At 43.8% G+C, this 71,713-nt stretch overlaps 3 protein-coding genes across 5 annotated transcripts in view; 2 read left to right on the top strand and 1 right to left on the bottom strand.

Moving 5' to 3' along the window:
- Positions 1-2,292, top strand: part of CD48 (CD48 molecule) — an 18,343-nt gene extending 16,051 nt beyond the window's left edge. The window contains exons 3-4 of one of the 2 annotated variants that reach the window (XM_035009949.1): positions 74-202; positions 1,910-2,292. In XM_035009949.1, coding sequence (XP_034865840.1) covers positions 74-202; positions 1,910-1,989 — 209 coding nt within the window. In that variant the 3' untranslated portion in view covers positions 1,990-2,292. Of the gene's footprint in view, positions 203-1,909 lie in introns of both variants that reach the window. The other variant, XM_035009948.1, reaches the window with a different exon arrangement.
- A 27,491-nt stretch (positions 2,293-29,783) lies between these two features.
- Positions 29,784-29,939, bottom strand: LOC118013637 (ATP synthase subunit epsilon, mitochondrial-like). Its single transcript, XM_035009497.1, is given in 1 exon segment — positions 29,784-29,939. A coding segment is annotated over 1 exon segment (156 nt).
- Positions 29,940-32,065: 2,126 nt separating this feature from the next.
- On the top strand, positions 32,066-67,569 carry SLAMF1 (signaling lymphocytic activation molecule family member 1). Of its 2 annotated transcripts, XM_035009947.1 has the most exons (7): positions 32,066-32,774; positions 40,422-40,760; positions 42,518-42,802; positions 52,345-52,443; positions 55,288-55,361; positions 63,384-63,476; positions 64,898-67,569. In XM_035009947.1, the coding sequence occupies exons 1-7, from the start codon at positions 32,699-32,701 to the stop codon at positions 64,946-64,948; spliced, it is 1,017 nt and encodes a 338-aa protein (XP_034865838.1). In that variant the 5' UTR covers positions 32,066-32,698; the 3' UTR covers positions 64,949-67,569. The 2 variants fall into 2 exon arrangements, 1 of the variants encoding a protein (XP_034865838.1); XR_004680164.1 differs by lacking the exon at positions 55,288-55,361.
- The last annotated feature ends 4,144 nt before the right edge of the window (positions 67,570-71,713 follow it).

Below are 71,713 nucleotides of genomic sequence, written 5' to 3'. Positions count from 1 at the left end.
CAGCTGTCATGTATGATCCCAAACCAGTCCATAAACTATGCCTGGTATGGGGACTCAGGGCTCTTTTCAACAGGGCTCCAGAATTTTGTGCTTGAAATCACCGTTGAGCCACAAAACTACTCCAAGTTTTACACCTGCCAAGCCAGCAATCCTGTGAGCAGTAAGAATGACACTGTCTATTTCACCTTACCTTGTAAACTAGGTAAGAAATACTCCCCAGGGAGCTGGGGTGGGGGGGAGCTAGGGTAACTAGTTTTCTTTTGCATGAAATGAAGAAAGGTGTGGGGATCCTATTCAGCCTCCTGCTCAGATGGAGGATCCCATAGGCATCTGTGAGACCTGAGAGACTTGGGTTCTACCCTGGGCTCTGCCACTAGCTCTCAGCAAGCTTATCTGGCTTTTGTGGAGCTCACTGTCCTCACCTGCAAGGGCTGGCTGGCACTCCTACCCTGCTCTAACAATGCATGGTCCTAGAATCTGAGGCCTGGGTAATTGTAGGACAATCTGAGCTGTCAGGGTTGAGCAGGAGAAAAGCCCAAGTGGGACAGCAGACCAGACACAGTTGAACAGGTGCATGAAGGGGTTTCTGGCAGACAGCCTAAATCAGCAAAAGAAAGAAGGGCCAAGTAGATGAGCACAAGCAAGAACAAGTAGTGAACAAGAGTGAGGGCCTTATCCTAAGGCAGAGACTCTGCTTTTTAGAAAGACAGACTCTGGGTTTCATGTTTCAGATTTCTCTGTCTCTTGGGAGGACCCACTCACTTGAGCATCATTGCTGGCTCTCTATCAAGCTTACACAGGTCCTGTAGTAGGATAGCCAGGATTGGGCAGTAAGCTCATAGGTTTTGGAGTTAGGTACTTGGGGTTAATCCTGGGATTGTCACTTAATAGCTAAGCAAGTGACTTAGCTTCTCTAAGTCATGTCCTTCTCCAAGTTGTATCCTTCTTAAATAACAGACAAAATGGTAATCCTTACCTCATGCTGTTATGAGGACTAAATGAGACAGTATAGATACCCTATCTAGAGCAGTGCCCAACAGGTCTTCAGAATGGTACTTAAATTAGAACCAGTTCCTTCCATTCTGGAGACACTAGGGGTTTAGGGGACCCCTCAATAAATTTAGATTACTATCCCCAGCATTCTGGGTCTTGTACTTTCTACACCCCTGAAACCATATCCCCGAGTATACATATCCATACCGTTCCAGAATAACTCATATCTGTGGTGCCAACATTTACCTGAGTTCCCTGTCATGGCAGTCATCAGGGACCATGGCCCCCAGAGACACTGATCTTTCCCGGTCTTCTGGGACCTAATGTACCCTCCCTCCTGTGCTGATTTCTTCACCTCTGTTCCCGCACAAGGATTATGGAACGTGTACACTCTTCTTTATTCTTCCCACCTGACTGGCCATGCCTCTTCCAGTCTCTCCTGCTACCACAGACCCTATGCGACAGTTCGGTGTCTGACCATGAGACCACCTTCATATCAACACCATATCCTGAGATCCAGAAAAGAGACACAGTCCCTATCCTTTATAAAATGAGGGTGACTGTTCATCTACAATGAGGATGAAAACAATAATAAGGCCCTTTTTTGGAAGGGCCAAGCCAATCTTGTCACTTTTCAGCCATCCAAATTATCCTAGAAAAGCACCCCTAATTTCCCTTTCCTACTGTATCACTCATTCCCTTTTCTTTTTATTTTCTGCTTCCTCTCCTGTCCTCTCCTCCATCCCCTCTGTTCTTACTCCTTCTCTCCCTTTCCCTTCCTGTCAGTCTTCCCCTTCCTTCTCTTTTTCCCTCTTGGTATAGATGGGATGTGGGGTGGAGAAACAGAGAGGGGAAGTAGTCCTGCCTTCCCTAAAGTCAAGACACCTAAGCATTTGGAGTTTTCTTGCTCTTTCAGCCAGATCCTCTGGAGTAGCTTGGATTGCAACATGGCTAATGGTCATGGTACCCATTGTTCCTGGCCTCCTATGGACCTGAGACAAGCTCTTCTAACTCAAGAGTGAAACTTCAAGACAGCTGGACCTTGCCTTCATCAGCAACCATGCTGTTAACCAAGACAGGAGCTCAGGCTACATGGGATGGTAGAAAGTGTGCTATTGAAGCATCTACAAGGATTTTCAAATTAACTTTTTAAAAACTACAGTTAATATTTTATTTTATATCTCCTAGTTATTTTCCAACATACATACATAGATAACATATATTCTTCCCACCAAAAGATATGATCACACTATGCAATGTTTCCTTGTTTAAATAAACGATGTGACCATCAACATCAAACTGTCAGACAATGTCTGTTCCACTGGCCCAGACAAACGGGATACAAAGGGGAAGAGCCTGGGGCTGTAGGCTCCTACAGGTTGTTGTGTCTGAGGAGTTAATTTGTGCTATCTCTGACTCTTGCTCCCACATCCATGCCAAATCTCCTGGGGTTCCTTCCAGCTTTGCCTCCCCCCCACACCCCGCTCCACCCAAGTTCTGGCCTCCTCTCTGAGGAGCATGCTCTTTAGGTTTCCTGGGAATATGGGGTCAGGCTTACCCCTCAGGAGTGAGCATGCAGCTTTGCCACATAAAAAGGGTCCCTCCCAAGCCTTTCCTGGGGAGCCGAGCACCACCACTCCCTTTGTGGGCAACTCTTCAAGTCCTATCTGTGTCACGGGATCTAATAAAACCATCAAATGAACAAAACGTTCTCACTAGGGTCTTCCATTACAGGAAGGTAGGAGCCCCCAGGCCCAGCACTGATAGAACACCTGGGATTTCTGTTGTGTGTTTCCCTCCTCCAGGCTTTCATGGGCCTGGAGCTGGGAGGGCCACTCAAGGATGTGTTCCCCCTTCAGGGAAGTGTCCCACCACAGATCACTTTTCGTCTACATCAAACCAGCCTTCCCCGCCATCCAGCCCTCCTCTGTGTCAGAACATGCTGTGTGCTCACCAAACTCTCACGTTTTCCTCCTGGGCTGTCCTGGTTAATTTTACGTGTCAACTTGACTGGGCCCCAGAGGTGACCATATGTTGGGCCCAACATTATTCTGTGTGTGTCTGTGAGGGTTTTCTGGATAAGATTAACATTTGAATCAGTAGCCTGAGTAAAGCAGATTATCCTCCCTAATGTGTGTGGGTCTCACCCAATCAGGTGAAGGTGTGAATAGGCTCTCCTTCCCACAAGTATGGAAGAATTCCTTCTGCCTGACTGCTTTTGACCTGGGACATTTGGATTTTTTTCCTGCCTTCAGATGCCATCACCAATCCTGAGTCTCCAGTCTGATGACTCAGACCTTGGGACTTGTCAGCCTCCATAATTGCATGAGCCAATTCCTTATAATAAATCTTTGTGCGTGTGTGTGTGTGTGCGGCTCTTATTGGTCTGTTTCTCTGGGGAACCCTGACTAATACATGGGCCAATAGAAAAGCTACCTTTCTCAACTCCCTTTCCATTTAGTTGCGGCCATGTGGCTGGTTTTAGCCAATAGAAAATGGATGGAATTGATGTGCCAGGAAGTGAGGGACTCTGAGAAGTGGAGCCACATAATGCAAAGGGCCTGGGTCCAAGCCATCACATGGCAGGCGGCTGCCTGGTCTACACTGAACATGCATAGGAAAGTTTGGCTTTTGTTTGTTACCACAACATAGCCTGGACTCCCTAAGTCTCCCACCATCCCCTTCTGTCCAGCCTGTGGTTCCATCTCCATCTCACCTCTGATCGGCTGGCACCTTCCCATGGGACTGTCTAGGTCTCTTTTCTACATGCAGCATCCTTCCCTTTGCCCTCACTTTTTCGTGGCAGAAGAGGTTTTTTTGAAGGGACATGCACATACACACACACACACACAAATGGAATCAAAGAGTATTTCTGGGGAGGAAAGAAATGTCACTTTATTTCAAAAATAAGCAGTCCTTACCTGCTAAGGAACAGGCACACCTCTCCAGGCATCATGTTTTGATTGGATCCAGTTACTTGAAGACCAGAGGCAAATACTGCCTTTGACAGCCCAGGTCACTGGCACCAACTATTCCCTGCCTGTTTCCCTCAAGCCAGTGCCAGATACATAGTTTGTTGGACTTACTGCAGAATGAAAATATGGGGCTCCTTGTTCAAAAAGCAGGAAAAAAGTCCCATTAAATGTACTAAAATATAAAGGTTTTTCCTTTATTCCGCAGTCTTTCTGTACTTGGGATGATATTTTAAATTGCTATTTAATGTTCTAAGTAAAGGAAATTTAAAATTTAAATTATTATTATGAATTTTATTGTTATATTGTACAATGTTAGTTTTGAATGAAACATGAGAATATTTAATTTGTATGTGAAATAATTGAAATTACTCAATTCATATTTGGCAGCTTATACATGCATATGCATTTTGTTTTTGCTAGAACAATAGAAATCATGCAAAAAACTAACTTAACTTTTTTTATTTTACTTCTTTTTTTTTTAAAGACATTTATTCAGCATCATGATCAGACTATTACATTTAGCAATCAATGGGTAAAAAAAAAAAAAACTACATTAAAACCCTTTGTTGGAATGCTTTACACTTTCCACAGAACAGAAACTAAAATAACCTGTTACACAATTAGTCACAAATACAGTCCTCGAGTTTTTTGCCCATACACATGAGTATTGTCTAAAACACTTCTTCTTTGTAGCAACTAGGCTCGGCCACCACTGTGCTTGACTGAGTTCACAAATCTGTTATAACCTGTAGCTTCCCTGTCTCTTCTTTGGCTCTCCTCTCCTGCTAAGCTTTGTTTCCTGGAAGTAATGAAAACCTTCTGCCACTGCCGTAGCTACTGCTGCTGCTGGAACCATCACAGCCACCTTGGTTTCGTGGTTTGGCAAGGTATTGGCCTCCACCACCATAGGGGCCAGAGCTTCTGCCTCCAAAATTTCCTCCTTTCATGGGTCCAAAATTTGAGGATTGATCGTTGTAATTGCCAAAATCATTATAGCTTCCACCACCTCCAAAGTTGCTTCCATCATTACCAAATCTGTTATAGCCATCCCCACTGCACCAGATCCACCACCATTTCCACTGCCACCAAAGCCATGTCTACCACTGAAGTTCCCTCCATGACCAAAGTCATTCCCACCAAAACCACCTCCATGACCATCACCAAAGTTTCCAGAACCACTTCCACCTCTTTGGCTGGATGAAGCACTAGTCATCTCTTGCTTAGATAGGGCTTTCCTTACTTCACATTTGTGGCCATTCACAGCATGGGACTTTTGAATGACATTCTTGTCTACAGAGTCATGGTCATCAAATGTTATAGAAGCAAAACCTCATTTTCCGGGTAAGATGGTTGCAGTGCATGTGCTGAGGACCTGGAGCCAGAATGCTGGGCGGCTGATTTGTGTTCGTTACTTTCAAACATCTAAAACATAGGATAGGATAATGTATTCCATGCTCCATATCCTGAGAAAGAATGTGAATAAGAGGAGAGAGGAGTCTAATGGGTAATTATGGACATTAAAACAATAAATATTATACAGAAATGAAGGTATCATAATGATCATTTTGTAAGAGGCCCACTTTAATCATAAATAGCATCAAGGTGAGTTTATAGCAGCAATGTCCACAATAGCCAAACTGTGGAAAGAGCCAAGATGTCCTTCGACAGATGAATGGATAAAGAAGATGTGGTATATATATACAATGGAATATTATGCAGCCATCAAAAGGGATGAGATCTTGCCATTTGCAACGATGTGGGTGGAACTGGAGGGTATTATGCTGAGCGAAATAAGTCAAACAGAGAAAGACATGTATCATATGACCTCACTGATATGAGGAATTCTTAATCTCAGGAAACAAACTGAGGGTTGCTGGAGTGGGGGGTGGGGTGGGAGGGATGGGGTGACTGGGTGATAGACACTGGGGAGGGTATGTGCTCTGGTAAGCGCTGTGAATTGTGCAAGACTGTTGAATCTCAGATCTGTACCTCTGAAACAAATAATGCAATATATGTTAAGAAAAAAAAAGAAGAAGAAGATAGCAGGAGGGGAAGAATGAAGGGGGGGATATCGGAGGGGTAGACGAACCATGAGAGATGATGGACTCTGAAAAACAAACTGAGGGTTCTAGAGGGGAGGGGGGTGGGAGGATGGGTTAGCCTGGTGATGGGTATTGAGGAGGGCACGTTCTGCATGGAGCACTGGGTGTTATGCACAAACAATGAATCATGGAACACTACATCAAAAACTAATGATGTAATGTATGGGGATTAATATAACAATAAAAAAATTAAAAAAAAATAGCATCAAGGTGAATATAATCCAACGTTTTGATTTGCATTCAGAAATCCAGGTTGCTTCTAATGTTGTCTAACTGACTACTGTATGTCCAAGTGAAATTTTATAACAAAAAAGAAATTGTTTTAAATATACTTGATTTTTTCAAAATGAGAATCATGTAAATTAGAAAATAATGAATCAAATGAATGTTATTTTTAAAATTTAGTCAGTAAAAAGAATTACAAAGAAAATAAAATCATCCATAATCATATCGCTGCTAACATTTAGATCAAGGTATCTGTATACACAGCTATTCTTTTTATAAAAATGAGATCATGCTATATCTACTATTTTGTAATTTGATTTTTTAATTTAACATTATGAGTAACTTTACATGTCAATAAATAATTCTACATTAAAAAAAAAAAGAAGGGAAGCAAAACCTCTCTTTTTGCCACTGCCCCAGTCAGTCATGATCTCAATCACTTCAATTTTCCCATACTGTTCAAAATAATCTCTTAGATGGGGTGCCTGGGTGGCTCAGTCATTAAGCATCTGCCTTCGGCCCAGGTCTTGATCCCAGGGTCCTGGGATCGAGCCCCCCATCGGGCTCCCTGCTCCGCGGGAAGCCTGCTTCTCCCTCTCCCACTCCCCCTCCCCCTGCTTGTGTTCCCTCTCTTGCTGTGTCTCTCTCTGTCAAATAAATAAATAAAATCTTTAAAAAAAAACAACAACAAAAACCAAAATAATCTCTTAGATGATCTCCTTCAGTGCCTTCTTTAATGCCACCAACAAAAATCTTTTTCACAGTTAAGTGGGCACCAGGTCTTTGAGAATCTTCTCTTGAGACAGCCCTCTTTGGTTCTACAACTCTTCCATCCACCTTGTGTAGACTTGCATTCATGGCTGCATCCATCTCCTCCACAGTGGCATACGTGACAAACCCAAAGCCTCTGGAGTGCTTGGTGTTTGGATCTCTCATTACCACACAGTCCGTAAGCATTCCCCATTGCTAAAATGGCTCCTCAGACTCTCAACGGTTGTTCCAAAGCTCAAACCACCAATGATGAGCTTCTGCAGCTGTTCAGGCTTTTTGGGAGACTCTGACTTAGACATGATGGTGGGAAGGGAGACTTTAACAATGCCTACTCGGCGGTGTCCACGGGCAGAAAGGAGTAACCTAACGAACATATCTTTTTATTTTACTACTTGAGGCACATACATTTTTCCAACACTCTGTGGAAGCCAGTGGCTTTCATGACACAATTCCTTTGAAGTCATTTTGAGTCTCTGTGAACTCCTACATGCCTTTGATCCACTGGATTCTGTACTCGTGGGGCACCACGAATGTGTACATTTGGATGAGGCAGCCAGAACAGGATGGACATGCATACTGCATGGATTTCCTCTGTTCATGTGCATGCTCCATTGTCCCAAAGGAATTCACTTAAAAAACACAAGTTGAAAGATGAAATGATTAAGAATTTCAAGATGGTGACAGCAGAGCACCAAACCAAGTGAAGAACCCTCTGATCATAGGGTCCTGTTTGACTTAATTGGTTGCATGCCCATGCAGCTGGGTTTGCCTCAAGGATACCTGATACCTTACACCAAGACAATACCTTCTCTGGGAGTTCCAGTACAAGGACCTAGCCTTATTCTCATGGATTCCCCAGCCCCTCATATGTTTATATACATCAAAACTTAGTGGGGAGATTTTTAGTGAACTCACATGTTAAAAAAAAAAAAGACGGGGCCCCTGGATGGCTCAGTAGGTTAAGTATCTGCCTTCAGTTCAGGTCACGATCCCAGGGTCCTGGGATCGAGGCCCTGAGAGTCGGGATCCCTGCTCAGTGGGGAGTCTGCTTCCCCTCTGCCTCTGCCCCTCCCCCAGCTCGTGCTCGCACATGTTCTCTCTCTCTCAAATAAATAAAATCTTTTAAAAAAAAGACAACAGGCTCCCAAATGGAGTCACTTGTGCTAAGCCCATGTTGCCAAACCAAGACTTAATACCTAACTTAATTGCAGTTTCAATCTCTTCTAGGTTGAACCAATCAATCTGGAATTACCAGATTACCTCATTGCCCCTAAAAGAAGGTGACCTTGCCTGAAAGAATCCACTCTTTGCTAGTAACTTTTGTCCTGCTCTCTTCTGCCTATGAAAGTCTTTCATTTCATACAGCTCTTCAGAGCTCCTTTCTATCTGCAAATGGGAAGCCGCCTGACTCATGAGTAAGACCAATAAGATCTTTAAAATGCACTCAGTTGAAATTTTTAAAAAGATTTTATTTATTTATTTAGAGCCCGCAGGAGCAGGGGGAAGGGCAGAGGGAGAGAAAGAATCTCCAGCTGACTCCTCACTGAGCACAGGGCCCAACACTGGGCTCAATCCCATGACCCTGAGATCATGACCTGAGCCAAAACAAGAGTTGGATGCCCAACCGACTGAGTCACCCACGTGCATTAATGAGCCATTTGTCTTTGTGCAAAGAAGATATTCAAGCACTTGCCCAAAGTTCTTAACTGTGAACAGCCTCCAGTAAGTCCCATCCTTCATCCTTACTTAGGATGACATCTTTGTGGTCCTCCTTCAGGCCACTCTGGTGAGTTCTGCAGCACTGCCCTCTGCTGGCACCACTGCAGCCAGTTTAAGTAAAAGGTAAAGCTGGGGATGAGGTCAATGCTACAAAAACTTTCACTTCAACTGCAGCAAACCTGGGCATCTTGTTAAAATACAGATCGAGTCAGGTCTGAGGTGAGGGCTGAGATTCTGCATTTTAAACAAGATTCTAGGAGATACTGATGTCTTTGTCCACAGACCATTTTTTTCCTCTGTAATTTTTTTAAAAAATTTTTATTGTTATGTTAATCACCATACATTACATCATTAGTTTTTGATGTATTGTTCCACGATTCATTGTTTGTGTATAACACCCAGTGCTCCATGCAGAATGTGCCCTCTTTAATACCCATTACCAGGCTAACCCATCCTCCCCTCTAGAACCCTCAGTTTGTTTTTCAGAGTCCATCGTCTCTCATAGTTCGTCTCCCCCTCCGATTCCCCCCCCTTCATTCTTCCCCTCCTGCTCTCTTCTTTTTTTCTTAACATATATTGTATTATTTGTTTCAGAGGTACAGATCTGTGATTCAACAGTCTTGCACAATTCACAGCGCTCACCATAGCACATGCCCTCCCCAATGTCCATCACCCAGCCACCCCATTCCTCCCACCCCCCACCACTCTAGCAACCATATGATCCAGCAATTACACTACTGGGTATTTACCCCCAAAATTCAAATGTAGGGATCCGAAGGGGTACGTGCACCCTGATGTTTATAGCAGCAATGTTCACAATAGCCAAACTGTGGAAAGAGCCAAGATGTCCATTGACAGATGAATGGATAAAGAAGATGTGGTCCATATATACAATGGAATATTATGCAGCCATCAAAAGGAATGAGATCTTGTCATTTGCAATGACACGGATGGAACTGGAGGGTGTTATGCTGAGGGAAATAAGTCCACAGACCATTTTTTGAGCAGTAAGGCACAAGATGGCCCTGAGCTCCCTGGTTCTAGGCTTGTCCAAGAGACTTGGTTTTCTCCCACTTCCTGCCCTGCTCTGCTCCTGGACAACACACTCCTTCCCTTCTCAAGTTAAAATGTCCAGTGGTTCTTCCCGGGTTCCCACGATCCCCAGGTGTACCACTATGTCACCAGGGACCAGCTCGTCCCAGAAGGCAACACAAGGTGACACACAGAAGGTTTGCAAGACCAAGAGCTCCTGAGAAGTGAGAGAATGCAGCCTTCATATCTGGCCCTGGTGGTGGGACCTGGACCACTAAATTAAACCTAGACCCTTTGACCAATGAGCTTATTCATTCCCCACCCATATTTCCTGAGCACTGGGCCATACTGGGTACTGGGAGCTGCTTAATGAGAGCTAACATTGACTGATGTCATCAATGTGCCTGGCTCTGTGCTGAATGCACTGGCTCATTTACCTGAATGCACTCTTTTAAGGAATGGGGATGGGTATTGGAAGAAAAAATCTTTCTAAACTGTTCATTAGGGATTTTGATTTAAGATTTTATTTATTTGAGGGGGGGGGCGCGTGTGCACAGCGGTGGGGAAGGGCAGAGGGAAAGGGAGAAGCAGACTTCCCTCTGAGCAGGGAGCGGGACTGGGGGCTCTGGCTTTATCCCAGGACCCTGAGATCATTACCTGAGCCCAAGGCAGATGCTTAACAACTGAACCACCCAGGCGCCCCAGGGATTTGGATTTGAATGGCTTCCTTGGCCCTGTTAATTCTACACAATTCTTGCTGAGACCAAAGCTATCTTAGAAAAGTCCCATCCTTCATCCTTACTTCTTATCGAGGAGTAACAGGATCAACCTCCTCCAGTGCTTTGGGGCTATGTTTAAGTGCACTTGTTAAAGTGGCACCCAGAGAGGTGTGCTCTCCCCTCTCCCTACCTGTTGCTCCCTCAGAAGACTGCATGGTGGGGGAGAGGACAGATTTAGCCCAGAGCCACCTGCATCAGCTGCAAAGTGGTAACCACAGGCCCTCATTCTCATTCACCAGCTGCAGGGCCTCTCCCGCTGTGCTCCTGCTGGGCCAACTGAGGCCCAATCTCTTTCTTTGTGCAGTCTCCTCCCTGACCCCAGCCTCTAGTCTCTCCTCTCCTCCACCATCTTCTCCCTTTCCAAAATTCTGTCACCTCATTTTCTATTCCCATCATCTTCCCATCTCTTATTTTTTTGTTCTTCTGGTCCACATCATCCTGTGGATCATTTCTTTCATTAGTTCTGCTCTTCACTCAACCATTTCTGCCTCTGATGTCCCATCTGCCCACAAGGGTCTGCACAGCCCCTGAGAGATGATGCTTTGGTTGGTTTCTTTCCTCCCTTTGTGAAATAGGAAGTGTGGTCCCCTCAGTAAATGTCTTCTAGCGCTGTGACTTCTGTGCCTGGGGGTCCAGCTCAAGCAGAGCTCCCTTTGGAGCTTTAACTGGATTCCAATGGGACTTTTCCTGGTGCCTCAAATTTAGAGCTAGGACAAAGAGACTTCACTTTTTAAAGAGAGCTACAAATAAGTTGGAGATAGTACCATCTCCAGGGGTGACTGAACTGATTTTGCTACTCAGGCAATCACCCAGCACTTCTTCTTCTTCTTCTTTTTTTAAATTTTATTTTATTATGTTATGTTAATCACCATACATTACATTATTAGTTTTTGATGTAGTGATCTATGATTCATTGTTTGCATATAACACCCAGTGCTCCATGCAGAATGTGCCCTCTTTAATACCTATCACCAGGCTAACCCATCCCCCCACCCCCTCCCCTTGACCCTGACTATGGACTCAGTTTGTTTCTCAGAGTCCATAGTCTTTCAAGGTTCATCTCCCCCTCTGATTTCCCCCCCTTCATTTTTCCCCTCCTGCTATCTTCTTCTTCTTCTTCTTCTTTTTAAAACATATAATGTATTATTTGTTTCAGAGGTACAGATCTGTGATTCAACAGTCTTGCACAATTCACAGAGCTCACCATAGCACATACCCTCCCCAGTGTCTATCACCCAGTCATCCCATCCCTCCCACCCCCCACCACTCCAGCAACCCTCAGTTTTTTTCCTGAGATTAAGAATTCCTCATATCAGTGAGGTCATATGATACATGTCTTTCTCTGATTGACTTATTTCACTCAGCATAGCACTCTCCAGTTCCATCCACGTCGTTGCAAATAGCAAGCTCTCATTCCTTTTGATGGCTGCATAATATTCCATTGTATATATACACCACATCTTCTTTATCCATTCATCTGTCGGTGGACATCTTGGCTCTTTCCATAGTTTGGTTATTGTGGACATTGTTGCTATAAACATTGGGGTGCATGTACCCCTTCTTATCACTACATTTGTATCTTTGTCACCCAGTACTTCTCATCACCACTCCATCTAAACAGAAGACTGGGGAGGGAATAGAAAAAAGGGAACCATCAGGATCAAAGTTGTTACAGTTGGGAGAGACCTGTGGCTTTTCCTTCTCCTCCTCATGAATGAGGTGCCCTTCTCATTATGCCCATTGAAAGGGGCCTCTGCAAGCCCCTCTTGAGAGATTCGAGGTATGGAAAGGAAGTGGATACTAATGTCTCACTTCCTGGTCAAGCAGTGATCTATTGATCTTCCCTAAGGTAGAAGTGTGACATTGGGGGCGCCTGGGTGGCTCAGTCATTAGGCATCTGCCTTTGGCTCGGGTCATGATCCCAGGGTCCTGGGATCGAGCCCCTCATGGGGCTCCCTGCTCCGCGGGAAGCCTGCTTCTCCCTCTCCCGCTCCCCCTGCTTGTGTTCCTTCTCTCGCTGTGTCTCTCTCTGTCAAATAAATAAATAAAATCTTAAAAAAAAAAAAAGATGTGTGGCATTGGATGGGAGCCGGCCTGCACACACACTGCTTGGAATGGCAGGGGTGTAGTGTCCCCAGAGGATGCCGCAGACAGTAACCAGGCTTCACAAGGTGGGCGGATCCCAGTGGCAAGAGGTTGCTGCACCATCAGTGGGAGCTGAGTGGGAGGAGAGAGGGCCAGAAGAGGCCAAGTCAGAGAACCTCTCCCACACAGCACAGTCTTCAGTGAAGAGCTCCCCACCCCCACAAACCTTGCCGAGGCCCCTAAAGCATTTGCATGGTGCTTCCCAAAAAAGCCAATATTCAAGTGTCTGTTATAGAGGCATCTGCAGGGGATGAGTAGCAGCCAGAGAAAGAGATGATCACCAGCAGCAGGACAACTAAGAAACAGTTTGGCTCTCTCCTCCTTGCCCTGAGCCATTTGAGAAGCTGGAACTGGATGAGGTAAAATGGGAGGGTGGGGAGTTTAGATCATACTTCCCTCCCCATTATAGAGTTTCTGGACCATGAGATAAGCCTGTGCTGGAGTGACAGGAAGAGGTTAAAAGGGAATTTTACATCGAACTGTACTATTAAATTACTAGAAGTGATGAAAATGAAACTGAGGGATTTTCCCAAAACATCCTTAAGTGACAGAAGGCAGATTTGACATAGACTTGATGTGAAGGAGGGAAAGATCATTCTTTGACGTTAGCTCCCAACCAGCTGAGTTCAGAATATTTTTAAAAAATATGGTTATATGTGTTTATAAAACAGCTGCTATGAATCAAACACAATCCTAGATTTAGCACTCAGAAAGACAGACTTCGTTCTTGCCTTCATGCAGATGATATTCTAGTCTGGAAGACAGCCCTAAGGAAAATTAGTAGTTTAATTTCAGTTAAGACAGTGCTACAGATACTAGATACGACAACTTCTAGACAGAAGAGTAGTGAGGACTGAGCTAAATCAGGAAGATGGGATCTAGTTTTGAGGGTCAGAGAGAAATTCCTTTTGGAATCAGAGACTGAGAAAATGAGCAGGCGTTAGATTGGTCAGGGGAGTGTGTGTGGAAGAAGAGCCCTTGAGATGGAAGAAAGGAGCATGAGACAGGGATGCTCCGGAAGAAAAAAACAACCTGGTTGCTGGAGAGATTTGAGTAAAAAAGTATCTAAAGCAAGCTGCAGGCATATTTCTAGATGGCAAATAGAGAGCCATCTTGGGTGGTGGTCCTTGAAAAATAAACCAGTTCTCAAAGAATTGGATGTTCCTTAGCATAATAATTCTGGGGCTTTAATTTCATAAGAGTCAGAGTCATATCAAAGAAAAATTTCATTTTCCTGATGGGACTGAGCCTGTTTATTTCCTAGGAAAACTAGTGAGAAAATTAGCTGCAAAATTTCACTGGCATGGAGACTTGATTAGAATGGAGAGGACCCATTTTCTTTCTCATCCTTTAGACTACAGTTTACCTTTCCCCACTCCAAAACCAACTTTGATTGAGCAAAGGAGAATTTCAATCACATCAGGCCAAAGCCAGGGCATTTGTACTTGCAAAAGGCAAGAGAGGGTTGCAAAGGCAGGAACTGTGCCTTCTGTATCAGCTAGTTGTATGCAAGATACCCAAACAAAGGAGAATTTTACTGAAGGGTTTGGGAGTAACTAGGAGAATCAAGGGGAAAGCTAACCCCTGGTGTCTAGGTAGCAAGATTTAGTGGGCAAATTTTTAGGGTTCCCCATCAAGATGAATCAGTTCTAATTATTTTCCAGACTTGTGACACTGCTTTGTGTGCAAATTCCTGTAACTAACCACTGTTTCTTCTGAAGTTCCCTGGGCTTTTGAGGTCCACTGGGCAATTCAGTAAAGAACTTTATTTGCATCCATGGTAGAGTGGGTATTATTTTTCTGAGAAAAACAGGAAATATAAGAGTTATTCTGGAAAGGGCCAGTAATCACTTTCCAATCTCTTGTGAGGGGACTGGGAGAGGTAAGTTTGGAGGAGAATCGGCCACACCTTCTTGTGATTCTCCAAGTAGTCAACAAAGATAGTTATTGATAGCATCGAGCAGATCCATAAGCCAGGACCTACAGAGACACTGCCCTAATTCCCACTTCCTACCTCTCCTGCTTTGCACCAGCAGATACAAAACTGAATTCAGGAAACCCTAACTCAGGAAAAGGAGGGAAGCTTTGCCACTCCTGAGATACAGGCTGAGATCAGTGGGTCTGGGAAGGCTGGAGAAAGCATGGCAGGAGATGAGACTGCTGGGGCAGCAGGGCCCATTTCATACAGGGTCTTGGGGAATTTTATCTTAAGAACATTGGCAGGTGAATAGTGGGCTTTCAGCAGGGAGATGCATGGCCAGATTTGTGTTTTGAAGATTGCTTTCACTGATGTATGGAAACTTTCCAAAATGTTACAGATTCTATTGATTCTGTAACTAATTCTAAGTGATTCTATATGAACTTTCTGTAGAATGAAGAGGCAAATTTTTTGAAATATTTCATTGAAAAATTCCAGATATCAGTTTGGTTTTATGTATTTATTTATAAGATTTATTTATTTATTTTCATGGGGAGGGGCAGAGAAAGAGGGAGAGAGAGAGAATATTAAGCAGGTTCCACATTAAGTGTGGAGCCCGACATGGGGCTTGATCTCACAACCCTGAGATCATGACCTGAGCCAAAACCAAGAGTCAGATGCTCAACCAATTGAGCCACTCAGATAGCCCTCAATTTGGTTTTAGTTTATGAAAACTTTTTCTACTAGATATGGGATGATTAATATAATGCAATACGGAAGCTTTAGAGGTAGATCCATGGGCCTCAGAAATGACTGTGGTAAATATATATACTTCTATAAATATTATCACATATTTACATATGATAATAAATAAATATAAATCTATTTACATATTAAATAATTGTATATTCCTACATAAAGGAGAGACAAAATAGGTTCAAAATGTTTGGGCTACATGGACAAAACTGGGGAAGGACTTGAAATAAAACCTTGAAAACAAGTATTTTCTCAGAGCCAGGTGCCCCAAGATGTCCCCCTCTTACATGGTCAAACCATTCTCTGGGTGGCAGAGACTCCCAATTGCTTACTAAATAAATATTTAGGGGCGCCTGGGTGGCTCAGTCAGTTAAGCGTCTGCCTTCAGCTCAGGTCATGATCCTGGAGTCCTGAGGGAGTCCTGGGATCTAGACGCATCTGGCTTCCTGCTTCGTGGGGAGCCTGCTTCTCTCTCTCCCTCTGCAGCTCCCCCTTGCTTGTGCTCTCTCACGCACGCTCTCTCTCTCAAATAAATAAATAAAATCTTTAAAAAAATATTTGTCTTCTCTTTTTTCTCAAATCAACAAACCTGATATTTAGTTGCACACGTTGCCATTCCTGTAAAGGTTGCATTTCTCAATTCCTTTACATGTAGATAAATTTTAGCTATTGCTATATAAGCAGAAATTGTGTGGGATTTCTGGGAATGGATAGGAAGGTATTTTCCATTTCTTCTTTCATCCTGCTTTCTAGGACAAAAATGCATGGATGGAGTTTCAATAGTCATTTTGAACCATGAGGATAAAGGCCATGATAGAACCACCATATCCCAGAGATATCCCAGATATCCTAGAAATATACGAAAATCAGTATACCTAACTCAACTGCCTACCTCTTTTTTTTAGTGAGAATAATAAAGATGTATCTTGTTTAAGGCACTCTTTTTCATTTCTCTTTAACCCATCTAATCTTAATCCTAACTGATTTTCATGTGTAGCTTCGAATACATTTACCTACTCCCCAAAAGGAAACAACTAAAAGTTATAGCTAACTCTTTTTTTTATTTAAAAAAAATTTATTTATTTGACAGAAAAAGACACAGCGAGAGAGAGAACACAAGCAGAGGGAGTGGGAGAGGGCGAAGCAGGCTTCCTGCCTAGCAGCGACCCCGATGTAGGGCTTGATCCCAGGACCCTGGGATCATGACCTGACCCGAAAGCAGACACTTAAAGACTGAGCCACCCAGGCACCCCAAATTATAGCTAACTCTTGTACCTAGAAGTCATGCCATGGATACAGTCTTCTCTGAGTTCAGTCAACTAAATGATGGCTATTTTCCCTTTAGTTCTCTTTATTACAGGCCAATCTTACTTGTGAATAGAAATTCTGAATAAAATATTACTAAATTGAATTCATCAACATAATAAGATATGCTATAGGACTTATCCCAGGAAAGCTAAGATATCTTAACTTTCAAAAAATCTGTTATTAATTAATTAACTACATTGGCTAATTAAAGGGGGGAAAGCATAAATCACTTCAATAAATGAGGAAAAAAGGTAAAATTTTTATGACAATTTAAAAATCAACATAGTAGCTGAGAATTCTCTTAACCTGATAGAATTTCATACATGCACACATAGACACATGGCACACACACACGGTACGTTAGCAAAATGGCAGAATAAGGGCCTCCAAAAGCTCTCTCATCAATAAAGTCAATGAGAATATAGGGAAAAAATAATCAGAATCATCTTTTTCAGAATTCTAGAAATGAACCAAAGGCTTACAGCAATTCAGAGAGCATTTATTCAAGAAGAATGGCTGAATCCCAGTAAGAATAGTGAGTTCTGTGGTATTTTAACTTGCCCTACACACATCCTACTCTGTCTAGCCTCTCTCTTGCCTTTAAAACCAACAGCCCACAATCGTGGTGAAAGCCAACAGTGTGACAGCCACTGGTGGGGCAGATAGGGGTTGGAACTCCTTTGAAACTTCACTCTCAGAGAATTGTCGTTATTTGATCTATCTGGTGGTTCCTTGAAAGACCCCACTTGCAAGGTTGTCTTTATTGGACCTGACTGGGAAATCACAGTGTGAAAGCCTTTATCCTGGGGGTGTTTGTCAAACACAATTAGAGGCAACTGATGAACTTTGCAGCTCTCTGAGGTGTTGGCTAACAGTTCTCTTATTCTTATTTTTCTGTTGAATCCAAAAGAAGAGAAGAAAGCTTCCATGAATAACATAGGTAGGGGTTATAGGTTGGTTGTAGTTCAGCAGGGCTCTGCCCCACAATGTCTTTCCATTTCAGTTCCCAGGCACAGGAGCAGCTTCTTTCTCTGTTAGGCTATTCTCTGGGAGAGGGTGTGAATACAGAGTAGAAGGGTCTTTTTTTTTTTTTTTTTAAGATTTTATTTATTTATTTGACACAGAGAGAGAGATCACAAGTAGGCAGAGAGGCAGGCAGAGAGAGAGGGGGAAGCAGGCTCCCTGCTGAGCAGAGAGCCCGATTCAGGGCCTGATCCCAGGACCCTGGGATCATGACCTGAGCCGAAGGCAGATGCTTAACTGACTGAGTCACCCAGGCGCCCCTAGAAGGGTTTTTTTTTAAAACACAGGTTTGACTGTGACATTTCCATGCTTAAAATCTTCAAGGATAGGTGCTTTAGAGGGCCTGAAGGTGACTACTAGTCCCTACATGACTTGGCTTCTGTGAATTTCTTCTGTCTAATTTCTAGCTTGGCCCCTCCCTAGCATCAATGCTGCAAGCTTCCTGAACTACTTGTAGTTCCCCAAATTCACCCAGCCTTTGCTCAAGCTTTTGTATTTCCTGGAATCTCCCCTCCCCCTCCTCTCCTTGTTTGCCCAAAAACTCCTACTCATTTTTCAAGACTCAAACCAACTGTTGCTTCTCCAAAGCCCCAAAACACTTCTTAGGGATGAGACTCTTTCCTCTCCCATACATTACTTCTTTATATCCCCTGTGAGATGGAGAAGATTATTGCAGAGAAGACTCAGAAATCATCAGTAGGGAGGCCCAACGAATTTGTATTTCCCCATATTTTCTTCAATCTTGGAAGACCAAGAGAGGGAAGTGGCGTGCCCGAGGCCATGTAACAAGTTACCAGCAGAGTTGAAGCTGGAAGTCAAAGATGTTTTCACTTTCCTTTGGAGTTTGCTGATGCCCACTTGGGCACTCTTTGGGATTTGACCTATTTTCTCTCCTATGTTCATAAAGGTCTCCTGGATTCTCTCAAACCCCAGACCACTGAATTTTGCAAGGCTTGCTATGATGGCAACGTTGGTAGACTTGTTGGTACCTCAAGAAAGCCCTGGAATGAGTTCCACTTCTAGGCTTATACCTAACATCTAGAACCACAGTGGAAGCCTCTGGAAGGCTGCATGATGTAAGGGAAAGAACATAAACTCTGGAGCCAGACATCTTAGGTTTGAATTCCAACACCCACCAATTACCAGTTTTAGAACCCCAGGAAAAGTAAACTTTCTAGTCTCAATTTCCTCATGTGAAAAATTGGATGCTCTTTTTTTTTTTTTTAAAGATTTTATTTATTTGACAGAGAGAGATACAGCGAGAGAGGGAACGCAAGCAGGGGGAGTGGGAGAGGGAGAAGCAGGCTTCCCCCCGAACAGGGAGCCCGATGAGGGGCTGGATCCCAGGACCCTGGGATCATGACCCGAGCCGAAGGCAGACGCTTAACGACTGAGCCACCCAGGCGCCCCTGGATGCTCTTTTCATCAGGATTAAATGAGTTAACCTTAGTAGATCATTCAGCACAAGGTCTGGCATACAGTAAGTACTCAATAAGTATTAGTTGCCTTCTTTTGTCTCATATTGCTCCCTCCTCTTTCCCAGGCACAGGAGTTTAATTTGACTGAATCAAGACAAGATCTCTTGGCCTAACTTTTTCCAGGTGTAAGATAAGAAGGAATTGATTATGTGGTCTCTGTACCCCAAATAATACCTTCTTTCTATTCTTCTTGCTTTTAGCAATCTTCCCTTCAGGTCTGTGGACAGAGCACAAAACCTGCCGAAGGGTGTGACTTGCACAACAGAGTTTTTGCTCTCAGAGGAAGTAGAGGGAAGTTGGGAGGTACCTGGGGAAATGCAAATTTGTGGCTAAGTAGGACTTCCCTGGGTCTGATGATTTCCAAGATGCTGCTGAGATATAATTCCAGTGACGATGTGGAGAGGAGAGGCCAGTCCTACCTCAAAGAATGGTTGTAATTAGCATGTCTATTCCACAAATATTTTTAACACCTACTGTATGTCAGGTATTGTTAGATTGGGGAAATATGAATATAAATAGAGCAAAATGAAACTCAGTGAGGGGGTGAGTAGATTGACCTAAACTGAAGAGACCTGGTTTCTGGTCATTGCTTTATAAAAACTGGCCATGTTGCCTCTGGCAAGTCCCTTAGTAGTAAGTGTTAACCTCTAAATCTCTGCTTTCTGATAGTGAGATGAGGGACATGGGAGAATAGCTTCTAAGGTTTTTTTTGTGTGTGTGTGTGTGTGTGTGTGTCCCCAGATTTATATCTTATCTGAAACTGAGTTCTGTGTATTCAAGTATTCTCTGGAAATTTCTATCTGGATGAACCATAAACACTTCAACTGAACATATCCCAAGTGAACAAACTAATCTTATACTCTTGCTCCCAATTTTGACCCAAAGTTATCTTTACCTCCTATACTTCCTATCTCAGACACTGGCATTGTTATACACTTGAAGACTACACCATAAATCTAAAGGCCATTGTATACAGGTTCTTCTCTGTCACACCCCACATCCAATCAGTCGCCAAACTTTACCAAATCCACCTATGAAATGAGTCTCCAATGGACCTCCTTCTCTCCTACCTCATTGCCACTTCTTTAGTGGAGATTATTAGTTCTTCTAATCACCTCCCTGTCTGTGGTTTTACCTAAATCTCTCCCATACTGTGCCTGAAGTAACCTTTCTGAAGCAGAAATATGGTTACTCACCTGCTTAAAACTTTTGGTGGCTCCCATCAAGAGGATGAACAACTTTCTAAGAGCGTGTTTAATTATTTATGTGTGAAAAAGAGTTTTGATCAGGTGGAAGGAGGGACATTATCTCTTGTTGGAAGGCCTCAGTTCCCTTGGTAGAGTATCCTTAGGAATGAGTGAAAGACAAAACAATGAGGAAGAGAAGGGAACTAGCAAACATTGAGTGTCCATGCTATATCAAATACAGTACTTTATAGACACTATGTTGTTTTACCTCTTGGAAGATATATGAGATATTTAAGGTCAGGTTCCTCCCAAAGTAGACTCTGAGATGGAGATTGGTGAGCAGGAAATGTACCGAGGAGTGCTTGTGAAATCAACACCTGTGGGAAGTGAAAGACAGAGGACTGAGCAGAGGGAGAAGTGGAATCCGGAAGCAGTTGGAACAAAGGCCGCAGCTGACCATCCGAGGACCTGGGGCGCTGGGATGCCCCCTAAGGGCTGCTCCAAACTGAGGCGAGGGGGCTAGACTTTTATACCCTTTCAGTGGCCAGCTGACCACTTGTTAGATGTAGGTGGTGCTCATGGGAGGAACTGCCTGAGGGTGGCTCCCAAGGAGAGACTTGACTGCAAGCTGTCAAGCACCAGTGCTTCTGGCAACTGGGGGATGGTTGCTTTGGTTCTCAGACCCGAGCAGCACATCAGAGCACCCATTACACGAGTAAACCTGTAGTGCACTATTTTATAGATGAGAAAACTGAGTGTCACCAACAGTGTGATTTATCCCAGGTCATACACGTAGTGAATGAAATCCCTGTGGTTACAATTCATATTTTTCGGACTTCATGCTCCTTTGACTACAAATACTTCTGCAATTAGAAAAACTTTCATTGGCGTCAGGTCAAACCTGAACCCTCAGGGACTTTGGGTGGCAGCATAAGCTATCACACATGTTAATCATTAGAGGAAGAATTAGAGCCAACCCATAGTGGGGCCAAGTATTTAAGGTCTTAGAGATTTCCAAGAACGGACAGTGTAAGTTTCAAGATCTGTGGGGCCTCCGGGTGAAAGCCAGGACAAGCAGAGCGGGACCATGCTTATGGCAGGCCCAACGTGGGTCTCTGTAGAGGACTGGTAGCTGGAAAAGCCAGCAAGGCAGTAATCACAGACCTGGCAGCCAGTGGCCAGAAGTGGCCGGCAAGTTAGAGAGCTCAAAGGGCTGATGGTAGAGGGACCAAAGGGAGGGGGAAAGAGAGGGCCTTAAGGTCAAACGGAGGCAGTTTCTTTCTTTTTTTTTTAAAGATTTTGTTTATTTATTTGACAGAGAGAGACACAGTGAGAGAGGGAACGCAAGCGGGGGGAGTGGGAGAGGGAGAAGCAGGCTTCCCGCCGAGCAGGGAGCCCGATGCAGGGCTTGATCCCAGGACCCTGGGATCATGACCTGAGCCGAAGGCAGATGCTTAACGACTGAGCAATCCAGGCGCCCCAAACGGAGGCAGTTTCTAAGAAGAGGACAGGAAATACCAAAGAAGTCAAGGGTCATAGGTACTTAATGATAAATACATTAGGATATGCTGTGCAGAACTCAGAAAGAATGATGAAGGCTTTGCTAAGCAGCATGTCTCCTAGGCCAGTGTGGCAGGAGGTAGTGGAGCTCATGTTCAAGTGCTGGCCCTGTTCCTTATTTACTATGTGACCTCAGACAAGTTATTAGCTCTCTAAGACTCCATTTCCTCATCTGTGAAGTGGTAGTAATAGTAAGGTCTAGATCCGGTGCAGGGGTCGTGGGAAAGAGAAGCTGTTTCTGTTGTGGGATTCTCATATTCTTCCATGCCCATGACCTAGCATACCTCTGTCAACATGCCAAATTTAGAACCCAGGATCTTAAAGCAAATTCTTGTATTTTGAGAAGTTCAGTAAGCAACATAGGAAGCACCCTGATTGCCCCTCTTGCTCCCAGCTTTCTATCTCAGTGTGGAATGGTGGACACTCTGGGATGTGGGTACACGTCTACAGAAGGAAGCCCCCATGGGAGATGCTAGCTGAAAGGAAAGCTGAGAAGGACAGCTAGGTCTTGGGGTGCCATCTGAGCACATAGTTTAATATCCTGGCCACTTGGGGTCCAGACAAGACCAGGGTTTAGTATTTTAATGGTCTTTACCCTGGTTCTATCATCAGGGAGCCACCTTCTTGAAGACTGTACAACAGAAATAGAAGCCTGCTCTTAACTGACTTACTCACTCCTGGAAAAATATCTCAGGATGGAACCCAGGGTTTGTCGTTTTAACTCTGTTATCTTGCTTAACAAAGCAAACAGTTAAACTAAGGAAGGAAGCCTCTGTGTCCAGGTATGGTCTATACTTTCACCCCATGGAATGCCATCTGTAGTTTAACATTTTAAACAATTTCATGATCTTCTTTTGCTCTCTTTTCAAGGCAAGATAATTATTAATACAACATTCTTTAATAAATCCCTGTTCAGGGGCGCCGGGGTGGCTCAGCTGGTTAAGCGACTGCCTTCAGCTCAGGTCATGATCCTGGAGTCCTGGGATCGAGTCCCGCATCGGGCTCCCTGCTCACCAGGGAGTCTGCTTCTCCCTCTGACCCTCCCCCCTCTCATGCTCTCTCTCTCTCAAATAAATAAATTAATTAATTAAAAAAAAAGAGAAATCCCTACTCATTAAACTAGGCAGCAGCATATAATCATACATTTTAATGTATTATGTTAAATAAAAAAGAACACAAAAGTGTGTGCAGAGCCGTCATTTTAGTTACAAATGTGCTCATGGAAGGGGTGACCCTACTGAGGCAAGAGGAAACTTCACTTAAGCTACTGCCCAGGAAGGAGTGTAGCTTCCATGCTGGGCTCCAGCGTCTTGACTACAATTGTTATTTAGAACTAGCCCAACTCTCAGGTGTTTACTTGGGATGACACCCAGAGGCATTTTTTACTTGAAACTTCGTAATACAGCAAAAGAATAAATTGAGGTGACCAGACCCATCTTAGAGAGAACTCTGTAAGTATTTTTACAGTCACAGTTAAATTAAAAAATAACTCATTACTATGCTGTGTGATTTTGATCTTGACTTCAAATCCCTCTACATGTAGATTTTGCGAAACCGAATCAGGCTTGGCTAACGGCTCAGTTCACATTTTCATTCTGTTTCACATTTTCTGTTCTGATTTATATGTAATTGTATGGTTCCTGTTATGTTTTCTATGCTGATATTTTTATTTATGAAGTGTGATCTTCTATACTGAGGTGTTCAATTCCTTTATAACAGAGCTTTTAAATACTTATTGCAGAAAATTCACCTGTCTTTTTTTTTTTTAAGATTATTTGTTTATTTATTTGACACAGAGAGAACGAGAGAGAGAGAGAGACAGAGAGCAAGCACAAGCAGGGGGAACGGCAGGCAGGGGAGAAGCAGGCTCCCCGCTGAGCAAGGAGCCCAATGTGGGGCTCGATCCCAGGACCCTGGGATCATGACCTGAGCAGATGCTTAACCGACTGAGCAACCCAGGCACCCCACTCACCTCTCTGTCTTAAATTGCTGAGAGTTCTTAATGGCCTTGAACGTGCTTCATCTCTAACTTGTGCTGCAAAGTTACTGTTGCCTCTCATGGGGAAGCCCAGGAATGACATTCATTGCCAGGGTTCCTATAGCATTCTGGTCCAGTCTCTGAGGATTGTCCCTGATCTTGACCACAAGGTAGTACTTCCTGTGCATCACCTGCTGCAGCTACATGTGGTTCATCATCTAACCACTCATGCCCACTTTCAGGAAACGATGAAACCGAGAGATACCAAGTACAAAATGGCTACCACATGCTGGGCTTTGTGCTGAGTGCCTTACTTGCATTGATGTTATTTAGTTTCCTGCAACCCTGTGAGATGTTTCCTTATCTTTATGTTACTGATGAGGAAAGAAAAGTTCAGAGAGATTATGTAACTTGCCCAAGATCACACGACTTATAAATAACAGACTGGGGACTTGAACCCAAGTCTCTCTGACCCCAGAGCCAGAGTTCTGAGCCAGCCTAATCTAGGGCCTCCTAAACAAAGAGTTGGAGATCTGCAAACTTGAAAGCAGTTGTGACAAGGCTAGAAGACTATGGAAGATTTTCTTTTCTTTCTTTCTTCTTCTATTTCTTTAAAAAGATTTATTTATTGGGGTGCCTGGATGGCTCAATTGGTTAAGTGGCTGCCTTCGGCTCAGGTCATGATCCCAGGGTCCTGGCATCGAGCCCCATGTTGGGCTCCCTGCTTGGTGGGAAGCCTGCTTCTCCCTCTCCCACCCCCTCTGCTTATGTTCCCTTTCTTGCTGTCTCTCTCTCTGTCAAACAAATAAATAAAATCTTAAAAAAGAAAAAAAAGATTTATTTATTTATTCTAGAGAGAGAGAGTGGGGGGAGGGGCAGAGGGAGAGGGAGAGAGAGAATCTCCCGCAGACTCCCCGATGAGCGCAGAGCCTGACCAAGGGCTCCATCCTAGGACCCTGAGATGATGACCTGTGTGGAAATCAAGAGTCAGACGCTTAACTGACTGAGCCACCCAGGTGCCCTTCTTTCTTCCTTTAAAATGTTCTTCAATACTGTATTACATTTGCAATTTTAAAAAGAGAAGACAGAACCCTAATATTTAAAAATCCCATTTCCTACAATCCTTCTCTTAACTAGAAATGTTATTTGATAAAGTCATTCAAGTGGTTGATAATTAAATGTGTAAGTCCTTGTATGATTCCATCATTAAGGGATGTTGAGAGTCATTATATTTAAATCTGATAGAATGTTTTCCTCATGGTTAGCATGGGGTCAGGCGAGTGCATGGAGAAGAGGAAGCTATTGGACTTCCTTGCTGTGCATCATCCGAGGGTATCCCCACACTGTATCCCTCTCTCTAGTGATCCCAGCTAGAGTTCTTCACTCGAGTCCCCCAGTCTACAGCTCCATTTTCCAAGCTGCTCAAGTGTCCTAGCTTTTCCTTCTTCCCTGGACTCACTTCAGGTCAGCCTACATCATTGGCATGTCATGCAGAAATCCCATTACATACGTGGCCTGTGAGCATCTCAGAAGGTCATTCAATGACCTCATGGAGCATGCAATCCCTCCTCCCCAGCTGTCTTCATCTCTCAGAAAAGTGATCACTGGTTAGGGACTGGGACTATTCAGAAAGGAATGAATTCTGTTCTTTGCCAGGCCTTGCAAGAAGAGTGCTCAGTGGACTTGCCAAAGAGGCTTCTAGAACTGCTAAAGAGGAGCCCTTAGTTTGAGCTTTGTGTGAAGGGAAGAAGAAGGCTGACCACGGTCATCCAGGGTTTGTAGCATACTTTGCGAATTATTGTTATATTTATAACTCTATCTAAGAAGGTAGATCAGAGCTATGGGAGGCAAATTTTGGTGCGCAGAAAAAGTCTGAGGTTGGTGAGTCAGCAGCACTGTTCCTGGTTCCTAAACTCAGTTCCTTCCTAGAAGGAGTGGAATGGCGTGGGCATTTCCCTCTCTCTAGCAGCTTATGCCGGTAGAAAGCAGGCCAGCAAACTACATGGCTGCCACGTAGGGTAATTTGGGGGATACTAGGAAGCACCCCCAACCCTACCAAGAATACTTCTCAAAGAGCTGTGGAGACCTCAGGGACAAGAGAAATTTAGAGTCAGTCCAAGGAAGCCCCAGAAGGGAGAGATCCCCACATATTGGCTCTGGGGTCTAGAAGGAGGGCAGGAGCATCAGTGGAAGTGACTAGAGTTTGGGGAGGTAACCCTCAGATTACGGATGCGCATGGATATCTCTCCTCAACCTCTAGACTCCAGTGTTCTGACCTGGATCTGAACATTGGAGGAGGCGCTGATGTGGGAAACCTGCGGAAGGCCTTGGAGTGAGTAATTTCAGCCTCACAGGCTCGGTAAAGGCCAGAAGGCCCTGCACTTGGCATCTTCACGAGCCACTCTGGGCCATGTCTCCAGCTTCTCTTCCTGAGCCTGGGTCACTCAGCACATCCATTTGCTCAGGAGGATGGCTACTGGCATGAACACAGAGGATAAAGATATTGGGCAAAACCTGGGCCTTGGTCTGTGATAGAGCCACCTCAGAGCCTGGTTTCTGCCCCCCTCCACCCCCCCATGCCCCTCAGCCCCCACAGCCCCAACCCACTGGAGGGCTATCTGCTCCACTGGTCTGCTCAGTCTCTGTATCAGACACCTGTCCCGTGGGCTTCCTCATCTCACCCAACAGGGCTGAGCCAGGGTGTTTTTTCCAGTGATTTCCCCGGGCTGATTTTAGACTTCGCAATCAGGTCTCCTAGGAGATGTTTCAGAATTTGGGGGAATTTTGTATTTTCATTTTGTTTTTGTGGGGTTTTTTTTATTGTTGTTGTTTTAATTTTTCTTATTCCAATGGATGTGCTTATCATGGGCTCCAAGCAGCCAGGTAGTCTGGTCTGCCCCTCCGTGATCCCTCCCTCTGGTGGTGGCTCATGTTATAGGGACCTCTCTGGTCAGAGGCCATGATGAGCACAGTCTTAAGCTGGGAAGCAAGGATGCTCAGGGGCAGGCCAGCTCCAGGCAAATTCAGGCAGGTCACTTTGCCACCCTAGCCATAAAGTGTCAGGAGAGAGAGTAGCAAATCTTAGGGGGATGTTACACCCTCCTGTTTAGGAGATAACCTCATTGTGCAGCCCACCTGAGATTGGGGACAGCTCTTTTCCATAGACATATGGTCCCCCTCAATCTCAGAGTGGGGTTCCATATAGCCAAAGGGAAGGAAATGCTGCTTTGTCGTAAGGGCAGGAAACGCTGCTCACTCAGGATTCTCCTGTTGCCCATACCTTCAGGTGATTGACCAACATGAGCCTTAGGATTGGTTAAAGTTCTTGCCAAGTGTAATGGAAGTGGTATGGTGAGGGGAGAAAACATAGACTCTGGAGTTAGGTAATGCAGGATTTGAATCCAATTCTTCCATTTTGGGCACTCTGAGCCATTAGACAAGTTATTTAGCAGCTCTGTACCTCAAGCTGTAAAATAGTGATAATTATACCTGCTTTTTCCTATTACAGAAATTAATGAAATAACGTATGTGGAAGCCCCAGGCATCCAGGGAGTTCAATTAGTAGGATTTCCTTCATCCTTATCTTCTTGAGTATTCATGGGGATAATGAGTACACTCCAGGGAAAGAGAAAGAGGTTTTGACCTGGAGTCAGGGTTCCCAAGTTTGGTCCAGTTCCTGCCTTCCATCACCACCAGCTCTGCTTCCTTCATAGGGCTGTTGTAAAGATCAAATAAGGTAGTGAATATGAAGGCTTTTGAAAATGGACTTATAAATATGAGGCTTTATCACTTGTATATCTTTGGTTGTGGGTCTGTCCAAATCTGCTCTTTACAGCTGATGGAAACAGCTTGGTGTACTAGATAACAGTAACTACAAACCTCGTGGTGGTCACCTTGCCCCTCAGGTGCTATCTTGGTTCCCTGTGACTGCCATAACAAATACCACAAACTTGATGTGGCTTTACTGTAAGTCTTTGTAAATACTCTTTATCAGGTGGAGGAAGTCTTTCTCTATTTCTGGTTGGCCAAAAGCTCTTATTATCAATTTTGTTAATTCTTTTTCACACCTGTTAATATGATCTTGTGATTCTCCTTCTTTATCCTGTTGATAGGATAGATTGATTTTTGAATGTTGAACCAGCCTTGCATGCCTGGGACAAATTCCACTTGGTTGAAAACATCCCACTTTTTATACATTGTTGGATTTGATTGGGTAATATTTTGTTGAGGATTTGTGTACTTACGTTCATGAGAGATACTGGCCTGTGGCCTTTTTTTTCTTGTGATGTTTTTGTCTGATTTTGATATTAGAATGAGTTAGAATATTGAATAGAATGAGTTAGGAAGACAGTATAGAATGAGTGAGTTAGTATGCTTTCTGATTTGGAAGGTTATTTAATTGCTGATTCAATTTGTTAATAGAAATAAACCTATTTAGATTGTCTATTTCAACTGTGAGTTCTGGCAAATTATGTCTTTCAAGGATTGGTTCATTTCATCGATGTTATCAAATTCGTAGGCATGAAGTTGTTCATAATATTCCTTTATTGTCCTTTTTATGTCCATGGATTTGGTAGTGATGTCCCCTCTTACATTTCTGATATTAGTAATCTGTGTCCTCTTTTTTTTTTTTTAAATTTATTTAGCTTGGCTAGAGGTTTACCAGTTTTGTTGATCTTTGCAAAGAACCAGCTTTTGCTTTCATTGATTTTCTCTATTAATTTCCTGTTTTCAATTTCATTGCTTTCTACTCTAGTTTTTATTATTTCTTTTCTTCTGCTTACTCTGGACTTAATTTGCTCTTCTTTTTCTAGTTTCCTAAAGTGAATGCTTATGTTACTGATTTTAGGTCTTTTTTCTTTTCTATTATGTGCATTCATTGCTATCAATTTTCCTCTAAGCACCACTTTTTTTTTTTTTGTGGCTGAATCCCACAAATTTTGATAAGTTGTGTTTTCATTTTCATTTTGTTCAAAATATTTAAAATTTTCTCTTGAGATTTCTTCTTTGACCCATGTATTATTTAGAAGTGTATTATTTAATCTCCACATATTTTGGGATTTTCCAGTTGTTTTTTTGTTACAGATTTCTAGTTTAATCTCTCTGTGATCTGAGAGCAGACAATGTATGATTTCTATTCTTCTAAATTTGTTAAGGTGTGTTTTATGGCCCAGAAGGTGGACTATTTTGGTGAATGTTCCATGTGAGCTTGAGAAAAATGTATATTCTGCTGTTATTAGGTGAAGTAGTCTATAGGTGTCAGTTGATTGGTGGTGGTGTTGAATTCAATGGTGTACTTACTGATTTTCTGCCTATTGGATCTGTCCATTTCTGATAGAGGGGTGTTGAAGTCTCCAGTGATGATAGCAGATTCATCTATTTCTCATTGCAGTTCTATCAGTCTTTGCCTTATGTATTTGAAGCTCTGTTGTTAGGCACATATACGTTAAGGATTGTTATGTCTTCTTGGAGAATTGACCACTTTGTCATTATATAATACCCTTCTATTTCTGGTAACAACATTCCTTTCTTTGAGGTCTATTCTGTCTGAAATTAATATAGCAACTTATGCTTTCTTTTGATTAGTGTTAGCATGTTTTCTCTTTCTCTACCCATTTACTTTTCATCTTTATATGTCTTTATACTTAAAGTGGGTTTTGTTTTTGTTTTGCTTTGTTTTTTTGAACCGTACTTCAATTTATTGGCATTGTCAGGCTGTGAACAAGACAGGTATTTTTTTTCCCATGAAGGGAGATCTTTTTCAATCTGCCCTAACATGTGCCCACACATCGTCATCTGGAAAATGCAGCGTTTCAAGCTTCAGTCAGAGTAGATTATTCCTTTTTCACTTTCACAATTTTTTTGCTGCTGCCGGAAGTCTTCTTGGCATTTGTTTCGAATTCTATCGTCAGTGCATCTCTCACTGCTTTTGCACAGATCTGGGAGTATCAGATGTAGCTGAGTCCAATCTGTCACCAGTACACCACCATGATGTCTCAAGAGTGAGTGCCTCTGGCCAACTCGCAAGGACATGTCAATGCTGGCTTAGTGGGCAGCCCAGCTACAGGAAGATCAGGCCTGAGAAGCAGAACGGGCAGGACTCTGGACCTGCCAAACCTGCCACCTCTTGCCCTGATCCACCTCCCTAATGGTCCCTGTTGTCCACCAGGAGCCAATAGGGTCTCGTTTTTTTTTATCCATTCTGACAATCTCTGTCTTTTAATTGGTTCATTTAGATCACTGGCATTCAAAATGTTTCTTGATATCATTAGAACATTATTTACCATATTTGTTACTGTTTTCTATTTGTTGTCCTTGTTCTTTGTTGTTATTATTGCCTTACACTCTTTTTCTGCCTTTTGTGGTTTAATTGAGCATTTTATTTTCTCTCTTTTCTTAGTATGTATGGTATACTATTTTTTTAAACTTTTTTTTTGTGGTTGCTCAAGATTTTGCAATATACATTTACAACTAATCCAAGCACATTTTCAAATAACACTATACTGCTTCATGTGTAGTGTGAGTACCTTATATAACAAAATAATCCTAATTCCTCTCTCCTATCCTTTGTATCATTGTCCTTCATTTCACTCATATGTAAGCATTCAGAAGCATATATATACATAAGAAATATACATAAGCACACATAAGTGAATACTTTGTTATTATTATTTTGAACAATGTGTTATCTATTAAATCAATTAAGAGTAAAAAAATAAGTTTTTATTTTACCTTCACTTATTCCTTGTCTGATGCTCTTCCTTTCCTTATGTAGATCTGAGTTTCTGACCTATATTATTTTCTTTCTCCCTAAAGAACTTTTGTGAATATTTCTTGCAAGGCAGAACTACTGGCAACACATTCCCTCAACTTGTGTTTGTCCAAGAAAGTCTTTGTTTCTCCTTCACTTTTGAAGGATAATTTATCAGGACTCAGAATTTTAGGTTGGTGTATTAGATTCTCTCAACTCTTTAAATATCTCACTCTATTCTCTTCTTGCTTCCAGTCACTTTTTTTTTTTAGGTTAAAGAAATGAGCAACATCAAAGATATATATTGCAACTTCATTTGCTGGTCAGTGACATTAGTGATCTTTTGCTGAATAAGATGGTAGTTATTAAATACTGGAATAGTACTTCCTCAAATTTGGCATGCTATTTACAACATCAAGGCTACAGTCATGATATACTTTTAAGTGTAATCTGAATCTTTACCTCTTCTTTATCACTTTCTTACATCTATAAAATCAACAAAATATTAAAACCAAAGCTCTGGTTCTGTCACTTGCCAATAGGCTCCCACCCTGGCTGATTTCAAGCTACCAACATGGTGTCATTGAAGGTAGTACAGCAGCCCATATGATATCTGGTATTTTATTTCCACCATAGAGATACAATAGTGGTAAATGTCCTCAAGAGCATAGATAATAGTAAAATGTTGTGAACTAATTAGGAAGTAATGAGTTTTGAGTTTTTATTCCCTTAGTTTTAATATAACTTATTTAATTGTAAATTCATACAATTTGAATTCTTAATAATGATAATATTTATCAATCACCCAGCTCGCAAGATTCCTGAAAATTTAACATTCGGCTCTCACTAGTTGGTACATGCTGGCTCCCACACACCACCAGGTAGTATTGTGGGGAGGATGCTTGGGTGTCACATGAGAGAGGGAGAAAAGCAGTGAAGATAAAGAGTAAGTTTACATATATCACCAGCTCTTGTTACCCTAATTTCCTCAGGAAGTCCCATTGGAGAGTGCCTCTGATCTGTTAAAATGTTATCGTTGTTTTTTTTTAATTTTTAATTTATTCATTTGAGAGAGGGAGAGACAGAGAGCCCATGCAGGGGGAGAGGGAGAGGGAGAAGCAGACTCCCTGCTGAGCCAGGAGCCTGACATGGGACTTGATCCCATGACCTGGGATCATGACCTGAGCTGAAGGCAGATGCTCAACCATCTGAGCCACCTAGGCATCCCTAAAATGGACTTTAAAAATAAGAGTCTAGCCTCTCAAAGTAAAAGATGGTAAAAGCATCTTTCCAGTGTTTTCATTTTTATGGCTTAGCTCATGGAAAAGTATGTCTTTCTTCTGCCAGTTTTAGTCCCTTCTCCTCCACAAAAAGTGAGACACAAGCTCTGAAATAAAGGTATACAACCAGAGCTCATTAAATTCTACCACACTGCACCTAGCTGGGAAACTGGGTTTCTGCCAGCTGATCTGTCCTTGTCTTCCCCATGTCTCTGTGGCTTTGGCATCAGTACTGCATGTGGAGGTGTGGAACAAATCAGACGTGAGATGTAAGAACTCTTTAACGTTTAGTCATCCAAGTTCAGCCTTGAACTAACTGACCCAGATTTCGGGGCCGTCTGACAAGACTCCATCTCTTCTTTGCACTCTAAGAAGAGTTACCAGACGGAACTACCAGGGAAGGCAGGGGTGGGGAGGAGGGGGGTAAATTTCTGCTCAAGGCTGGGTTTGCTGAACTACTTTCCCGTCTTTAGCAGTCTGAGCATTTGACACGGACTTCTTGGGAACAGCAAAGTGATTTAAAGCCTGAAAGGAGATGAGCAATCCTCGAGACTCAGGCAGAAAAAGTCCCAGTGATACAGGAAGCCATCTGGTTCCTGATGCATAACTAGGCGGCAGAGGCACCTCTGCCTGACGCGGACCTCACTCACTCTGTCGTGGCATCTGCAAGCAGCTGCTGGGCTCCTCAAGGGGCTCCCTTCCCTCTCTTCACCGGCTGATGGATCCTAAGGGGCTCCTTTCCTTGAACTTCCTGCTGTTTCTTTCCCTGGCTTTTGAGCTGAGCTGTGGAACAGGTGAGTGTTCATCTGTTTGAGGATGTGAGTCCCGCCATTACCTGCCGGGAGTTAGCCAGCCCATGGATGGAGAGAAGTCTCAGGGACGGGGGCTGTGGTTTGTCTGCCTCTCTCTCAGGGTTTGGCTCTGAGTTCCTTCTGACTCTTTGAAAGAGGAAGGAATGTTGTGGGTTGGCTCAGCCCCACCAGTCCTAGTTTCCAAGGAAAGCAGGAGCCCTCAGCCAAAGGCACTGGTCACATTCCAGACCAGGCTCTCAGGGTGGGAGGTTCTAGTCAAGGTTCTGGTTGAGTGGTTGTTTTCGCATCTGGCAAAGACCCAGACTAAGGGGCTGAGAAGGACGGGTGGAGCTTGGGGAGAAGACGACTCCTAAATCCCTGCCCTTGAAGGGGAATCCTCACACGTGTGAGCGAACCAGAGCTATGGTCCAACAACAAGGAAGGGCTGTAGGGGGAAGAGAGGGTAGAAGTGAAGTGAAAACCTCAGGCATCAGCTGAGAACAGACAGTGGCCACAGTGTGGTCATACTGGTGGCTACTTTCCTGGAAGAGAACCTCCCAAGGCAGTGAGACAGGGAGAGGCCAGGCTTTCTGGAAATGGGAACTGGGAACTCTCAAGGGTCAGGGCAGCCTCAGCAGTAGGGCCAGACCCACAACACAGGGTTTGGGGCTGGGCTCTGCTCTTGTCTTCCTGGCTTGTGTTCCTCCCAGAGGCGAGATGGGGTTCTCTGTTAGTAGTATCAGGGCTATGAGAAACAGTATTTGAGAAAGAAAAAGCCATACAAGGAGTGGACTTTGGGCTCGGTGAGGAGTGTTGAAGTGCTTGGAGGCCGGTTGCACTAGGGGAGGCAGCCTGGAGTGGAAGCAGCATTAGGGAAGGGGGGAAATCCTGAGGCTCTGGGTGTTTTGCACTTGGGGTTTTCAAGACCGCAAATCCATTAAGGACTTTTCCAGGAAAAGTCCAGAGATACGCTAGGGATGTCGGAGAGGCTGTGCATGGGATCTATCTTTTGCTAGACTCCCAGATAAAGAGGACATTTATTGACCCCCTGTTTCCCTCAGAATCAGGCAGACCCATAGCAATTGCTTTCTGAGGTCTAGGGAAGGGATGATCGAGCTCAGGGTTCAGAAAGCCAAACTGAACCACTTTAAGCCACCAAAGAGAGAGCCAAGACTTCCCAGTGCACCTCATTTGTGACTCTACCATTTGGGGATATTTTTCAGTGACTATCAGGAGTGATGGGGTTGAACAGTGAGCTGGACTTTTTAAATCTCTGTGCTTGCTTGCCTGCTGGCCAGCCTGGCCTATGGTGTCCCCATGGCACCAGGTGCTGACAGCGCTCCACTGGAGGTTTGGAGGTCCCTTGTTAGTGAGAAGCAATACAGCCCCATGGGGCGTGATTACCCAACCTGTAACGTCTGTCTTCCTTGCATTCGTTTTCTCTGAAATATGCACATTTTTAGTGTTTTTATTTTTAAATACACACCCTTTTGTGAAACCCCAATTAAACACAGATGGAAAAGCTTTGCAAGTGGGACAGGTCAACCACGACAGTTACTCAACCAAGAAGTGCGATTCTTGTAAAATCAGGACCCACTCTCCTTCCCATCCCTACTCAGCTTGCCTCCCAATTCCCTGTCAGAATTGTAAAATCAGAAGTCCACATGTCCCTTCCCCCAATAAAGCGAATTTTCCATTCCCTCAATGGTATATTTTGAAAAGAGACTTTATTTTTGGAGAAATTTTGGGTTCACAGCAAAAGTGAGCAGAAGGTACCAAGATTTCCCCCTACTCCCACACATACATGGCCTCCCTATTATAAGCATCCCCCACCAGAGGGTTGCATCTCTTACAACTGATGAGTTGCCCCAGGGGGATTTTGTATTCCTCCATGTGGGTCTGCCCCATCTCCTTCACACACATGAAGGACAAGTGTGTGGGTTCCAGACTTGGCCCATCTTTGTTCACTGGGCCATTCTATCCCAAGATGTAGATCTAAGCACTTCTCAAAAGATTTAATACTGGGATACTTTTTTCTCAGGAGATTTAATACTGGGATACAATGCCATCACCTTCACATCTCCAGTACCAGACTGGAAATCAGAACATCAGGGCTGATTGGTTTTATCCATAGACTGACTTTGGACAATCCCACTGAGTAACTATCTGTTAAGGACACGCGATGTGGCAGGCATTGTGCGAGGCGTGCGGGAAGCAAAATGAACATCCACAGCCTTTGCCCAGCACCTGACATATCAGGGCATATCAGAGCCCTGCCACAAATGATTGTTGAATGAATAATAATACTATGTACAGCCTGCTTGCAGTATACCAGGCACTGTCCTAAGTGCTATGTGTATTATTCACTTAATTCTCACACCAACTCTATGAGATATGTTATTATTGTTACAATTACAATTTTATAGAAGAAGGAATGAGAGGCACAGAGAAGTTTAGCCCTTTCTCCGTAGTCACACAGCTTGACTTCAGAGACCTCAATAAATGAACCTGGATAAACTTATGTTCGGTGGGAGTGGGAGGCATGTTAAAATTTGTATCCAGGTCCATGGTAAAAATTAGAATATGCTATCTATAATTGGAACATATAAGTTGATTTTAATTGAATTGAAATGAAGTGTAGGAATATTCAAAAGGTGAGAGAAGTTGATAAAATTATAGAAGGAAGTAGAGGGCATATGGAAGTATTTGATCTGGCATTGCGGAAGTGGATAGGAGCTTCTTTCATCATGTAAGTTTTCATTTAATTTTTTTATTAACTAGTTTGTTTATTGGAAGAGTATCACACATATGTCTATTTAAAACTTCAGAAGTACAAAAGGGTATATACAATGGAGACAAATTCCCCTACTATCCCCCCTGCTGGAGGCAACTGCTATCACCAGTTCCTTGTGTATCTTCCCAAATATATACACTGGATTTTTGTAAAACTTGAAGAGAGTATTCCAGATGAAGGCACCAATGCAGAGGTGAGGTGTTGCGAGTGTTCAGGGGGATGGCAAGTGGTCTGCTGAGCTTGAAGCCTAGGGTCCATAGCCAAGGCTTTTCCATCTGTTCAGCTGGCAAGCAGGGAGAAGGGTTCCCATCATTTCCCCCCACACTGTACTTCTTAGGGATGTTTTACAGATGAAACAGAGTACATTCTGATTTCAGAGAAGGGGGGAACTTAGACTCTGTTGCCATTTGCTCACTCATTCAGTTTTTCATTCTCTTGAGCAACAAGGATTTACTGAGTTTCCTCTATGTCCCAGGTGGGTGTTAGGACTATAAGTGGACAAAACAGACACAGTCACTACTCTCAGAAGCTTCTTCCTGAGTAAGGATGACAGGCGTAGAATCAGAGTTAAAAGCATGATGAGTGATGTGAAGGGGACATAAAAAGGCACTGGAGGGAGGCCTAGATGAGGCTAGGGGTCAGAGGCAGAGACGGGAAGCACGGAAGGAGTTAGTCAGGAAAAAAGAGGGCAGTAACTGGTGTTCAGGCTGGGGCATGGAAATGCCAGTACTCTGAGTCAGAAAGACCCAGCAGCATCAAGGAACGGGGGGCGGGGGGTGGTGGTGGTGAAGAGGATGGCTCTTGGGACTGGAGGTTAAAGAGCAGCTTCTCTTCCGGGGCCTAGATTTGCTGTAAGAAGTGTGAGGCCTGGAGAGATCCCCGCCTCCTCTCCCTGCAAGCTATGGCGAGAGGCTGTGAGCCCACATGAATGTGTTATGACCCGGCAAGACAAAGCGAGTGGTTATCGTTAGGTAGAATCCCATCTTGTGAAGGGTTGGCCAAATGGGGCTCGTTTCAGGAAAATATCCACGGGTCCATGTGAATCACTCTACTTTCTAAGGAGAATTACCCTTGAAGAAAGTGAGTTGGTGTTAATGGCTACAAATGTTTCCTCCAGACTCTTGAGTAAACAGGGCTGACTGAATCACAGCCTGGCTGGAAAACAGGCATCAGGCAGTAGGATGTTTCGGGAGCGGGGACTCCACTTGAAGGGTTCTGTGAACCACTTTAAAGTCCCCACTTGTTTTTCCACTTGTGCTTGGGTGGTGCTGGTTTCTGGTACCCCTTCCAGACCCAGCCACTCACACACACTCGGTTGTGAGATCACCGTTCTTCATGTGGGCTGCAGGGTGTGAGGGTTTCTTCCTGACCGATTTTTGATCTCACTCCCCGTGCGTGAGTGTGCAGATGCTGCCGAGACTGCCCTCCCATCTGCTCCTTCTTTTCTTTTTCTCTTTCCCTTCCTATTTTCTTTCATTGATTTCTTTGGTGGTGGTGGCTCCTCCCTATTCCATCTTATATCCTCCCCTCCCCTCACTTTTCCTTAATCGTTACTAGTCTCCACCAATCTCACCCGAATTTCAGCCCAGGTGGACTGCCTATTGTTCTCTCCCAATCTCTGGATCTCTAGCCTGATACTAGCTGGGCCCTTTATGGGCCCGTGTTGGGATTTCAGGGCATTTTGGTATCAAGAACATCTGGACCAGTTTGTCCAATTCTCCAACAGCCCATGTGAGCCACAAGTCAATGATGTCCTTTCTAGGTGGCTGCACTCCTTAAGCAGGCGGTTTTGTTTTACTTCTCTGGCTTCCTTATCAACTGAAGCAATCTATGCTCTCTGAGTCATGGGCTCATTCTTTTATGAGAATTAGCTTATGGTTAAGTTCAGTTATTAAGTTCAGTTACATAATGGAGAAAGCTAAATAAAAGAGATTTCAGTCAGGTAACGTAGCTTTCAGCACTCATATTTTGAACAGGTATTTATTAAATGCCTACCATATACATGTTTTGTGGGTTAACTACTGTTGTAGGTCTTAGACACAAAACAATGAACAGAGGGGTGCCTGGGTGGCTCAGTCATTAAATGTCTGCCTTCGGCTCAGGTCATGATCCCAGGGTCCTGGGATTGAGCCTCGCATCGGGCTCCCTGCTAGGCAGGAGGCCTGCTTCTCCCTCTCCCACTCCCCCCTGCTTGTGTTCCCTCTCTCGCTGTGTCTCTCTCTGTCAAATAAATAAATAAAATCTTAAAAAAAAAAAAAGCCAATGAACAGAATGAAATTCTATCTCTTGAAGAGTTTGCATCCTAACCAGGGACACAAAAATAAAATAAAATAATGTACGATATATCATCAGAAAGGGGTAAGTGTGCAGTCAGAAGGAGTGCTTATTTTATATAGGATGGTCAGAGCAGGTTTCTCAGAGGAGATAATTTTTTTATGTTATATTAATCACCATACATTACATCATTAGTTTTTGATGTAGTGTTCCATGATTCATTGTTTGCGTATAACACCCAGTGCTCCATGCAGAACGTGCCCTCCTCAATACCCATCACCAGGCTAACCCATCCTCCCACCCCCCTCCCCTCTAGAACCCTCAGTTTGTTTTTCAGAATCCATCGTCTCTCATGGTTCGTCTCCCCCTCCAATTCCCCCCCTTTCATTCTTCCCCTAGAGGGGATAATTTTTTGAGCAGAAACCTAAAATAAAGTGAGGGAGTGAGCTATCCTGATATATAAAGAAAAAAGATATCTAGAAAACAGCAGAAGCAAAAGCTCTGAGGAGGGAATGTTCTTGATGAGGTGTTTGAGCCAGTATGACCATAGTGCAGTGAGTGGAGAGAGAGGGAAGGAGAGGGGTCAGGGACGGGGTTACCCAGAGTCTTCGAAGCCATAACAAAGCCTGTGGATATTTTTTCTATGGGTTTCAGAAATCCCTGGAAGTTTTAAAGCAGGGGAGAGACAAAATCTGGCACAGGTTTAAAAAGATGACTCTGTCTACCGCACGGATGCCAGGAGATTAGTTGGAAGCCAATGGCCATGTCAGGCTGTGACTCCGGTGGCAGAAATGAGGGAAGTTTGAGGTGCTTGGATTGCAGGCATGTTCTGAAGTTAGAGCCAACAGGAGTTGCTGATAGACTCCATAAGGAGTATGAGAGAAGGAAATGAGTCAAGCATGATTCCGAATGTTTTGGTCTCAGAATCTGGGGGAGTTGCGATGTTGTCGGTGGGAGGGGCTTTGGAGCCAAGAGTTTGTTTGCTAAGTTTGCAATGCCCTTTCGACCTCCAAATACTGATCCATGTAGGCAGTTTGGGTGGGAGATCTATCTATGCAAGTGTTCCAGAAGTATGTCAACCCATGCAACTGGATGAGTGTGGCTGGGAGGGACGAGATCAGAGTACTAAGTCCTGGGATGATCCAATATTTAGAGGTCTTTAAGAGCAGCAGGTTCCAGGCAAGGAGACTGAGGAGGAGAAGCCAGTGAAATAGGAAGGAAACCGGGAGAGTGGGGTTCCAGGGGTTGAATGAAGGCAGTGTTTCAAAGAGGGACTGATGAACCATGTCAAGTGCTCCTGAGGAAGCAAGATGAGGATGGAGAATGGACTCAGCACCATGGCACATACAGTGACCTTGATAAGAGTGGTTCCAGTGAGTAGTAGGGAAGAGCACCTGCTAAGAGTAGGTACAGGAAAAATGAGTCAGGAAACAGAAACAGAAAATACAAACACACATTAAAGGACTTTGCAATAAAGGAAAAGAGAGAAATGAGGCAGCAGCCAGGGATGAACCTGGGGTCAGGGTAGGGGTTTGTAAGATGAGGGAAGTTACAGGTTGGAATGTTGTGTGTTGATGGAAATAACCCACAACATTCTATACCAGTAATAAAGCTGATGGTGCAAGGGGTGGGGGCTATTGCAAGAGCAAAGGCTTGAGGTGGGTGAGTGTTCACGATGGAAGAGGCTAACCTTAATGGGAGCATAGACCATCCATCTGGGTAGGTAGGTTTCTCGGTGATAGTTTCAAATGGAAGTTCTCTTCTCATTTCTTCTACATTTTCAGTGCAATGAGAAGCAGAGTCATCAGCGGAGGCCATTGGTTTGAGGAGAGGGGAGGTGTTAAATAGTCAGCAGTAGGATCTCTTACAGTGACTTGAAAGGGTGTGGTTTTTTGTTGTTGTTTTTTTGGGGGTGTTTTTTTTTTTTGGTGGTTGTTGTTGGCTCAGCTCTTTTGAAAAAGAGAAATAAAATAATTTCTTACCCTTGATATTAGAAACTATCTTATGGTCTTTTTGAGAGCAGGAATTCCACAGTTTGAACACTGGGCTTACCACTCTCCTAGCTCCACATCCCTCAGACTTTTCTCTTTCTTCATTATCTAAAATGATGCTCTGTAGCCTTGGTCTCCTGGGCTCACGAGCTCAAAATCAGCTTCAGTTGCTCTCTGCCCTTCATACTATGTACCCAGTGGTGGTGAGAAGTCTGGTCAAGGAATTAGCAGACCTGGCTTCTAGACCAGTTGCTGGTTGTGTGACTTTAGGGGTGTCATTTAACTTCTCTGTGCCTTAACTATAAATCTGAGTTGACAGAATTATCTCCCAGCTCAAAGAAACCCAGTGTCCTAGTTAGTCTGTACATCTCCTTTGTAAGTAATTGTAAGATTTACATTGGGATTTTTGAAATATTGAGAATATAGTGGGACTGTCATGACCATTTTTATAGGCTATTAAGGACCTGGCAATCCCAGGGATAGTGCAAGAGGAAGAGGGAGGACCTTCCATCTGTCATTCCTGATCCACAGACAGGATGTGATTCTCCAAAGCCCCTACAAAAAGGGACTTTCTTATTCTTCCTCACACAGGTGAGAGCTTGATGAATTGCCCAGAGATCCCTGAGCAGTTGGGAAGCAGTTTACTGCTGTCCCTGGCATCTGAAGGGATAAGTAAGAGCATGAACAAGAGTATCCACATCCTCGTCACCAGAGCAGAATCACCGGGAAACAGTGTCAAGAAGAAGATAGTGTCTCTGGATCTTCCAGAAGGCGGTTCTCCACGCTATCTGGAAAATGGCTATACATTTCATCTAGAAAACCTGAGCCTGGGGATCCTGGAAAGCAGAAAGGAAAATGAAGGCTGGTACTTCATGACCCTGGAGGAGAACTTTTCAGTTCGACACTTTTGTCTGCAGCTGAAGCTCTATGGTAATGATGGGGCTTCCCCAGTCTGCACGGGTCAGGGTGGGGGGCACCCGAGATCATCCTTTACCTGAGGATTTAGGCGTCTCTCAGAAGCAAGAGTATCCGGGATTGGGAGCAACTTGAAAGGTCACCTAGTCTAGGGTGTTTAAACTGTGCTTTAGGAAGAGGTTTTAGAGATTCACAAATCTTTTTTTGTCCAAATTGCTCATTGATGGTAGTTGATTAGCACTAGTTAGCCCTACCCCCATTTCCCAAAGAAAAGGAACCCAGCTGCCTATGGACTACAGGGCCGTGGCCCCAAGAGTCTCAATTAGCAAATAAGACTTGGTTTGAAAAAAAGGTTTTTCCCTCGATTTTTAAAATGTTTGAATACCATAGATCGAGCCCAACCTCTTTTCCGTCAATGAGGACATTGAAATCCAGGGAGAAGTGGCTGGCTTGTGCTTATACAAGTCCTCGTGGGTGGTTCCCTGAATCAGCCCATGCACCACTCACATGCCCTGTGCTCTGGCACAGTACCGCATCTACCTGGTGGAAAAGCACTTTTTCTCATTGAAACAGAGGCTCTGGTTATAAAGCCGCTCAGCTGCAGAACTTGAACTAGAACATAGGTCCATCTGAATCCAAGGCCAGTGCTTTTTTGAGCCTCTTTAACTGCCAGCCCCTCTTGAATGCACCCGGAGTTTGTGTCTCTTTGGCCCAGAGGCTCTTTGAATTTCCAGAAATCCTGACAACAGCCATGCGTGTTGTCCTGCTTTCTCATAGAGAGACTTCCTTATCTCTGAGACGGGACAGAGAGCCCCACCTACCCAGCATCCCCCTTCCTCCACATAGTGTATGCAGGCTCCCTTCAGCCCTCTGCCAGGTACCGGAGAGCTCTGACTACTCCAATAGTGGCCTAGGGATGACACATCATGCATTTTCTAGAACAGTTCACTGCCTTTGTCACATCATGTCACATAAATTCTTACCTTGGAAGATAACAGTCTCTGCAACCATGAAAGAAAGAGGCTGGGTTTCAGAGTCAGACAGCTTTAGGTTCTGATCTCAGCTTGAGTGATATTATGTGAGACACTCCACCTCTTTGGGACTCAGTTTCCTCATCTGTAAAATGGGAATACTTGTAACTAAGGTTATAATTGTTGAGAAAGTTGTCGAGAAGATTAAAGACTATGATAGATGTAAAATTCCAGAATCGTGCCCATCCTACAGTAGTTGCTAAATAAATACAACCTGCCCCCTTGCCTTGGCCATTTCACAGCATTAGAGTGAGATCCCCCCCTGCCCCCCCCCCAGACACACACAGACACAGACACATAGACACACACTCACAGACCCCCACGCACACACTCCAGGTAAGACCCCACCACTATGTCATTCTTTCATGTCTAGAGGTAATACTCTAGCCAGTGACAATTAAACCATGCAGGATTAGTTGGCAGAAAACACCACAGGTAGAAAACAGAAGAACAACTCAGATTGGGAGCATCAGCAAGAGCAAGCAGATTCCTAACAGTAGTGGTAGGAGGGAACTAAAAGACAAATGATTTTTCCCTATTTTGTCCTGAGGTCGTACCGGAAAGGAGTATAGTGGAGAGAGAGGGATTTGGGGGAACCAGCAGATCCCCACTAGAAATAAATCACGCTGCAGACCCACAGGGAGGGAAAACTACCATTAGGCTGCATTTTCTTCTAACAAGAAGGTCACTTTAGAATCCCAGGGGGTTCAGTGATGGCTTCCCTCCTCCCCCTCCTGACAGAGCAGGTCTCCACTCCGGAAATTAAGGTGTTGAACTGGACCCAGGAGAATGGGAACTGCAGCTTGACGCTGGCCTGCGAAGTGGAGAAAGGGGACTATGTGGTTTACAGCTGGAGTGAGGAAATGGCTACCGACCCACTGATCCCAGCCAACGGTTCTTACCTCCTGCACCTCAGCCTCGGCCCTCAGAATGTCAACAATGTCTACTTCTGCACCGCGAGCAACCCCATCAGCAGCCGCTCACAGATCTTCACCCCGCAGTCCAAGTGCAGGCCAGAATCTTTAGGTGAGTGCCCTGGTGGGGGCGGGCGTGGCACATTGATGATATGGGCTCAGTCCTCACCTGGACTAAATGCTCTGCTCCCATAGCCGTGGCCTCCACCTTGGTAATAACACTTTCCATTTTCTCTATAGTTGAGAAAAGCCTCCTCATGTGCATTCAGTGAATGCCCTCTGCTCATAATCACCAGGTTGGCATTATGCTCGGTTCATACTTGAGGACAACAATAAGAAATGATGGGGCCAGACCTAGCGTGCAGGCCTCCCAGTTGCGATTCTTCCTCTCCCCTCCTGTCTTGGCTCCGAGCTGCAAGGGCAGCTGGGTGAGAGAATGAAGGTGGCAGGTCCCGACTCCCCAGTCCATACTCCACTAATGGTGGGACAGGTCTGTACCATCAATAAGTACTGTTGACCACCTATGCACAGCAAATTGGGCATGGATATGATACATGATCTCTGCACTCCAGCAACCTGTTGTAAAGATTAGACATGTCTAGAGGTAATACTTTACCTCTAGTTCAATAATGAAAAGGAGGATATAATGAAGGGCCACATTTTATGGAATGGACTGTGAATCTCATAGCAAGTCAAAGGCCAGGGGAGTCAGCTCTCAGACTGAGACCTGGACTGTGAAGTTTGGGAATAATAATAAATCATGTAGTACTTTGTTATTGGCAGAGCACTTTCAATGGTATGATCTCTTTTGATCCTCACAATAACCTTACCAGATACGTGGTATCATCGTCTTCATTGTACAGATGAGGAACTTGAAGGTCATAGCATTTAAGTGCCCTGCTCAAGTTTCTTCAAATTATAAACAGTAGAATCAGCACCTGCACTCAGACCTTCTGACTGCTCAGTCTCCAGGAAGAAGAGCCTCGTTATTCTGCTGTCAGAGGAAGGGAGGGCTGATTAAGTAGTTGTTTGAGGTTGGAAGCAGAAAAGATAGACCACTGAGCCTTTTCAATAACAGATCCTGTGTCCATGCCTCAGGTGTGTACAGGGACAGAAGGACCTGGGTTTTGGCCTTCAAAGAATTACCTATGTCGTGACTTCTCCTTCCTGCATCCACCACAGGGAACAGGAGTCATTCCAAGGAGACTTCAGCCCACAATAGACTTGTTGTCTGTGCAGGAGGCTTTGTAGAGTTTACAGAAGGTGGCCCCAGGGACCCTCGACCCAATGCTGTTCTGTTTACTTACAAGGATAAGGTCACTTCACCTAAGACTTAGATTCTTTATCTAAAATAATAACAACTGACAAATCTTAATTGTTTATTGTGTGCCACTTAGGTGGAATCTCATTTAATCCTCACAGCCACCAAATAATATTAGTATTCCCACTTTATAGATGAGGAAAGAAAGATATCAAAAGGTCACACACAGAGCAAGTAACAGCTGAGCTGTCTGATCCTGGAATCCTTATAGGTACTAGTGGAAGAGAGAGTGCACAAAAATCGCAGGGTTTTTTCTTGGGGGCACAAGCTTCTGTGGTTATAGCAACCCTCTTAGAGCAAAGACAGGACATCAAGTGCTTTACCCTGGTCCACCTCAAAAAAGGAAGAACTCTCTTCATGCTTCTCAGTGTGGCTTAAGAAGAATTTAATTAGTGCATCTCAAAGTCTTAATAGTTCATGAAGCTTAGCTAGGGGCACTTGGCTCAGGACATTCTAAAGAAACATGTGAAGATGCTCTTACTTACCTAGGTTACATTAAGGACCAAGTACACACAATATGACCAGCTTTACTGAGTATGGAACAGGCTCTAGTGAGGGGTGAAGGAACATGAACAATAGAAACGTGGCATCGTGAGAAAGCCCCGTGAGGATCTCAGCTCAGCCGTTAGGAGAACCACCTGACGTGAGGCAGTCTTTTCACTGTCTTGGACCCCTGTTCCATCATCTGTAAAATGAAATGGGTGACCTAGTGAAGTTCTGTCCAGAGTCCATATTCTATGATTCAGTTTGCACGTACATTCATAAGAAGTGCTAACAAAAGATTACAACAAGTATTAGTCTGCTGGGGCTGCTGTAACAAAGTACCACGAATGGGGTGGCTGAAACAACCCAAACTTACTGTCTCACAGCTCTGGAGGCTAGAAGTCCAAAATCAAGGTGTTGGCAGGGCTGGTTCCTTCTGAAGCTGCGATGGAGGGGTCTGTGGAGGTTCCTCTCTGTGGCTGGCAGGCGGCTGTCTTCTTCTGTCTGTTCACACTGTCTCCCCTTGAAATATCTCTCTGCTCAAATTCCCCCTTCTTTTTTTTTTTTTTTAAGATTTTATTTATTTATTTGAGAGAGAGAATGAGAGAGAGAGCACATGAGAGGGGGGAGGGTCAGAAGGAGAAGCAGACTCCCTGCCGAGCAGGGAGCCCGATGCGGGACTCGATCCCGGGACTCCAGGATCATGACCTGAGCCAAAGGCAGTCGCTTAACCAACTGAGCCACCCAGGCGCCCAAATTCCCCCTTCTTATAAGGACACCGATCATATTGGATTAAGGCCCCCCTGTAACTAGGGCTGCCGTAACAAAATACCACACACTGGGTGCTTGAATAACAGAAATTTATTTTCTCACAATTCTAGAGGTTGGAAATCCAAGATCAAGTGTTGGCAGGGCTGGTGTTTCTTTCTGAGGCCTCTCTCCTTGGCTTGCAGGAGGCTGCCTTCTTGCTGTGTCTCTGTAGGGTCTTTCCTCTGTGAATGCACATCCTGGTGCCTCTTTTTGTGTCCAGATTTCCTCTTCTTATAGGGACACTAGTAAGATTGATTAGGGCCTACTCTAATGGCTTGATTTTAACTTAATCACGTATTTTAAGATCCTATCTTCAAATATATTCACATTCTGAGGTACTAAGGGTTAGGGCTTCAACTTAAGAATTTGGGAGGGAGGGCACCTGGGTGGCTCAGTCGTTAAGCGTCTGCCTTCGGCTCAGGTCATGATCCCAGGGTCCTGGGATCAAGCCCCGCATCGGGCTCCCTGCTCCGCGGGAAGCCTGCTTCTCCCTCTCCCACTCCCCCTGCTTGTGTTCCCTCTCTCGCTGTCTGTCAAATAAATAAATAAAATCTTTAAAAAAAAAAAAAAGAATTTGGGAGGGATACAATGCCGTTCATAGTGCCACCCTGATGACCTCATTTTAACTTGATTACCTCTATAAAGACCCTGTTTCCAAATAAGGTCATGTTCTAAGGACTTCAACATATGAATTTTGGGGGGAAACACAATTCAATCATAACACAAATAGAGATCCCTCCAGTGCCTAAGTGGCTCAGTCGGTTAAGCGACTGCCTTCAGCTCAGGTCACCATCCCGGAGTCCCGGGGTTCGGGTCCTGCGTTGGGCTCCCTGCTCAGCGGGGAGTCTTCTTATCCCTCTCATGTTCTCTCACTCTCTCTCTCTCTCTCAAAAAAATAAATAAAATCTTTAAAAACAACAACAACAACAAAAAAACAAATAGAGATCCCTCCTCCCTTCCTCTAAGGATGAGGGACAACAACACATCAGAGATTACGTAGCTGGTCTGTGGCGTGCCATTCTTAGTAAACCAGGCTGCCTAAAGACAGAAAGCAGAGTTTTATTAGTTTATTGATTTGTGTTTGTAAATGAATATGATTAATTCTTAAAATACTGTGCTTAGTTTGACAAAACTTTCATTGAGCTTCTACTATGTTCCAACATTGTGCTCGTGCTGAGTACACAAAGACGAAAAAAGGTATGATTTTTGCCCTTAAGGAAGAAGATAGTTTCTGTAAATACTGATCCTAGATTGTGTGGTGTGATGGGCAGAACGGAGGTAAAAAGAGGAAGCAATGATGGACACCATCTGGAGGAATCAGAGAGAGCATCATAGAGGATGTGACATAAACTGGATTTTGAAGAATAAACAGAAATTATCCAAGCAGATAAAAACATTCCAGGCAGAGGGAAAAGCAGAGGCAGCTGGGTCTTGTCCTGTATTATCCTATAGACAATGGGAAGTAATAAAGCGTTTTAGGTAGAGGAGTGACATGATCACCTTTGCATTTCAGAGAGAAAATTCAGTGGTGTGGAGAAGAGGTGGGGGCAGGACAGAGGCAGCAGAAAGAGCAACTAGTTGTGGGGAAGAACTACCATTGCAGTGATCCATCAAGAGACGACAAGGCCTGGACCAAAGCAGTGACCATTAGTTTAATGAACACTTCATACAAGGGACTTTCCAGTCTTGGGATGAAGTGGTGGGGTCTGAGAGTTTATTAAAGGTCTCTTCACCATGCCAGTTTTCTAATGACATTTGTCCAGCCTCTCAGTCATATATATTCATCTTTCTTCCAATTGCTACATCATTACTTTACAGGAAGAGACATCTTAATGTCTCGTGCTATGAAGCATCTTTATTGCAAAGTCCAAGTCTTAGTTTGCTACAGAGCACTCTCGGAGAGTCATGCAAAGCATGTTCATGTGGGTCAATCGTGTGTGACCTGCTGTGTTCTTCATGACCATCTTCTGAAATAGTTGTATCTATGCTAGAATGAATAATACAAAACCTTAAGTAATTCAGCTAAAAGGGAATGCCCCTGGAAGCTCATCTTGAAAACAGGACCCTTTTCAGTAGATTAGCAGAAAGTTGGCTCAGCAAGTCTGGGTTAGCTCAGAGGAAGAGACAAATGACACCTACCAGCGAGCCCCAGGGGCTCCCCCTTTCTGACAAGGACTTTCTAATAATGGGAGCACCCACTGCTACAGAGTCATCTAGATGTTCCATGCGCAGAGGCAGGTCCCTCTTCATGGTACTCCCAGTCAAGTAAGCATGACAACAGTGGTAGAAGGATGGAACCTGGTACCTCTCATGGGCCTTGTTTCATGGCCACCACTGCTGCAAGGGAAGCTGAGATGGGTAGGCCTAAGCTGGACGGCCATGTGACTGGACAAGGTTTGTGCTGCCACAGGAGCGTGGGGGCCAACGGTGGGCACAGTTGCCAGCCTCTGACACACAGTGCTGGGTGGGACAGGCAGGTGTAAGGGGTTTCTCTGGAAACTGTGAACTCTGTAAAAATGTGTACTTGGATGGTCCCAGATCTCAAATTAGTGCATGGTTTGTGTGAGCATCCTCCCCCCACCCTCAATTCTGAGTGGAAGCCACCATCAACAAGAAGGTGTTTTTTTGTTTTGTTTTGTTTTGTTTTTTAAGATGGCTGGCTGGCTTCTTCAAGTAGTTGCGTGCCTTGCAGACTGCTTGCTGACAGAACCACATGAAAGGCAGGAAAGAGATCTAGCATTCTCAGACCGTTATGATAGCATCTCGGATCTCCTGGGGGCAAACTATATTTGTTTCTCAGAGTTTTTTTTTTTTTTTAAGATTTTTATTTATTTATTTGACAGAGAGAGACACAGCGAGAGAGGGAACACAAGCAGGGGAGTGGGAGAGGGAGAAGCAGGCCTCCCGCTGAGCAGGGAGCCCGATGCGGGGCTCGATCCCAGGACCCTGGGATCATGACCTGAGCCGAAGGCAGACACTTAACGACTGAGCCACCCAGGCGCCCCTCTCAGAGTCTTTTTTGTTTACTTCTTTATCTACTTAAAGAATAAGTTTTGGGGACTTGAAGGGGGCGAGAAACTTTTGTGTTTCTGTGGCAGCAGACTTTTAAAGATAAAAAAGGTCCTCCAGCATTTTCCTTGGAGGCATGCCTACTTGCCAAGTTGTCACGGTTTAAACCACAGCCAGTAGGGTAGAAGAGTGGTGCTGGAGTTCTCAACCAGCCTCCTTGGCTGCTTCTAGGAGGCTCCAGGGGGGAAAGGGCCCCAACCTCCTGTACGGGAATATTCAGACTTGGTTTCTTTGTGAATGAACGAACAACATTGCTCTGATTGCCGAGCAGCACCGATCTGAGAGTCCGCACTGAGGAAGAAGATGGAGAGCTGGAGTCTTCCGTCACAGGAAACGGTGGTTTGAAAATGGGAACACAGGTGCTGCTGAGGGCACAGGCACACCCTCTTTTTCTGGTTCCATTTCATTATTGTGAAGCATATGCTAAGTAGGTCATCTCTCATTCCCATCGATTCCTGCTTTGAGCCATTCAAAAGTAACCCTGCACTCCTTCTGAGACCTTCTGATATTCAGCGCTGTGATCATTCGTAACCAAAGGACACAGGACAGTCCTCCCCCCAGCTTTGTTCTATGGCTTCTGATTTAATTTACCTTCCTTTATCATGTGCTTATTAGGTGCCCCCAACCCTATGTTGTATCAGGTGGGGGGCAGTGCAAGTAAAGCATAAGGAACAGGGTCTACCTTCAAGAATTTACAATCCAGGTGGGACCTTATTAGGTAGAAAAATATTATCATCTTAAGAAACCTCTCCTAGAATTCTTCTCGTAAAGAACAGGGTACCTTCATGTAAATGTTAGAGGGCAGAAGGTAAGACCCACCCCAAGGAATCCAGCTGTGGGTTAGATGATTCTGTATGAGAAAGGGAACAGATATGGCTTGTGCAGATATGGGAAGAGAAAAAGAGGGTCTGAGCCTGTCAGATGGTGGAAAGTTGCCCAGTTTACAATGGACTCTGCTCCCTGTGACCTTTCAAATCCTCAGTAGAGGATTCACATCCACAAAATTCTTGGTGTAGGTTTTGGGCGTTTTTTGTGTGGAAACTGATGAAGGCACAGAGCCTTGCACGCAGGATAACCCAGACTGCAGCAAGCAGAGTCACGCGAGCAAAGACTTGGAGGACTACCAGGAAGTAATTACCAGAAATTGCAGGAATTCTCTGTAGCCTGACCCCAACAAGCCATAAAAGTAGCATTTTGTCCATGTTTATCCAAATTGCTAAGGGCATAGAGTTTCTGACATTCAGTTTCCATATAAACATTCATATCACTAGATAATAGTACCAAGTAGATGAGCACCAAGTACAAGACCACTTACCTGCTAGATAGGGAAACCAAGTCATAAGCAAACAATAGGATAGGGCTGGAGTGTCTCTGAACACCAGTGAAGGGACTTCTCTGGATGTGAGATCAAACCTATCTTCTGTCTTTCCAACCAATCAATAGGACCCACTGTGTGTCAAGTCCTAAGACAGCCACAAAAGAGGTAAAGAGGTGGCCTCTGGCCTCTGAGAGGCTAGCAGCTAGGTGGGGGATTGAGGCTAGTGGAAGGAGCTGACATTTCTGCACCACATTTATGCTCCAGGCATTGCTCTGGGCCCTTCCCTTAATTATTTCCTTGGCTTGTTAGAAAGACTCTGTGAACTAAATATTGTTGTACTCATTTTGCAATCAAGGAGACTGAGGCCCCAGAGGTTATGAGCAATCTATCTGAGGTCGCAGAGCTATCAAGTGGTAGGTCCAGAATCTGAATCCACCTGTCTGGTTCCAAATGACCTCGCTGAAAATGGTCTGCACCACAATGGTAGCGTCACAACTCAGGTTTTAAGACACACGACGAAGACCAAGGTGCTGCAGAGTCCCAGGGAGAAGGAAGAATGGGAGCTGGAATGGTCAGGGAAGCCGACACAGAGAGGGTAGGATTGGCCTGGGGGCCAGCACTGGGCAGGCCTGGTGGGCAGCTGAAGGTTGAGGAAGGTGAGGGGGCACAGCACAGCACAGGGGACAAGAATGGGCAGGTGTTGGAGGGAGGATGTTGACCGTATGGGCACCTCCCAGGGCTTTCCCGGGGGGGGGGGTGCCCATCGCCATAGGGGAAAACACAAAATATCGAGTCCACAGTTCTCATCCTGCCCAGCTCTGCCATCGGCTTCTCTGTGACTCTGGGGACACCTCTGAATCTCATGGTCCTCAACGTAAAATTAGTGAGTTGGGTAAGATAACGCAATAGCTCCTTTAACAATTAAAAGCCTCTTGGACCTATCACTTAAGTCCTTGAACAGATTCATATTACTTTGTATACAAAGACTAGGAGAAAAATTAGGGCTTACGAAATATCTCTCAGGATAAAGGCCTCTCAGATCTGGCGGAAGACAGGCAGAAGCTGAACGTTTATGTTATAGGACAAGGAGAGCAGATGGCTTTCATCCTCCTGACTCCCTGGAAAAGCCAGAGAAGGCTGGGGCGCAGTCCTTTTTAGTCCATGTGAGAAGGTGAGCCACAGCGCGTCAGCAGCAGGTACCGGGCGACAGGAGAAAGGCTCGCTTGGCAGGTGTTCCCAGTGCAATTTTGTCATCTGCTACGTTGTGGTTCAGAGGCACCTCCTTGTTGGTTGGTTTTACTTTATTTGTATCTCAAAAGAAATTTGAGGGAAATATTACCTTTTAAAAGGATTGAAATGGTTGGAGTCTTTGTTCTTAAATGAACTGTTGTTTTAGAAGGTCCCAACCTAGGTGAGGGAAGAAGGAAGAGGAAAGAGTCTCAAAATAGTCAGAGCAACTGTAACCATTTGCTGGGTCAGTTCCATGGGCTGATGGAACACGATGGGGCTTGGCTGCTGCCGTGCAAGGGTCAGTTGTATTTAGACCCTTAATTTAGACCCTTTACTTAGAATCCTGGTGTTTCAGGTTGACCCCAGCGTTCATTACCTTGGGGTAACTCACCCCAAGCCCGTAAGTCTCTCTGACTCTCCAAGAAGTCTGTCTTCAGCATTCAGCCACGTTTCTACCCCTCGACGAAGCTCTAGTATATGAAGGTCTCCATGCCTGCTTCCTTATGCACAAAATGGGAGTAATGAGAGTAACTACCTCGTAGGATTGTTGTGAGGATTAAATCCATTAGTACACACAATGCACTAAAAATAAAGCCTGGCCCACTGACAATGCTCCATAGTTGTCTGTTATTATCTGAGTAAGCTGGATGTCTTGTTTGCTGGGGCATTAGTTCTCATTCACTGTTTTCCAAGGTACTGCTCCTGGCTTGGAAGGATTTGGCGAAGTGTGTACAGGAGAGAAAGAAAAAAAAGAAAAAAGAAAAAAGTAGCTCTAGGACCTCGAGCCTGGCTGACTGCTACTCTAGGACTTGTATTAAGCACTGGAATCCCTGAGAGGAAGACATACATGCTTTTCTTTCAGTTCAGGTTCAGTGGGTTCAATACAGTTATTTGCATGGGAGGACAATAATAGTACTATTATGTTTATTTTTAAAGAACAAAAGTCGGTCGTTCTTCCTCCCAGCATCACATGAGCGTGGTGTGGGAGTGTGGGGACAGCAGGTGGAACCGGCATGTTCTTTTTACCAAAACGGATGCAGGACTCCTCAGAGATTTAAAACCAGGGAAATGGGCAAGCGATGTTGACTTGGGACAGACAAAGATGTGTCTGATTTTGGATACGTGGTCACGCAGGTACAAATCAAGCATTTGAATAGAAAAACCCTTACAGGAGTTAGGACATTTCCATAGGAAATTAAGAAAGTCAAGCATGGTGAGGAGAGGAATTAGGATAAGAGAAGAGGTAGGAAATCGTTAGTGGTCTGCAGTTGCTGTCTGAAGCCATTAGAATGGATGTGTCCCCTGAGAGAGAATATAGATAGAGAGCACGGGGCTTGGTCTCCCCACTTCCGTGAAGGATGTTTTTAAACTTACAGTACTGTTGAGATTGCCCTTTGACTTTTTTTTTTTTTTTTTTCCCCAGAATCAACACAATGGGGACTGTATGCCGGGCTGCTCTTAGGGGGCATCGTTGGTGTCATCTTGATTCTCGAAGTGGTAATACTGCTGTTGAGAAGAAGAGGTAGGTGTCTGCCAATAAAGAGATTGATATCAGACCCTGTGGTAAGCAGGGAACCTCTCCGCACAGGCAGATCTGCTTGCACCACTCTGGCTTTCTGCCTGAAGCACCTTTGCAATAATACTAAATACACACATCCTGGGACCTTGCTCAATTCAGTCTAATTCAATATGTCTTGATCCCTAATTAGGCCATGGGGATGGAAAGAGGGATGAGCCACAGAAGGTTGAATGTGGGAGACATGACAGAGATCGTTCCTGTTCAATATGACTAGCACTACAGGGGAGGAAGGTACCGGATGCTGAAGGGGTCCAGACAAGAGACTTGACAACGTTCACTAGACACAGAATCCAGGGGACTCTTGGATCTCGTTCAAGAAAAGTTATAATTACGGACCAAAAAAAAAGGGGGGCATTATAATAAGATGTTTTCATCCAAGGGTTGAAACTTTTCTACAATCTCTTTTTATTCTTGCAATTTCCCTCTGAGAATTGTAAGTTAGTTGTCTCTACGTGACTTAGCAGTGGGGTAACAGAGGCACAGAGAAGCCGTGTGACTCATGCAAGTTCACCCAGCCAGCTAATGAGAGAACCAGAACTGCATGTCTCCCAACAACCAGGCCATGTGCCACTGGAAAGGCCCATGTGCCACTGGGAAGACCCACAGCAGAGGGAACACTTTTTGCTAAGATTTTTACACAAATTCTGACTCATCTTGGGAAACATCTTCATTTTACAGTTATGGTAAGAGGCCATCAAGTGCCCCAGAAACAGAGGGGTGAGAAAGCTGAGTGAAGCAATGTACGACAAACGGGAGAGTACAAAAGAGTAATGAGCCCTGTCCTTGGAGAACTTAGAATCTTATTAGGAGACTTGATATGCACATTAAACAATAGAGATTAAAATAATTGAATGGCATTCCAATTGCATGTAACACATACTGGGAATTTGTGAGGTTGCTTAAGGCCTGACTAAACAATTTGGAAGATCACCCAGGGTAGCTACTAAGGCCCAGTTATTCCCTTGCAGTTTAAGCACCTAGGGGAAATGTCTCCTGGCCTCCCCTCCAAAGGGTCCCCTGGTTCCACATCACAGGGAAACGTGCTCGGCCACACTTTCATCACCCACCCACACCAAAGTCAGAAGGTCCTGCCCCCAGATCAGGATAGGTCCCTGGGCTGGCTTTCCCACGGTGAGGACAGGACTTGATCCTCACACCACCAAGTCGATGGCTGATCTTATTCTCAAGTGGATCAGCGTTCTCACGTGTAACCTTCTCAAAAAAGCCCTTACTGCAGCACTCTTGCTGGGTTTGCTTGTATAAGAAAGTCTAGATAGATCACAGCACATCCACCTACTTTTATCTCATTTCCTCCAACTAAGAGTTAGATGGGGAGGGGTGAGGTTAGGGTGATTCAGATAGAAACCGTGTTGAGAGCCTAAGGCGATGGGGCAGGGCACCCACATTTCGTTGGATAGGAAGGAAACATTGAGATACCAGGATTGAGAAAACGGAGATTAACGCAGCCATGCTAACCTAGCCGGAGTGGGTGCCAGGATCCTAACTCACATTCTTTCCTCTGCTCATCGCATGTTTGTGCTCTGAAGGGAATAATGCCCCCCATCTCCCCACAAGTCCCTGTCACCCTCCTCAGCATACATATCCATCCTTGTCTCCAGCCACCCTGTATTCCTTGTAAGCCAGGAACATGAAATCCTTGCCTCAAACCTACGGGAAAACCTACATTAATTGCTGTACCCTTTGCAAGACTTTGTTTTGATTCTGTTAGCACTTTCTAATGCTGTCACCTCCAAAATGGCCTGGCTCTGAAGGTGTTCAAATGGTTTCTCTGGCAATTTCATATCCAGAATACAGTGGTTAAAAACATAGGGTTTGGCATCAGACAAACTTACATTCAAATGCAGACTTTGCCACTGACAAGCTATGTGACTAAATAAATGAACTCTCTTCTGCAAAATGGGGATGATATTATGTACCCACAGGGTACTGTTGTGGGTATCCATGAGTCCAAACACAGAAAGGAGCAAATACAGTGGCGTCCATGGTTAGACGATGGATCATGGACAGGTGCATGATGGCTGGCTGGCTGGCTGGCTGGCTGGCTGGCTGGCTGGATACGTACACACATAGACAAATCTTTTAATGGAGTTGAATTAACACATCAATGTTTAAGTCCTATGGCCAGCAGGGGGCGGCACAAGGAGCATCTGTGAATAGTCCTTAGAGCCAATTTAAGTACATGAAGTCCTGCTAACAAAGGACAATTTTGTGCTTCAGGACACAGTAGGAAAGGACATTACACAGTCTACATCTTCATTTTACAGTTATGGTAAGAGGCCATCAAGTGCCCCAGAAACAGAGGGGTGAGAAAGCTGAGTGAAGCAATGTACGACAAACGGGAGAGTACAAAAGAGTAATGAGCCCTGTCCTCGGAGAACTTAGAATCTTATTAGGAGACTTGATATGCACATTAAACAATAGAGATTAAAATAATTGAATGGCATTCCAATTGCATGTAACACATACTGGGAATTTACTACATGCCAGGCACTGTTCTAAACACTTTACAAATAATATCTCCTATGATCATCACAACAACACTGTGGGTGCAGATACTTCAGTCCCATTGCACAGATAGAGAAATAGAATTAGAGAGATGGAGTAACTAATCTAAGGTCATGTGACACATGTGTTGGGACTTGGTGTTTGTGCCTTTGGGACTCCTGGGGCAGGTGGGGAGGTGGCGGGGGGTAAAGACCAGACAGGTCTGAGCAGAGTTTGTGGGCATGCCAGACAGAGATAACCACTGTGGTTTCTTTTCCCCAGGTAAAGCAAATCATTACCAGCCAACAATGGAAGCAAAAAGCCTTACTATTTATGCCCAAGTCCAGAAATCAGGTGTAAGTTCTCTATTTTCTTTGTCTGGAGTGGGCCTGTTTCCCCGTGGGATTCCTGGCCAGTCCATCTTGCAAAAGGCATTAAACTCCAGTGTCAGATGGGACTATTTGTTATTTGAAATAATGGAAAACACTGGGTACTCTTCTGGTCATCCATGTCTTCATAAGGGAAAGATGAGGAAGCAAGAAACACATGACACACGACTCCTCCAGCCCTGGGGTTCCGAGTGTCTGTAGTTCCCTGTTACCAAACTCTTCCCTCTCTAGGGACAAGGGCACAGGCTTGAGGACAGAAGGAAGGTGCAGTAAGGCTGTTGTATGCTGTGCTGGTCTGATCCAAGTGTAGGAGTTTGCAAAGCACCATGGAGACAGGGAAGGAGGATCTTGAGGATTTTGGCTGGGTAGATGGAAGGTGATATGTAGGCTGGAGATGAAAGACCTGATGGAAGGCGGTTGGACTGAAGGAGAGCCACAATGAAGTTGAGGAGCAGGTATGTTAGGCGTAAGAGGGAGGCTAAAGGAATATGGTTAGATGGGTATATACTCTAGTTCTTCAGACATGAAGGCAATTCTAGGTGATGTACAGACCAGAATGTGGCCATTCAGAGGACTCTAGGACAAAGCTCTTATTTCTGCCGCCCCCTAGTGGCTTGGAGGGTTTAATACATAGGCCATCACTATGTATTAACCAGCCTGAGAACCAGGCTCCATTTAAATATAGGAGAGTCCCAAGAGCAAACTCCGCCCTTGCATTTACACATTTGGCAACCAGTTTCAGCTTTAGCATGGTGCCTTCCCTATCTACTGTGTCTGATGCTGTTCTTTTTACTGTAAACCACGACATATATACCAGAAGTGCACAAAGTATAAATGTCAGCTCGATGAATTACCCTATCGTGTTATCTAGTAAAGCAAATCTTCCCACCTTGTTTTTCTCCAACAGTTTTCAACTAGTCTTGTCCCTTCGTACTTTTGTATATATTTCAGAATCAGCTTCTCAAGTATCAGAAAAGGGGAAAAAAATCCTATTAGGATTGCATTGAATCTACAGATCTATTTGAGGAGAAATTACATCTTTCAGTATTGAGTCCTCTAATACCATATAGCTACCAGCCTGATCAAGGAACAGAACATTGCCAGCAACCCCCACAAGACCTCCTGTACCCACCCCTTCATCTCTATTCTCTCTCTCCTCACCAAAGATATCACTGTCCTGACTTCTAAAAATATATTTTAGCGTGCTCGCTCTCTCTTTCTTTAACTTTATAAAAATGGGATTCTACAGTATTTTTCCTCTTGGGTCTGGTTTTTTTCCCTTCAATATTACTTTCATGAGATTCGTATGTCTTTGTGCTTGGATATAATGCATTTATTTTCATTGCTTTATAGAACATCACTGCATGAATATACAAGAGTTCATTTATCTAGTTGACTATTGATGGACACTTGGGTTATTTCCAGTTTGAGACTATCATAAAAATTCCAACTATGAACATTCACATGTGTATCTCTTGGTAGATATGTGCACCTATTTTTGTTGGGTATGTACCTAGAAGTAGAATTGCTGAATCATACAGTATGCACATCCTCAACTTGGCTAGATAAGGCCAAACTGCTTTTCAAAGTGCATGCACCAATTTACTTTTAGGCCAGCTACACATTCTAATCAAAACTAGGTGTTATCAGCCTTTTAAATTTTAGTCATTCTGTTGGACGTGTCTTTTTATAGTTTTATTTTGCATTCCCCTAATTATTAAGGAAATTGGACAATGCTTCTTATATTTATTGGTCATATTAATATCCTCTCTCTTAAAGTGCCTGTTAAATCTCTTGTCTGTTTTCCTTAGAATTTCAGGCTTTTTTTTAAATGATTAGCATAAGTTCTTTAAATATTTTTAGCTTTTTGGCAGTTACATTTTATTTTATTTTTTAATTAAAAAAGGGGGTTTTTTGCCAGTTACATTTTAGCAAATACCTTCACCCATTCTGTGTTTTGCCTTTGCAATTTCTCATGACACCTGATAAAGAAAGGTTCTTAACTGCAGTATAGAGCAATTCAGTAATCTCTTCCTTTGGAGATAACGATTTTTGTGTCCTGTCTGAGAAATCTTTCTCTACTGCTGGGTAATTAAGATATTCTATCATTTTCTAAAAGCTGTGTGGTTTATCTTTCACATTTACATCTGTTATGTACCTGAAAATGGCTTTTGGAGTAGGGTGTAAGATGGGTCAGGTTTCATTTTTCTCCAAATGGATGTCCTATCGACCACATATTGAAAAGATGGCCCTTGCTCCTGCTAGTGCCATCTTAATCACAAACCAAGAGTCCGTATATGTGAGGACCCATTGTTTTGGTTCTCTATCCTGCTCGCTTTCCTGCTTGTTTACGCTTGCGTCAGTACCATACAATCTTGACAAATTCATTATAGATTACAGATTGATTACAAGTCTGGTATCTGGTAAAGTGTCTTCTTATTTGTTTTTGTTCTTCTTCAAGAGTTCTTGGCCATTTTCTGTCATTTGTATTTTCATATATATTTTTAGATTCAGTTTGTCAAGTTCCACCTAAAAATCCTGCCGGAATTTTAATCAGAACTGCACTGATCACTTTGAGGAGACCATACACACTTATAGTATTGAGTCTTTCCATTCACAAAATAATACATCCTTTCCTTCATGTAGGTCTTCTTTAATTTCTCTAAACAATGTTTTATAGTGTTTTGCATAAGAGACTTGTCCGCCATAATTTATTACTCGGCATTTGAGCGTTTGAGATTTTGGAATACTATCATCAACATTATCTTTTAAAAAATTTTTAGTTTCTATATATTATAGATACATAGAAATACAATTAATTTTTGTATTTTAAACTTATATTTGCAACATTGCTAAACTCACTTATAAATTCTAGTCATTTTTCTATAGGTGACTTGGATATTCTCTGCACAAAATTGTATCATCTGTAAAAAAAATTACACTATATTTCTTCATTTTCAAACCACATAACTTCTCTTCCTGTTTTACTGGCTGAGATTTCTTATCCAGTGTTGAATGGAAGTGTTAAAAGAGGCGTCCTTGGATGCTTCCAAACTCAAAAGGGAAACTTTCAACATCTGGCCATTAAATATGGTTTTTGCTGAAGGTTTTTATAGCTGCCTTTTCATCTGATTGAGAACATTCTCTTCTGTTCCTCGTTTGCTAAGGAATCGGCGTTGAATTTTATCAACACTCTCTCTGCATCTATTGATATGGATTTTTTATATTATCTTTTTTATTTATCTGCTGAACCACTCTGATCTGCAAAGACTACACTGCATTTGCATTCCTGGAATAGAGGCAATGTAGTCTGGTCCTTTTTAAATATCGCTGGGTTTTATTTTATTAATATTTTGTTCAGAGGATGCTGTTGCTGTCCTGTTTAGGCTTCCAAGTGGAATTGGCCTACAATTCTCCTCTCTTGTAATGCCCCGGTGAGGTTTTGATACCAAGATTTTTTTTTTTTTAAAGATTTTATTTATTTGACAGAGAGGCACAGCGAGAGAGAGGGAACACAGCGGGGGAGTGGGAGAGGGAGAAGCAGGCTTCCCGTGGAGCAGGGAGCCCGATGCGGGGCTCGATCCCAGGACCCTGGGATCATGACCTGAGCCGAAGGCAGACGCTTAACGACTGAGCCACCCAGGCGCCCCTGATACCAAGATTATGCTAACCTCACAAAATGAGTAAGAGTGCATGTTCATTTCCTAGTGCTACTGTAACAAATGTTTGCAGACATAGAGATTTAAAGCTACGAAGTCATCCTCTAACAGCTGTGGAGGCCAGAAGTTCAAGATGGAGGTGTGGGCAGGGCCATGCTCCTTCTGAAAATGTTGCTTTACCTCTTCCAGCTTCCGGTGGCTCCGGGCACTCTTTGACATTAGTTGGCTTGTAGCTACAGAACTCCAATTTCTGCCTCCACCTCCGCATACATTTCTTCTCTCTCTGTCTCTGGGTCTTCTCCTTTCCTTTTAAGAGTAAAAGGACACTTATCACTGGATTTAATCCAGCTTGACCTGAGTTTGAAATCCTTACCTTAAGTACATCTGCAAAGATCCTCTTCCAAATAAGGTCACATTTAGAGATTCTGGATGGATCCATCTTTTGGGGGTCACAGTTCAACCCACTATAGGTTGTATTTCCTCTGGGCAAGATTGATGTTATTTTTCCCTTAAATATTTGGTAGGATTAATGGGTAAAGCTATCTGAGTCAGGGGTTCCTCTGAGGGAGGAATCTTTTAAATTATAATTTTTTTTGAAGCTGTTATATATTTATTTATTTATTTATATTATGTTATGTTAATCACCATACATTACATCATTAGTTTTTGATATAGTGTTCCGTGATTCATTGTTTGCGTATAACACCCAGTGCTCCATGCAGAATGTGCCCTCCTCCATACCTATCACCAGGCTAACCCATCCTCCCACCCCCCTCCCCTCTAGAACCCTCAGTTTGTTTCTCAGAGCCCATAGTCTCTTATGGTTTGTCTCCCCCTCCAATTTCCCCCCCTTCATTCTTTCCTTCCTGCTATCTTCTTCTTCTTCTTCTTTTTAACATATAATGTATTATTTGTTTCAGAGGTACAGATCTGTGATTCATCAGTCTTACACAATTCACAGAGCTCACCATAGCACATACCCTCCCCAGTGTCTATCATCCAGCCACCCCAACCCTCCCACCCCCCACCACTCCAGCAACCCTCAGTTTTTTTCCTGAGATTAAGAATTCCTCATATCAGTGAGGTCATATGATACATGTCTTTCTCTGATTGACTTATTTCACTCAGCATAATACCCTCCAGTTCCATCTACATCGTTCCAAATGGCAAGATTTCATTCCTTTTGATGGCTGCATAATATTCCATTGTAGATATAAACCACATCTTCTTTATCCATTCATCTGTCGATGGACATCTTGGCTCTTTCCATAGTTTGGTTATTGTGGACATTGCTACTATAAACACTGGGGTGCACATACCTCTTCGGATCCCTACATTTGTATCTTTGTGGTAAATACCCAGTAGTGCAATTGCTGGATCGTATGGTAGCTCTATTTTCAAATTTTTGAGGAACCTCCATACTGTTTTCCAGAGTGGCTGCACCAGCTTGCATTCCCACCAACAGTGTAGGAGGGTTTTAAATTATAATTTATTATACCATTCTCCTCCCTTTTAATAATTAAGCAACTTTTTTCCTGTTTTTTAGTTGATAACCTCGAAATTATAAAATGCATCCTTGACTCACCAAAGTCTAACATTTATTCTCTTCCTGGACAAAACTTCATCTTCCCTTTAACTTCACCTTCTGATTTATGTGCCCTTTTTTGGCCATTATTTTAATTTCATGTATGTTTTAAACATAGGAGACATAATTGTTACTGTTTTATACATCAATATGCATTTACACTTACCTATGTTTTTACAATTTTCTTTGCTCATAGTTGCAATGCTATATGATATCATATAAAGACTAATAACGTAGACAATGATTAAATGTTAATATTTCCTTTGTTCTTATTCATAATGGTGATATGATACCATTATAAAGACTAGGGTAACAGGGAAAATTATGTAACACACATTTGCTGTCTGCTAGGGAACTCTCGTAGGTCTTCTCAGGACTGCAATGTTGTACAACTCTGGGAAACAGTGCTCATGAAAAATACGTGAGAATAACACCCCTGGAGTTTCTGTAAATCACGCTCCCTGGACTCATGCCCTAACTGAAGACACAGGGATCCAAAAATGTACTAAGTTATTACAACTATGTTTAAGAGAATTTCCTAAATCCAGGTTAAAATCCTGAAGGGAAAAATAACAATGTGCTAACCATGTTGTGTTGAAGTAGTAAGTATAGGTGGTTTCCTTTATACTTTTTTCCTCCTTTCCAAAACTTCTTCACTAAACATGAAAAGCATAAGTTACTAACTTCTCCCCTGTGCCTCTAAGTCAGGTCATACCAAAGTCCTCACAGACAGGAAGACAGGCAGGGGTGGATAAAGGTCTCTTAAATTGTTTCACATTCTCTTCATCTATCTCCTTATTGCAAATAATTCTTCCTTAAATTCATTTTTTCTCTGAAATCTAGTATCTATGAGTTGTATGGGATCTTGAAAGTCATCTATTTGAATCACCCAATTACTGCTTGAGTTATCTTCTCATTATTACTTCCAAAGTGTTGGCTAGCTCCTTTTTACTAAAATACAGTCTGTGAAGAGGCAACATCAGCATCACCTGGGGCATTTTTAGAAATGCAGAACCTCAGGGCTTACCCCAAGTCTTCTGAAATAGAACCAGCTTTCTAACAAGACACCCATGTAATGCATATGCACATTCAAGTATGAGAAGCCCTGGTGTATCCCACGCACTTTCAATAATGGCGAATTCCCTGCCTCCCAAGGCAATCCATTTCCACATTTGAGCATCTCTCAGTATTAGAAAGATCTTCACTATACTGAACCTCCAAATTCCAATCTTGGTTTAAATGCGAAGGACTCTACAGGACAAATTTAGTTCTTTTTCTACATGACAATCCATCAAATATATAAAGAGAAAGATCATGTCCCACCTTGAATCTTCTTTCCTCCAGTAAACGTTTTCAATTCCTTACCTTTTCCATCAGAGGACGAGATTCTGAGCTTTCTCATGTTAAAACCCATGTTTAGTTTCTAGTCTTGCTCTACATCCAGGAGAAGTGGGGAGTAGCAATATCCTACACTGGTGTCCCTGAAGTGTGTTGAAAGGATGACTTCCCTGCCATAAGTCTTGTTACCTCTATTTAATGGGGATGTGGTCTCAATTTACCCCTACATTGACTTCGTCTTGGTATTATGGATTGTAAGTCATTTAAAGTAACATCAACTGGGCGCCTGGGTGGCTCAGTTGGTTAAGCGACTGCCTTCAGCTCAGGTCATGATCCCAGGGTCCTGGGATCGAGTCCCGCATCGGGCTCCCTGCTCTGCGGGGAGCCTGCTTCTCCCTCTCCCACTCCCCCTGCTTGTGTTCCCTCTCTCGCTGTGTCTCTCTCTGTCAAATAAATAAATAAAATCTTTAAAAATAAAAAAAAATAATAAAGTAACATCAACTGATTTTTTAAAAATGTGCCCAGTACTATTTTTGTGGGGAATGTGAAGAAATACAGGAATAATTAGTCTGTTTGAAAAAAACAACATGTAAATATATCAGAGTGCTTTAAATATCGCACAGTTAAGTGCCATCATGTATGAATTAGACTTTAAATATCTGGGGTATTTAGGTCATTATAAGTTGGGGTAAGCAAAGAAGAGTAGCATGCTGGGAAGAGCATGCACTTTAAGCTGCGAGGCCTCGTGAGACCCTTAGCTTTGATATATCATATAAAGACTAATAATGTGGACAATGATTAAATGCACATAGGAAAATATTAAGTCTTTCCGAGCCTTAGCTTCTCCATCTGTGAAATGTAACAACGGGATTTAACATGCAGAGTCGATGTGAGACAAATGGGCACTTGTGGAAAACATTGTATGTATGCTTATTATTATGCTTATTATATTATTAAGTTCAGTACTTGGGCAGGAAAGAGAAGTCACAGGAAACCCTGTCAGAGTCAGGAATAGCAGGAACAGCAGTGTGGGATGGGATGAACTCGGTGACAGGAGTGAGACAAATGTTATGAAGATCCCGTTCCCTTCAACTGCGCTGGTGACAGCCCCACCAGTCCTGGTTCACCATCAGGAAGACTTACAACATCTGGGAAGGGCTGATGGTGCAGTGGGCTGCCTCTCGAGGCTGTGAGCTCCACGATGCCACTGGGGGAGTCCAAGCAAAACTCTGAGAATTGAATTCTGGGGAATTTGCAGGACCATTTCCACCTGGGAAGGAGGCTGGACCAGTTGACTCTGAGGGGCTCTCTAGCTCAAAGCTTCTGGATCTTGTGCTTCTCCGTGGGGAGAATCAGATGGAAACAACTCTGCTCAGCTGATTTCCTCTTTCTTTCCTTCTCTTGTAGTCTGCTCAGAAGAAACCTGATCCCCTGCCAGCTCAGGACCCCTGCACCACCATTTACGTTGCTGCCACAGAACCTGTCCCAGAGCCTGTCCAGGTGAGGCATCTCTCTGAGCTTCTTCTCTGCAGGGAGGGAAGAGGTGGTGGAGGGGATGGTGGGACCTGGGTAGAGCCGAAATAAAACAGTCCTGAAGTGGAGAAGGCAAGCCCTAGAAAGTGGGTCTCAAGGATCCTCCATGGTCTTGGCTGCAGGACTTCCAGGAGACCCCTCCTGGCTGCTCACACGGGAATACAGCTCTTTCTCTGTTCACTAGTGTTTCTCTGAGAGCTGTCCAAAGACCACATCAGAATCCGCTGGCATATTTGCTAAAAATAAAGATTCCTGGAGCTTTCTCTTAGGATTCTGTTCAGTCAGAATGTCCATGGTGAGCAACCAGACATTTATCCATTAAAAAAACAGCCTCCCCAAGTGGGCCCAGAGCATGTTTACATTTGGGATTTGCATCTTGAGTCCAAGAGCTCCTGAGTCCAGCTGCATAATAGAATCGCAGGACAACTTTGTAAAAAGGCTCATGCGGGGGCTCCATCCAGCCCTGTTTCATCAGAATGTCTAGGACTGGAGCTGTGCCCGGCATGAGCCCAGAAGAGAATATGGTGTGCAGCCCAGACTAAGCCTTGCTATCTACCCCCACTGCAAGATCAGCATGGATCAAGTTTACTTGATAGGAATTATTTCTTTTCCTAAATGGACAGAAATAAATTCTGGGCTGAAATCTTGGCTTCAGTGGGGTTCTATTAAATAAAGCATTTTATGAGATAATTGAGGATCAAAAGGCCACAGAAATGCCTACATTGACTCCTCTGCCTCAAAGCTCTTACTGGACTCACACCCGGAGATGCCTGGGACGATGCCCTGTCTGCATCTGGAGGTCTATTCTCAGAACACTGTCCTACTCAATGGGGAAGTAAATACATGAATCTGATTTTTAAAAGCTTTAAGAAATAATGTAGATTTTTAGTGACGTTTTCTTCATCAAAAACAGTCTGTTGTATTTCACATTTTACAGCAAAACTTCCTGAATTCCTCCATTCCTGTCTTTCTCTGACTCTTGAATCTACTCTACCTAGCAGACGTCTTTGCCTGCAGTCCTGTCTTTCCTCCCTCATCTCTGCTCCAATTCTTCCTTCTCTCTTTGGGTCTCACTATCCCTTTCTAAAGCTCCGTCAATTAGAATTCTCTTGGCTTCCCCAACTCTGCCCCATGCCCAACAGCAAAGCAAATGGTTTTCCTTCTAAGGCAAGGTCAGGGCAGAGAGCGAAGAGAGACATCTCCTGGGTCTCCCCAGTGGTGATGGGGTGCACACACCTGGAAGGGAGCTGGAGCCCTGAGGTGCCGCTCCCAGCAAGTCACTGCGCCACCTGATATCTGAGACTCTTTCCTTTTACTAAGCAGCGCGCTTTCCATTTGTAGCCTGTGAAGCTGGTGCCTCTACTCACAGACTTCTGTTTTGTCCCCAGGAACCAAATTCCATCACAGTCTACGCCAGTGTGACACTTCCAGAGAGCTGACACCACAGACTCAGTGAAGGGACTTTCTGAGGGAATATAGAGGGGCTACAGTAAACACTGAACTTGGCTCCATGTCCCAAGCTCCCATGACACTCTGCACATCTGTACTCTGCTCAGATCAACTCCTCGGTGATGCTTCTTCCACAGCCACCTGTGGGATGGACAAGGGACTGAGGCTTTCCGAGCACTCAGCCTGCTCCTCAGAGCCCAGGCCTGGAAGAGAGAACTATAGGTACAGCTTTCCAGCTTTGTGGTATAGCAGACGGAATGAGTCATGTGGGTCCAGTGAGCCCAGACCTCCAGCTGTCTTGCTCCGTGCTGGGACTGGACAAGAAGAGCTGAAGGCAGGAAGCTGCGACACCTAGTACCTCTCTCAGACAGCTGACGTCTGCAACGTCTTACGTCTTGGCTGCCTGTGCTTGGTCCTGGGAGCTGACCCTGCTCCACACAGACCTGATCGAGGCTCTGCGCCTCACTTTCTCTCTCTGGACGGGCAGTGAAGGGTGAACTCATTATATGTAGAACACTCTGAGATTATTCTCTGAAAGAAGCTAATAGAGTCAATATTTTATTTGCAAAACCCAGAAGCTGAAGGGTCAATAAACTGACAACATAACTGTGAAGTCTCTGAGCTTTGACTAATGGAAGGAAAATCACCTGAGATTCTCAAAAAATTATAGAATATTTAAGTTCAATATTATATATCATATATATACTTACATATGTAATGTTTAAGTATAAGAATACTTAAAAGTATTCCATGCAGATGGCATTAGGTTTAAAGAAACATGGCAAGCGTCTGGTGGCGCCATCACAGAGGAAGTCGGCATAATCAGAACTTGTCCCAGGCTGATCTTTTACTTCTCAAAAAGATCTTTAAATCCCTACTTCTCTGTTTACTCCATTGAGCAACGCCTGTGGATCCTCAGCTAAGATGCTCTCGCTGTGTCCTGAACCCATTTACATCCATGGCCTCACGACATCTGGGTCTTTACCAGGCACCTGCACTCCCCTTCTCACACTAAATGTATCCTGATGTAGAAAATTAACAATATTGTAACCCAACAGCTTCAAATAATTGCATGCTGAATAACTTAAATTGCAGGCTGCAGACAGAAAGAGCCTCTTCTAGCAAAGTCCTATTTTCTTCCTATTCTCTGCTCTCAGGCAGGCCTGCTTCAATTTAAGCTCTTAGTTCAGTTGGTTAAATAGGTTCTTGGAAGACCTTGGTGAACACTGGTTCAGAAATCACCAGGCATCTCCCAACCGTATAACGAGGGTACTGACTTTCCAGTGCAAGGATGCTGGGCACCTGCTGCGCTGCTCTTGTCCTCCTGGAACTAGACCCCGACTCTTCCTCCCCCGCCCTGCCTCCGCTGGACTTGGAAACTCAACGTCGCTGGCCTGCTGTCTGCACCAAAGGGATCTCTCCAGCGTCCCTTCATCTCTTCCGTTCTAGTTTCTAATTCAGAGTCTGGGACTGAGGGGCCAGTGTTAGGTCATGCAACCATGTTCCGCCTCCAAGGGAGGCTGGGAATTGAACATCTGACATGTTCCATTTTCACAGTGGTTGGTGAGTTCTGCCTCTTACAAGTTAGGGAATTCCGCAAACACAAGCAAGTGCGATTCAATGCTGAGCAGGCAAAAAAGAAAAAACAAAACAAAACCAAAGTCCACTACACCGCCCTCGTATAAACGTAGGCTCATTAGCTGTCTGTTCTCAAAAACTGAGGAAGCTTCTAGCAAGGATTTGTAAACCCTGGGGTTATGAGCACTCAGTCCCTTACTACAACTCAGAGTGTTCTAGCAGGTCAGTTCTCAACACTTGGGTTTTTTCTGTGGCCGAATTCTACCCGATGGAAGGAAGGAAAGAAAGGGGGAAAGAAGAAGCTCTCTCCTCAAAATTCCCTGACCGAGGCTCAAGGCCTCACTGAGGAGGATGGCTGTGTCTTGTGGACTTTCAGGCTGTCCTTCAAATGACATTTAGATGTCAGGTTCTGCACCATCAGGCTCCAGGTTCAAGTGGGAAAGCGCACACGCCTCAGCTCACACCCTTCCCCCGGGGCACTGCTGGTGGGGCTGGAGCTTTCCTTTTCCTCAGCAGTGGTAGGTTGAATTCATCTGTAATTAACCTAACCCTTCAATCAAACTGCTACTTTAGAGTCTAATTTCCCTGTGTTTCTTTTCTGATGTTTTCTTTTGACTGAGCATATCTGAATTCTAGAGAACTCAAGAGGAACAGACCATTCTCGGTTTTAAGGGTCTGGGCTCCGAAATGCAACTGGGTGTAGTCCCAAGCCTCTTGAGGACACTTAACTCTGCTCCTACAAACCGATGTGATTGGTGAACGGTGCACAGGCAGGCTGAAGAACCACTGATGACCGTAAGCTACGTCTCTTCCTGGGTTTTTGTTTCTACCTCCTGGAAATGAATAAAATTCGGACAGTCCATCCAGGAATTTGCCCTTTTGTCTTGTGCTACCTGGAAGACTCAAAACATAGCAATACAGCAAGACACGTTCCACAGCCTTGTGTTTCTGCAGCTATGAAACGCTGAGGTTGGGGTGCCTGGGTGGCTCAGTCGTTAAGCGTCTGCCTTCGGCTCAGGTCATGATCCCAGGATCCTGGGATCGAGTCCCGCATCGGGCTCCCTGCTTGGCAGGAAGCCTGCTTCTCCCTCTCCCACTCCCCTTGCTTGTGTTCCCTCTCTCGCTGTCTCTCCCTCTGTCAAATAAATAAATAAAATCTTAAAAAAAAAAAAAAGAAAAGAAACACTGAGGGTGGCTGATTGGGTTGGATGAGCTGTGAAGCTGTCCCTTTCCTGGGATGCGGGCAAGGGTTAGCTCTGTGCCCCCCAGTCACCAGAGTCAGGAGCCACCGTGCCCCAGAGAAGACAGCTATATGGGCCCACGCCTGCCAATATTCCCAAGGTGATATCAACAGTAGAGTTGCCTGGGTAACTTTAAAAAAACACTGATGCCCAAACCCTGTCTCAAACCCAGACGAAATCTGGGTGGACGTCTTCGGAGCCACCACCTAAAGGCTGCCTTGAAAGCCGGAAGGGATTTGTGACGCGTTGCATGCAGCGGCCACAGGAGGGAGACGTCGCAGCACCGTCCCCTCCACACCAGCACGGCCAAAACCCTTCCAGGTCTGAGGGAGGAGGACTTAGTGGCGGGCTCACTGAAGCGGTGGCTGGATTCCCATCAGTTCACAGCACTGACAGGCTGGCGGGGAGCGCTGACCCCTCCCCTGGAGACAAGGAAGCCCGGGTGGACTGATGGCCGACTCTAGTCAAGGTTTGCTGCAGTATGTCTCTGTCACAGAAGACTCCTACTCAGCGCTTCACCCATTCAACAAAGTTATTAAGTTCCTACTAAGTGTCAGAGCTCGTCTTCTAGTGGGAGATGCAAAGAGCACAGACGATGATCGCAGCCTTATGCTAGGTAGACAGCCGTGTGATCTACTGGGACTCACGTGAAAAGAAGGAGATGCTGTTACTAATGACAGTGGGGCGGTGGCTGGGCAAACCAGAATGGGGAGTCTCCTTAGCAGAGGACGAAAGGGATGCTCAGTTAGCACAGAGGAGGTGCACCAAACTCAGACTTCAGGAGTGAGGAGAGTAGGCTTATTTTACCTAAGAAGTTTGAAGTAACAATGGAAAAGAAGTAGAACATTTCCAGCCGAAGATAAGACACAGCAGCTCAGAATTTAAAAACAAAACAAACCAAAATGAACCAAGATTTCAGATTTACTTTTACGGCAGTCACACTTCCGACCTGAGAATAGGAAGAGGAGAAAAAAAGAGCATAATTTATGCAAATATCTATGCAGATATTTTACTCTCTAAATGTATGCGATTGTTCTGCAAAATTTATACTCCTGCTGACAGTACGTTAGAGCTCCTCCTGTCCCCGTTCCTCAATAGCACTTGATATTAGCTGATTTTCTTGGCCAATCAAGTATGTGATCTAGTAGTTATTTTAATTTTCATTAAAATTATGTCTAATTTTTAGACATAAGTTTATGTCTATTTGTAGACATAGTTTTTTGAAAATATTTTTATGAAACTACTTTTCCAGTTCACCATTATAATAAAAATCAATTTGTCATCCAATATATTAATATTTCAGAAATCAAATAGTATTAATTAGCTAAGTGCCCTTTTAAATCTCAAACATCGTTTGGTTCGGATGACAAATTATGTGATTATTCTAGAAAGGAGAGAACAAGGAATTGACCCATGGAGTTCACAATGTGGACATCATTCCAGCTTACTGAGAGAAATAAATGCTAAGTCATTTTGTTAGGAGGTAGGGATATCAATACTAATTATTACTGATAGAAAAATATAGATTTGTATATGTTTCTTAAAATGTAATATGTAATCACTAATAGAACCGATTGGTTTCCAGATGTAGGACAGTCTATTAAGGCATTATGACATATTGGCGAGAGAAAGAACGAGGCAGTAGAAAATGTGGCTTCTGGCTGACCTGTTTGTGGATGTAATGCTCCACCAAGAAGAAATTAGGAGGACACACTACAGCGAGCTGGCCCAGGGGCACCATCATGAAAATGTCAAGTGGCCAGGTCAATTTGAATAAAAAGAAACATGGCCATCCTTCTGACAAATTCTAATTGTATTTCAAGCAATTTTTGTTTCATGAATGTAAATGCTATGCTGTTAGGTGCCTGAAAATTTTACGGTCACTACATCTTTTAAGCAGACTGCGTCTACCTTTTATCATCATGCATGCTCTCACTCAAACCACGTACTACAATGTGCTTATTGCACAGAGCTCACATAAAAAGGAAATTTAGGAATTATGTTGGAGGCTTGATGACATCAGGTGTATCGACTACTTGATAGAAGTTCAAGGACTAGGAATCACTAGAGAATACACCATCCACCATTTTCCAAGGAAAGGTGACACCAAATATATAAAATGTCTAACAGTAATACTGAGAGTCTGACATTTGGGGATATTCAGTCAATCTGCATACTTGCAACAAAAATTGAACACAGTGTAAATTGAGTTTCAGGTTCCCAAAGTGCTCTCTACTCAAGAAAACTTGTGTAGGAGACTCCAAAATATGCTTAAAATATATGTATATATTTTACATATGTATACACTGCAAAACAATTACTATACGTAGAATAATGAGCACTCCAAAAGTTATTTTGTACCTTTTGTGATCCTACCCACCTGTCCCACCCATCCCCCAACCAGGTAACTATTGATGTGCTTTCTTTCTTTTTTTTTTTTTGGTCCCTATAGATAAGTTCGCATTTTCTAAAATTTTTCTGTAGCTGGAACTTAGAGTATACTTTGTATCTGGCTTCTTTCACTTGGCATGATTATATTTCACTTAGCGATTCACCCATGTTGGCATGTGCATTAATGTTTTACTGCTGAGTAGTATTCTCTTGTATCAATATAACACAGTTTGTTTATCCATTCACCTGTTGATTGGCATTTGGGATGTTTCCAGTTTTTGGCTATTACAGATAAAGTTGCAACAAACATTCGTGTACAAGTCTTTGTATGGACATATCCTGTCATTTCTTTTTAGTAAATGCCTAGAGGTAGAAGAGCTGAATTATGTGGTAGGTGAAGTTAAACTTGTTAAGAAATTGCCACTGGTTTCTAAAGTGCTTGTAATATTGTCTTAGTCCATTCAGGCTGCTATGACAAAAGACTGTAAACCAGCTGGCTTATGAACAACAGAAATTTATCTCTCATGGTTCTGGAGGTTAGAAGGTGCAAGGTCATCATGCCAGCAGATTCGGTGCCAGGAGGTCCCAGTTCCTGGTTTGTAGATGGCTGTCTTTGTGCCGTGTCTTCACGTGGTGGAAGGAGGAGGATGCTCTCTGCACCCTTTTTTATAAGGGCATTAATCCCACTCAGGAATGCTCCATTCTCATGATCAAATCACTTTCCAAAGCCTCCACCACCTGATACCCACATGGAGGGTTAGGTTTCAACGTATGAATTTTAGGGGGACACAAACATTCAATCTACAGCAACCATTTTAGGTACATATATACCAGCAATGCATAAGAGTTCCGGTTCCTCCGCATCCTTACCAGCATTTGGTACGGGGAGTCAGGTTTCTCCGGAGAAACAGAACCAATTGGATATCTACATGGGTAGCTAGAATGAGGTTTCTTATAAGGAACTGGCTCATGATGATGACGGAGGCTGTAAAGTCCTACAGTGTGCTGTCTGCAAGCTGGAGAACCCAGAGGGCTAGTGGTGTGACTTCCAGTCAGAGTCCGAAGGTCTGAGAACCAGGAGCATGGATGGTGCGAGCCCCAGGCGAAGGGCAAAGATTGATGTCTCAGCCCGGGCAGTCAGGCACAGAGAGCCAATTCAGCCTTCCTCTGCTTTACTCAGTGCACCAATTCAAATGCTAACCTCTTCTAGAAACACCCTCACAACACACTCAGAAATAATGTTTTACCAACTATCTGGGTATCCGATAGCTCGATCAAGTTGACACATAAAATTAACCAACCCAGTGAGTCTTTTTAATTTTACCCATTTTAAAGTATGTGTAGAAGTACCTCATTGTGATTCTAATTTGATTTCCCTAAAGGCTAATGATGTTGAACATCTTTTCATGTACCTGTTGGCCATCTGTATGTCTTCTTTAGAAAAATATCCATTCAGATCTTCTGTCCATTTTTTAATGGATTTTTTTTTTTTTTTTGCAATGGAGTTGTATGAGTTCTTTTATATTTTGGATATTAGCACTTTAT

Source organism: Mirounga leonina, unplaced genomic scaffold (assembly GCF_011800145.1).
Source record: "Mirounga leonina isolate KUSES-001 unplaced genomic scaffold, KU_Mleo_1.0 Mir_154, whole genome shotgun sequence".
NCBI classification, from domain to species: domain Eukaryota; kingdom Metazoa; phylum Chordata; class Mammalia; order Carnivora; family Phocidae; genus Mirounga; species Mirounga leonina.
Note: the sequence above shows the minus strand (reverse complement) of the source record. Positions and strands in the feature narration are given on the sequence as shown.

What these genes read in the sequence shown, in the direction of transcription:
- SLAMF1 (XM_035009947.1), top strand. Translation starts at nt 32,699, where the DNA reads ATGGATCCTAAGGGGCTCCTTTCCTTGAACTTCCTGCTGTTTCTTTCC. An exon ending in TCTGCAGCTGAAGCTCTATG is followed by an intron (nt 40,761 to 42,517) that starts GTAATGATGGGG and finishes CCCTCCTGACAG; the next exon opens with AGCAGGTCTCCACTCCGGAA. An exon ending in ACTGCTGTTGAGAAGAAGAG is followed by an intron (nt 52,444 to 55,287) that starts GTAGGTGTCTGC and finishes TCTTTTCCCCAG; the next exon opens with GTAAAGCAAATCATTACCAG.